The sequence below is a fragment of the Tenrec ecaudatus genome, chromosome 11 (assembly GCF_050624435.1).
Source record: "Tenrec ecaudatus isolate mTenEca1 chromosome 11, mTenEca1.hap1, whole genome shotgun sequence".
Lineage (NCBI taxonomy): Eukaryota > Metazoa > Chordata > Mammalia > Afrosoricida > Tenrecidae > Tenrec > Tenrec ecaudatus.
In genome coordinates, this window is record NC_134540.1 from 6,790,900 (window position 1) to 6,861,761 (window position 70,862).

General features: G+C 52.3%; 1 protein-coding gene and 1 non-coding gene across 2 annotated transcripts; one reads left to right on the forward strand and one right to left on the reverse strand.

The window, feature by feature from the left end:
* Positions 1 to 12,963: 12,963 nt before the first annotated feature.
* LOC142461978 (small nucleolar RNA SNORA72) lies at positions 12,964 to 13,095 on the reverse strand. Its single transcript, XR_012787134.1, has one exon. It is a non-coding gene; the product is annotated as a small nucleolar RNA SNORA72 (small nucleolar RNA).
* Positions 13,096 to 19,442: 6,347 nt separating this feature from the next.
* Positions 19,443 to 40,923, forward strand: ALOX5AP (arachidonate 5-lipoxygenase activating protein). Its single transcript, XM_075563584.1, has 5 exons — positions 19,443 to 19,527; positions 31,058 to 31,157; positions 35,071 to 35,141; positions 38,830 to 38,911; positions 40,559 to 40,923. Exons 1-5 carry the CDS (start codon positions 19,458 to 19,460, stop codon positions 40,719 to 40,721), a joined length of 486 nt encoding a protein of 161 aa, XP_075419699.1. The 5' UTR covers positions 19,443 to 19,457; the 3' UTR covers positions 40,722 to 40,923.
* Positions 40,924 to 70,862: the final 29,939 nt, after the last annotated feature.

Sequence of the window (70,862 nt, forward strand, 5' to 3'; positions counted from 1 at the left end):
TGTGTCTGGGTCTCTGTAAAGACTTTTGCTGATATAGAATTAGCATATCATACATTTCAGTAGTTCAATCATGTTAAGAAGACTTGTGCGTTCATCACCACGACCAACTCTAGAACACTTTCTTCCTTCTTATACCCATTTCTGTTGACTCCCCATTTGTCCCCCTTCTCCTCCTCAGTCCTCCATGGTAAATTCAATATTCCTCAACCACACCCTAATTCAACAGCCCCAGTTCTTCTTTGCTCTTCCTTATTCACTGTTCAGTTTTCAAACGCATAGAGGCGGTTGAAAATATCACGACTCGGGGCCGGGGCAGCATCATCCACAAAGTGGTGACTTTGCCTTCGTACACTTGCAAGAGGTCTTTTGCAGCAGATTAGTCCAATGCCGCCCAGCCTTGGAGATCCAGCCCATCCCGAGTGCTGCTTCTAAGGTCGTAGATTGTGGATCATGTAAAATGAAATCCTTGAGACCTTCAATCTGCTTTAACTTGAATTTGCATATGAGCGATTGGTGGTCTGTTCCGTGGCTCCCTGAGCCTTGTTCTGACCACAGCATCTCCACAACCTCTTTCCACAGATGAGGTTGGTTTGATGCCTGTGTATCTCACCCAGCAAGGTCCATGTGTATAGTCAACATTTAGGCTGTTAAAAGAAAAGGTGTTTGGAATAAACCAGTCATTGGTCTTACAAAATACTGTCACAAGATTCCAGCTTCACTTCAATCACTAAAGATCAATTTTCAAACTACTGATCCTTCATCTTTGTCCCCAGCTTTCTCATTCCAATCGCCAGTAAGGGTCAATGCACCTTGATTGCATGTTTGATCAATTTCAGACTGCAGAAGTTGGTAAACATATTCAATTTCCTAATTCTTGGCATCAGTGACTCACAGGTAAATTTGAGCAATAGCATTAACCGGTCTTCCTTGCAGGCGGGCGGATGTCTTCCTATGGTGGATGCGATTGCACGGATACGATCTGGAACCGTTCTTTCTGGTGACGAAGGTGACACCCTTCCTCTTCCATTTGCCATTCCTGGTGCGTTAGGTTCTCTAGAGAAACAAATCCAAGAATGCTCACTTGTAGGAGTTTGCATATCAGGAGATTTGTATTGAGAAGTGACTTGCACCGTTGTAGAAGTAAGTTAAGTCCAGCCTAGTTCTAGTCAGGCTTCTCCTGACTCATGTAGCTGTGGAAGCTGATGAGCAGGAAGCAGGATGATGAAGTGGGGCAGCAGGGGTGGGGTGGGAGTGGGGCACACGCTGGTGAATGCAGAGGTAAATGAATCCAAGGTCAGCAGGTTGGATCTACTGTCGGCAGTCCATTGGCAGCTCCTGGGATCAGCAGGTGACACAGCAGGAGATCAATGAGCCAGATGCAGGATCCAGCTCCAGCAGAAGATGAGTTATATAAAATATCACACCTCTAAGGAGGTGTCATCAGGCCCAAACCAATTAACAGGCTGGCCTCCACCCCGGATGTGTCTAGTTGACATAAATTCTAACCTTCATATCTGGCATTCTAGACTGGCTATCTGCTTGTCTGATTCAAAATGGCCAATACCCATGGCATGATACTCAGATTCCTGACATGATCACCGAAGACAAAATGACTGCATAAGCAAATGGGGTGAAGAAAGCTGATGGTGTCCAACTATTACAAGATATAGCACCTGAGATCTTAACAGCTTGTGGTTAAGCAAGTGGCCATCTTTCAGGGAAGCAACAAAACCCGTATCGAAGAAGCACACCAGTTTGTGCAATCATGCGGTGTTGACGGAAAGAGTCATGAGAATTTCAAAAACAAGCAACCACACCGATGGGAAGGGGAATGCACGTGGTGGAGACCCCAAACCCACCTGTGAGATAGTTAGACAGTTCCTCTCTAAAGGGCCACATGGAAGGGATGTTAAATCCTGGGTGCGGTATGACACCGATGAAACACATAACTATCTTCTAGTTCTTTAATACTTCCTCCCTTACTACTATGGTTTTTTATTTGTTTTACCTCATTACGTATGTTAGATTTGTGTAAAAGACAATAAATAAATGAGGCATCATAAAAATTAAGAACTTTAGTTCATCAAAAGACGTTACCACAAGAGTTTAAAGACAAGCTAGCAACTGGGAGAATAGCTTTGGAAACTATATATCCTATAAGAACCTAATAGAGATCGTACAGCAGTGTCCACCAAAGCAGTATTCACAATCACCTAAATGTGGAACAGTCTGAATGCCCATCAGCACATGAGTGGGTAAACAAAATGTGATACTTACACACAGTCGACTATTGCTCAGCCAGTAAGAGACACGACTCTCCAGCCATGCTACTGTGTGGATGGAGCTTGAAGACAGTATGCTGAACAAAATAAGCCAATCACAAAAGGACAAATGTTATGTAACCCACTTAGATAAAAAGACAAGATAAGATAAATGCCCTAATACAAGGCATAGATGCACTCCCCCAAATAATGCAAAATACCCACACAATAGAAGACAAACTAGAGCCCTGGGACCCAGAAGCACGGCATTTACGTCCATCACAAGACCTCATCAACAGAGTAAGAAGATAACCCACACACTGGGCAAAACATATTTGACGAGGATCTGTCAGCTAAAAGGCTAATTTCAAAAATCTATAGAAAACCACAGCAGCGGCTGAGGCCGCGGGCAGGAACGGCTGTGAGGATGGTGCAGATTGGGCGGCTTTTGTTCTGTTGAGCGTAATGTAGCTATGGGTTGGAAGTGGCTTGCGGGCCCCTAACCACGTGCTCACAGCAATTTCTGTGGCAGTAAAAAGACGGAGACCCTGCTTGCAGAGGAATGGACAAACTCCGGTCCACACACGCCACGGAATATTATGCACCTTTAAAACAGAATGAGCCTGTGTTTAGACACCTCATGACATGGACAAATGCGAGGACCCGACTCTCAGCAAAGGTAGTTAATCTCATCAAGACAAATATTTTATGGCACCATCTTTGTAAAGGAACAAAGAAAAACAGAAACGTTTTTCACACCGAAAAAAAAAGAAAGAAAAGGTAAATGTGTAGAGACCAAAATTGATTAGTAGTACCAGGGGTGGGAGAGCGAGTGGACGGAGTGGCTAAGGGTGATGGAAATACCACATTGATGAAGGTTGGGATGACACAGCTGCTGATTGTAATTGCTGTCAATAAATTGTGCTTCTGTAAAAAGTCTAATTGATAAATCTGGGGTGCAGTGTGGCTCTGATGAACCACATAACTATCCTATAGGTCTCCAATATTCCCTCCTCCGACTATTATGACTTCTATTTGCTTCACCACATTAAGCACCTTAGATTTGCGCATGTTCACCTGTGTATGTAAGATCGTTTGGTACGTGAGGGTCAAGATAGATCATCCTTCAGACACAGTGACAGGAGTAATGGTTCCCCGAGGGCACGGGAAGTGGGGTGGGGAGGGATGGGGAGCTGAAGGCATTGAGGGCTGAGGCATTCACACACAGAATTGTATGTGAATGGAGAGATTAGAGCAGGGCTCCTCAAACTTTTTAAACAGAGGGCCAGTTCACTGTCCCTCAGACTCATTGGAGAGCCAGACTATAGTTTGTTTGTTTTTTAAACTATGAACATATTCCCATGCACACTGCACATATCTTATTTTGAAGTAAAACAACCAACGGTGTAAAAACATCCGGCAGGCCAGATAAATGTCCTTGGTGGGCCGCATGTCACCCCCGGGCCGTAGTTTGAGGACACCTGGATTAGAGTGTGTCAGCTATGGCAAGAAAAGAAAAGTACCTTACAAATTGGCTGGACCAGAGGATGCACACTGGTACAGAGAGGAACTGGACACACAGCGAATCCAGGACACAGGATCCCTTCAGGACCAGTGTTGAGAGTGGGGATACCGGGAGGGTAGAGAGAAGGTGGGGTAGAAAGGGGGGACCAATTACAAGGATCTACATATAACCTCCTCCCTGGGGGACAGACAACAGAAAAGTGGGTGAAGGGAGATGTTGGACAGTGTATATGACAAAATAATAATAATTTATAAATTATTAAGGGTTCATGAGGAAGTGGGGCTGGGAAGGGAGGGGAAAATGAGGAGCTGATATCAAGGGCTCAAGTAGAAAGCAAAGGTTTTGAGAATGATGGGGGCAACAAACGTACAAATGTGCTTGACACAATTGATATATGTATGGATTGTGATAAGAGTTGTATGAGCCTCCAATAACATGAAAAGAAAATGATGATGGCAGCATATGTACAAATGTGCTTGACACCTCGGAGGAACGTGTGGATTGTGATAAGAGATGTAAGAGCCCCCAGTAAAAGGATTTAAAAAAAATAAAAGAAAGACATAAGGGTTCTTGGGGGGTATGGCGGGTGATGGAGGGGACAAAGGGGAGCTGATATCAAGGAGTTCAAGAAGAAAGAAAATGTTTTGAAACGGATCGTGGCAGCAGCTGCACAACACTGCTGGATGCGACAGAATGCTGGAATGTTATCTGTAAGTGCTCCCAATAAAATTAGAAGTAAAAAAATCATAAAATATTTTTAAAAAGTCAAATTGGCGAAAGCGTGATGGTTATGTTTATAACAAGGACCAAATAGGAAATACAGTAAAGGGAGCAGCTACAATAAAGTGGAGCCTACTTATGTCCGACCACATGCTTCATAGGACGTGGCTCTTGGTCTGGAGGTTAGTGTAGCATCATGGTTTCATGGGCCATCCCGGTTCATTGGCATAATATCGTTTAATGCTTCTGTGGTGTCTGGGGTCTCAGAAGCTTGTAAGTGGCCACCCACGATGCAATAATTGGTCTCCACTCAGTTGGTGCAACGGAGGAAGAAAGAGAGTCCGGAACAGAAAGAGCAGATGGAGTGCGGTGAACGGTCACCATGAGCAACTGCCTCCTTTGCCAGGAGACCAGCAAGGAAGGGTGCAAGCTACTACCACCGAACATCTTGATCCAGGAATCCTGATCAAAAAGGGAAATGCACAGAACGGAATCTCAACTGCTCATGGACGCTGTACTTTCCACAGCCATGGATAGTGGATGAGCCCCAGAGATTATTACGCTGAAAGCATCTCTAGACCTTCCACCCTCAGAAGTCATCCTAAAATGGAATAGTACAGTTGACCTCAACTAGTAAAAAGATCTTCCTTGAGCATTAGGATCTTAAACACTAGCTACTCGGGATGAGAGCAACAACAGAAACACAAAGGAGAAGATGGGGACCTTAGGGGTCATGGAGCTTCTGCTAACGAGTGGGGGCAGCTCAGGAAAGGTGAGAACGACTGTACAGGTCGAACAGTGTGGTAAACATCACTAAGTCGTACATGCAGAACTGTCAAATCGGTAGATGTTTTGCTGAGTATGCTCCCAACAACAGAAGACATAAAATTTAGAAAGAATATACAAAGGATGGTGTGGCACTTACATAATCTGCCAACTTGTGAAGGGGTGGAGTCTAGTCTGTCCATCGGGTCGCAGCTTGATGGCCCCATTTGGAGGCTCAAAGGAGATGAATAGCTCACTGGAGGCCAGATACACACTCTGCGACACACACACATTCCTGCCGACAAGCCACATGGAGCTACAATGATGGAGCCAGGGCCCTGGAGCTGCAGGAGCCACGTGGAGACCCATGAGATGCTTCCACCACCACTGGATCCACAAGACTTTCCACCCACTGGCCTGTGAGCTTCCTGCAGTCATCGTTGTTGCATGTGTTCTGTGAGTCTGAAGAGGAATTTATAGACTGGTTTCGGACATATGGGCTAATATCGGATTTATGGACTTGATCTGGACTGGGCTGAGATGTTTTCTCAATATACATACACAATTGTTCTTTGACATAAATCTCTTTCTTATACACATATGAGTCTCCCTGGACTTGTCTCTCTAGTTTACTCAGACTAACACAGATGGATGTTGGCCTATGTGGTAGTCACCTAATCTGGTGGCAATTTGAGGATTCAGAGTGAAGGGGTGGAGTCTAACTTGTCAATCAGATCATAGCCAATGAGGCCTCTGTATGGGCATGGTCTTCTCCTGAGAATTCTGGGAAATCCAGTACTTCCTCCTTGGAGGCAGGAGACACTGAGACTCTCTGCCCACACATCAGGGAGAGATGACAGCTGACAAGACACATGGACCCACCCTGATGCAGCCCTGGGAGCTGGAGAAGCCATGAAGAGACCCCTGCCAGGGCTGAGATATTTCCAATGCCACTGAATCCAAAGACTTTCACCCAATTGCCTGTGATCTTCTACATTTGGTGTCACTGCATGTGTTTCGTGAGTCTGAAGAGGACTTTATAGATTGGTATCGGACATATGGGCTAATATTGGACTTATGACCTTGGTCTGGACTGGGTTGCTCTTGTATATAATGTTCAGTTGCTCTTGTATATAAATGTTCAGTTGCTCTTGTATATAAATGTTCAGTTGCTCTTGTATATAAATGTTCAGTTGCTCTTGTATATAAATCTCTTTCTTATACGTTCAGTTGCTCTTGTATATAAATCTCTTTCTTATACGCATATGTGTGCCCGTGATTTGTTTCTCTGGTCTACCCAGACTCACACACCCTATCTTAATAGTAACTTTGAATGGCTCACTAGGGAGGTTTGAGACTGTTAAACTATCGGGGTTGGGTTGACTTCAAGGCATGGTCAGAGTAGAGCTATGCCGCATAAAGTTTTGTTTTTTGTTTTTAATAAATGAAATTTGTATTGTGAATTAGGCGAGGGGGTTACATTTCAGACCATTCCTACCATCAACTTTGCATCCCACAGCTCAAACCACTCATGACCACCGCCCCCTCCCTCCATATTCTATCCCACCCCTGCCCTTTATAACGAGGCTATTTGTCTTTTTGTTGTTCACTTTCAGAGTTTTAGATATTTTTTAGTGTTAGACTCAGGAGGATTTCCAATGGCTGATTTTTCAGCAGCCAATCTCTAATCTTTTCACGTTTGATGTCTCTGGATGGACCTGACCCTCCAAAGGGTCACTGAGTCTGTTCCCCATTTTCCGCCCTGGGGGATTCCATGGAGAACGGTTACTACTATCAAGTGTTCACTCAGGAATAGCCAAAGTTGACCAAAGACTTCTGACAAAATACTCCAAGAGTGATGATGACGGCTAAGGGTCTTGAGAACTTCTCAGGGAATGACGCCCACATCCATCCAGTTGTTTAAGAAAAAACATCTGGGAGTCATTGTTGACTTCCCTTCTATAGTCCACATCCCGCCCCACTCCTTGTCCCCAACCGTCCAGGAAAGATCCCTCAAACCCATCAGCTTCTGCTGGTGCCATTGCCCCATCGTTCTAGCTGCCATCTTTGCTCCATGGACATCTGCATCAGACTCCTGGGCCCTAGGCCATCTCCCAGCTTGTTTCCTCCAATCTCTTTTCCACACGATTCAGGATGCTTTCCAATCTGTGACCAGAGTGATCTTCTTAAAATGAGAATATGTTGGGAGACCATTTCTCCCCTAATCTCTCTTGGCCTCTGACCCCATAGAACTGGCAAAACTTCTCCAGCCCCACACCCAATGCACTCCCCTCCCCCCCACCGCCCACTTCCTCAAATGCGTTGCCATCTTTTTCTTGCTCCGGATCCACGGCCTTATCATTTCCTTCTTTCCGTGTGTCTTCCTTCACTAAGCTAATTGCTACTTAGGGCTCAGGTTCCAGATGGGGCTCCCTCTGCAAAGATTTCTCAGGGGCCATACTCTGTCATGAAGGCTCAACCTGCTGCCTCCCCAGTGACCCCTTTCACCCACCCCCAGCCTTACTCAGGACCGTAATCTGCTCAGCCCGAAGACCATATCCCTAGTCTGCCTTGAAGCTGGGGCTGGTCACAAGCCAGCATGCTGGGCAGTGAAGATCCGCTGCAGCTTGAAGGGTGGGGTTTCTAGGAAACACCCTCTAAAAGGGGGAACCTTTCTTTCTCTCCTCACTCTTTCTACTTCCTTCCTAAAACGCAGAGCTGATGGCAACCAGTCCAGGTGCCATTTTGGACCATCAAGGGGCATCGAGCGGAAGCCAGAGATCCTGAAGGAGAGGCAGAGAGAGAAGGCGCTGGCTCCTGATGACCTTGGGGCTGTCATATGAGCCCTGGTGTACCCACCACGGGAATAGCCACGGCCACTTTGGATTTTCTATTTCAGAGCAGAGGATTTCAGGAATCCACTGCCAACTGAGTCTGGTCCTCTCCACCCCTGGCACCTGGGTCGTCCGTTCCAGGAGTATTGCTCTTCCTGCCTTTCTGCCATCGGCTCCTCAGTGATCTCTGGGTCTGTGGAAGCCGCCTGCCACGCTTCCTGAAATAGGTCAGTGGAAGATTCTGGATCGCTCATTTCGCAAAGAACTCGGGAGTCTTCTCCTCACACGTATTTAAAGATAGTTGCTGTGCTGAAGATCCTGCAAGAGCAGAGCCTGTTTCAGGGCCGATGACTCATTGCGAGGAGAGGCGAGAAACAGATTGCCCAGAGATGAGGGTCCTGGCAGTCGGCTTGTTTCCACCTCCTGTCAATCAGTGCAGGCAAGGCCACGGCTGTTGTTGTTCTCAGGCCACCGAGTCAGCTCCAACCCACAGCGGCCCCAGAACGACACACGGCCTGGCCCTGCGCCATCTACACAAGCGTCCCCTTGCTGGAGCCCACGGACGCATTCGCTGTGTCCATCCATCTCGTCAAGGGCCTTGCGCTTTATCACCGTCCCTCCACTCTACCAAACATGATGTCCCTCTCCAAAAAGATGGAAGCTGGACCGGAACCAGTCTCCGTTCTTCTGTCCTGCTCTGCTGTGTGTGTGCTGGTAGACGTGGGGCTCAGTGGGGAACCTTTCCAGGTTGAGCCCTCTGCTGCTCACTGCAGGCTGGAGGTTGGCCTCTCTCTGGAAACGCCTCAGGGGAAACATCTATGTGGGCATCTGCTTGTCTACCAAGTCAGCCTGGCAGCAGCCATTCTGCTCTGTCACGGGGTGTGTGTGGGGGTCACGATGAGTGGGAACCGGCTCGACCACCCCCAACAGCAACCATCACGGGCAAGTTTCCCATCCTGGCAAAATGGGAACAGCATTCATTTCACCCTGGGGGAGGGTCTTTATTGACGGGGATTCACTGAGACAATGGAGTCCTGGGCGTTGCACTGTTAACTGGAAGGTCAGGGATTGGAACCCACCAACTGCTCTGTGGGAGCAAGAGAGGCAGCTGCTTCTATAAAGATGACAGCTGAGAAGACCCTACGGGGACAGTTCCGTTCTGTTCTGTGGGCCCCCGTGAGCCAGACGCGGCTCAATGGGTGGTTTCTTGGGCTGGGTTTTGGTGCTTGAACATCAAGGCCGAGAGATGCCTTTGCCTTGGGTGGATCTCTGTGATCATCTCTGGGGAAATAGGTGTTGAGGTCAATAGAACCTGATGTGTGAGTGTCGGAAAGGGTGGGTCACAGCCCTGGGGAGCCAGGGCCCTTGGGAAGCTTGGGGTGGGAGCTTCTTCCCGCGCAGAAGCCTGGGGCTGGTGGCGCAGTGGTCAAGCGTCCTCCTGGCATTCCCTTTCTACTCTGGCCTGTGGGGGTGATCATGAGTCCAATCAACTCGATGGCAACGAACCCACTGGAGTCTAAATAAGTCAATGCCTTACCATATTGTTGGTCGGCGCTGTCCGGCAGGAAACCCCGCCCTCCTCCGCGCCATCCTCACAGTGGTTGTGGTGTCGGAACCCACTGGTGCAGCCACTGTGTAATCAATCCATCTTGTTCAGGCCCTTCCTGTGTGCCGCTGCCCTCTACTCTACGCAGTAGGGTGTTCTGGGTACCAGGTGAGCCCAAGAGCGACGCAAGTTCCTGCTACTCCGGCTTGGTTGAGCTTTCTGTCCCACGTGGGTCTGGCCTGTGTTCTTGCTGGGATTATTCCATTTCCTCTTGGGGTAGTTGAGCCCTAGGATGTTTTCCTGGGAACAGACCCGCTGGTTCTAAACTTCACGGGTCTTTGCTTAAAATTTGGGCTCACCCACACGCATGCCCACTGTGGCTGAGTCGATTCTGACTCATAGCAACCCTCTAGGACCGAGCCGAGCTGCCCCTGCAGGTTTCTGAGGCTGTAAATCTTCACAGGCAGAGAAAGCGTTCTCACAGGACAGCTGGTGATTTTTACCGGTGGTTAGTGGCTCAGCTTATCAACCGTTGCAACATCAACATCCCAAAACCAAACTCAATGTTACCGAGTCATGTCTGACTCATAGTGACCCCATAGAACAGGGTAGAATTGCCCTTGTGCATTGCTGAGACTGTCACTCTTTGTGGGAGCAGAAAACCCCATCTTTCTCCTGAGGAGCGGGCTGTGGTCACACTGCTGACCCTCCATCAGCAGCCCACTGAATAACCCACCACACCACCAAGGCGCCTGTGAATTGCTCGAATCTCTGGCTCATGCTCTTACCTTGTTGCCTCCTCCCTGTGGCTCTACATCCATCGATGGTCTTGGGGAGCATTTCCTGCCATCAGCTGACAGAGGCCGGAGAAACTGGGGAGCTGCGCAAGTTTGAGAAACCACTGGGTAATGAAAAGGGGAGTCGGAAGGAGCCCCGAGGCATTTGCGCTGTGTGGCGAAGAATCTTCAAGAGACCTTGGCTGCCGGACGTGATCAGTCTTAGAAGAAACTCAGCGAGATGGCTCCTTAGAAGCCGGGCTGGGGAGATGTTGTTGTGTTGACGTAGGACACACGCTGGCTGAGTCTCTTTGCTCCTTGGCTATCTTTGAGGTCAGTCTTGGTCTGGCCGCGTTAGGGGGAGGGCAGAGGACGGGAACTCTTTGGTAGCGGTCCGCCATCTGGGCCTGTAGACCCGAGCTATAACGCTAGAAAACGACATCTTGTTCTGGAAAGCAGAGGGTCAGAGGAGACAAGGCCAGCCGTCAAGGATCTAGAACATGAGGCCCGACTGGGCGGTGCTCCTTCGGTGACCCACCCATCCTGTCGAGGTCAGCCTTGACCTTCCTGCCCCTCCTCCTCCCGAGTCAGGAGGATTCTGTGCATCGAATGACTAATCATCCTGCGTGCCTTCTCCTGCCCCCTGGAGCCCAGGTAGACCTCTGTCCGAGGGCAGTGCTGGCCCAGCAGTAGGGCTCCTGCCTTCTTGGCCAACGCTCTCATGCCCAGTCCCTACTCACCTGCCAGTGGAGGCATGTGAGACACTGAATAGGTTCTATCAGGGTTTCTAGACTAAGAGGAAGAAGAAAGGCCTGCCAACCTCCCAGCAGTCAGCCAATAAAAACCCAGTGGATTACAAGGATCTGGTCCAATTGTGCCTGGGGTCCCCCAGAGTTGGCGCTGGCCTGACAGCAGCACACCTTTGCCCCAGTGAGCACTTAAAGGAGTCTGGGCGGGACAGTGGGTTTGGTGCTGGGCTGCTACACCCACCAGTCGCTCTTGAGGACAAAGATGAGGCCTCCGACACCAGGAAAGATGCATAGTCTTGGAAGGCCACAGGGGCAGTTCAGCTCTGTCCTGTGGGCTCACTCTGTGTTGGAACTACCTTGACGGCAGTGGGTTTAACACACATTGAGTGGGGAGAGAGGGAGGGAATGCATCAAGGGGAGGAGGGAGAATGCGCTGCGTGGTGCCCAGGGCTCCCGTTGCCATGGTGATGGAGGCCGGCACCATTGCTCCTAGCGTGAGCTGCTCTCCTGGTCTTCCCCAGCATCTGGCGGGTGCCATCACCTCGCCTGAATTGCTGCCCACCCCCGCCCCCCCCTCGCCCAGCCCTTGCTTTGACTCAGATGCCCTGATCTCTGTTGACAAATGGTTGTCCTTCACAGTCAATGAATGAGAGGGCTAATTAGTCTCCTCCACTCCCAGCGCACTCCTCCAGCGAACCTGTCGCGCTCAGAGGAGGTCCTTGTATGTGGGAGCAGCTGGCCGGGAGGAGGGGCGGCCCAGTTGGAGTCCTGCAGCCTGGAGATATTTCTTGTTAAATCACCAGCACTCCGGCACGCATTTCCTGTGATGCATACATATCTCCTTTCATTTTCTTTCAAAATCCTCATTCTTCAGGAGCTGGGGGGCCATTCCCTGCAGGGAATTGAGAAGCCCCCCTCAGCTTGGTGGGTAAGCACTCCGCTGCTAATGGGAAGGTTGGCGGTTCAAACTTACCAGCTGCTCCGAGGGAGAAAGAGGAGGCACCCTGCTTGCGAAAGATCTGCAGCCCGGAAGCTCAATGGGTACTTCTACTAGATTTTGGCTGGACGTCCATTGGCTGGATTGGGTGGTGTGATGACTGGTTGGTAGTGGAAACCCACCCAGGGGCTCCTCTGAAGAAAGACCAGGTGTAAACATTAACCCAATGGCCAGACAGACAGAAACCTGTGGCCCTCAGATCAGTGTCACTTAGAGCAGTGCCCCGACCGGACAGAGAACTGCCCCAGAGGGTTTTCTTTTCTTTTCTTTTTTTTTTTTTAACAATTTATTAGGGGCTCATACAATTCTTATCACAGTTCATACATATACATACATCAATTGTATAAAGCACATCTGTACAGTCTTTGCCCTAATCATTTTTTCTCCTCTTTTCTTTTTTTACATTTTATTAGGGACTCATACAACTCTTATCACCATCCATACATGTACATACATCAATTGTATAAGCACATCCATACATTCCCTGCCCCAATCATTCTCAAAGCATTTGCTCTCCACTTAAGCCCCTTGCATCAGGTAGAGGGTTTTCTTTTAAAGAAACATTTTACTGGGAACTCGTACAACTCTTATCACAATCCATCCATTCATCCATCCATCCATCCATCCATCCATCCATCCATCCATTGTATCAAGCACATTTGTACATTTGTTGCCATCATCATCCTCAAAACATTTGCTTTCTACTTGAGCCCTTGGTATGAGCTCATTTCCCCCCCTCCTTCATGAACCCTTGATAATTTATAAATAGTTATTATTATTATTATTTTTTACTTATCACCAGCATTTATGAAACCAGGCTCCGGGAAAGAACTCAGCCTGGGGACACATGCAGGGTCTTAATCTAGCGAATATTTAGCCTGCCCTGGCTACCACAAAACCAGGACAGCGAGAATATTCGCAGTAAATCGTTATTATTTTGTCATCTCTTGCCCTGTCCGACGTCTCCCTTCACCCACTTTTCTGTTGTCCGTCCCCCAGGGAGGAGGTTCTATGCGGATCCTTGCCATGGCTTCCCCCTTCCCAGCCCACCCTCCCTCCGCCCTCCCGGTAAGGCCCCTCTCGCCCCTGGTCCCGCCCAAGAAGTTCTTTCCCTCTCCATCCCTCTGGCTGAGCCATATGAACCCAGCCTACAATCCGGGCCAGTCTATTAGGAAGGGTTGTGCAATCCCCACCACAGTCAGCTCGGGAACCTGTTCTCTCTTGTTCCCATTGCTGTCGATACCCCCACGTCCCCCACCCTCCCCTTCTGTGCCCCGGGGTAATTGTTGTCTCAGTTACTGTCTTCATAAACCCACCCATTTGGCTTCCCCATACAGAAACACGTACAAAACCAAACTGAAGGACAGCAACAAACAGGACTCAGCAACAATGATCGTATAAAACAGGGAAACACTTCAATCCAAGAAAAAGCAGGGGCTATTAAAATTTATGATAAACTGAAAGGGGGCCCCAAGGGGGATCTAATGACAGGGTGTTCTATTCCACTCTTAAGTGCTGGTGCTCAGGACCTCTTTACAATGCTCTGTCTGAGGTTGGGTGTTCACATTTATGGACAGCGGCCATTCCCTGGAGAGGAAGTCCACGTGAGGACCCTGAAAATGAATTATCCACTTCATTCCCAAAACTGGGTGTTCAGAACTTAGGCACTGGTGTCATTCCCCCCTTGGGTTCGGATCTTACTGTTTGCAATCCTGGGATCACACAGGCTGGTGTGCTTCTTCCGCATAGACTTAGCTGACTCCTCAATTAGATGGCTGCTTGTTGTGCGTCAAGCCTTTAAGACCCCAGAGGCTGTTTTTCCTGATGGCTGGGCACCCTCTGATTTCTTCACCACTCTTTGCTCTGGCATTCACATCTTCAGTGACTTCCTCATGAGGGCAAGTACCAGGCAGGGCCATGGGGTGACGATCAAGTGAGAGCTCAAAATCCATTTCTGTCACTATGGTTCCTGTATGTGGCTGGTTCATTTTGGGGGACATCTTTATTGTTTTATTGTAGTTCATCATAGAGCATCCCCAGGGGCCTTTAGGTAATTTTGTTGATAGCGACATTATTTTAGTCAATGGTATAACACTTCTGTGCGAGAGGTTTTACACACATATAGGACATGGTATTTGACTCCACGACATGAATTGTTAACTCGTGCATCTTCATAACGTGGGTGATTGGACACTAGTGACACGAGCCACGAGGGTGGGAGGTATGACAATGCTTTCAGTAACGCTTATGTAGGAAGGCAGGACCACACCTGCTAGGCTAAGACAGGTCACAAAAAAGGCAGAGAAGTCATGCAGCCAGCAACTACGTGTTGGTCTTGGGTCGTCATTTGCCGGGCAACCGCAAAGCAATAGGCTCGAACCCATGCAGAGTTCCAACAATTTCCTAACCTTGGGATAGCGATCATCTCTTTCTTCTCCCAACCGGGTCGTCTAGCCTAGACTTCAAGGGAGTCTTTCAGGTTCTTAGTTCTGCTACAAGTGAATTCAAGGCCCAGCTCTGTTGGCCCAGAGGGGTTTCCATATCAGGTCCTTCTAGTGTGGTCCATGAAGGGTGTTGTGTACCAAAAGGACAGAGTACAATGTCCCCGTTATCTATAGAATTCTGCTTGGTCACCAGAGGTTGGTTCGAAATTAGGTCAAGATTCCTTTGGAAACACAGCATCAGGCATATTCTCCCTCTGGGGTTTCTATAAGTGATGTTAAACATTTTCCTCAATGGCGGGGTGTCCTCCCCAACTTACCCACTATGAGAAGTCCAATTGCTTTCTCGGATACAAAGGTGTCTCCATACCCCTCTTGATCTGATTTCCCAGTAAGGCTCACTGTTTACTCTTATAGGGTTGTCTGCTGACTTGGGATGACTATAGAACACTGCTATATAGATTAATTGATCTCCTCCTCCTAACATGAGAAGCTAGGCCATCAATCTCTATGAATGCAGACTACCTCATCTCTTTCCCTCAGAGTGGCTGGTGGATTCAAACCATCAACCGTTTGGTTTATAGCCCAACTGTTAACCACTGAACCACCAGGACTCTTCCTTCTAGGTATCCCCCAAAGACTGGGTGGAAAGAGCCCACACCAAATATTCAGAACACGTTGCCAAACTGGCTGCTGGCTGCTCAGATGGCCCCTGGGTCTGGTTGGGCTCTTGGTTGTGCCTTCCTGAGGACTGACTGCAGGCAGGGAGCTATCTCCTTATGGCTTCTGCTGCACGGCAGGCTGGTTCCCTCCCTCTCCTCCCCCGTGGCCTCCTCCCTCCACAGCCCTGGTCTTTTTTGTTCTGGCTCAACAGCAATCCACTGAGACTGATGACACTTCCAGACGCATCACTCCTGATACGCGCGCCCCTGCAGCTGCAGCCAGAATCTTAATGCATGCCTCGGTCATTGAGTGACCATCTCAGCCGCCCATTCAGACGCCCCCCCAGGGCAAGTTGACTTGGTTTGCCAGGAGGCACCTCGAGAGCTGCTCTCACCCTGGTGGGGGCACTCCGGGAGGTCATATGTCCAGGTAGAGTGGGGGTCAGTCCCACCGTGGAGGTGCCAGCTAGTGGACCTGCTCCCAGATGTGCCCATATGCCTTCCAGCTCCCCTTAGGGAATGGTCTCCCTCCATCAGATCAGTATTATGGGAAGTGCCATACTTTCCCATTTAGCTGCCGCCTGGCTGAAGTACCCAAGAATGCATACCTGACCAACGTAGGCCAACGAGACCTTCCTGGAAGCATCAATGGAAGCAACCAGCCCCTGACAGGTGGAAGAACCTGTCAGCTGTCAAATAGCAGGACTGTAGGTGTCTGTAGTCTCCTGATCTGCAGAGCAAATGAGGCTGATATGCTCAGAGGTCTGCAGAGGGAGAGAGAGGAGAGGAGAGGAGGAGATGAAGACGGGAAGTACACAGGAACCACGGAGACCTGACCACTTCTCTGTTCTTCTCACTGTTGAATCTTCAGTGGTTTGGATTCATTGAGTCAGTGTGTTTTCCTGTTCGCCCACATGTCTTAGGCTGGGTTCGTTAGAGAAGCCGAAGCAGTGAAGCTTATATCTGTATTTGCCTAAACCAAATAAACCCACTGCCAGCGAGGTGATGCTGACTCATAGCAAGCCCCTGTGGGTTTTGAGACTGTAACTGTTTCTCAGTAAAAAACCCAGTCTTTCTCCCAGGCAGCTGCTGGTGGTTTCAAACTGCCAACCACATAGATTGCAGTCCAACCACTGCACCACCAGGGCTCCCTAATGTATCTGTATGGAGAAGTTTCTATCAAAGAAATGCCTCTATGGTTTCAAGTCTGCCGGCCAGGTGTCAGGCTGGAGGCTTCTTCTGACTCCTGAGGTTGCAGGGATTGATGAGACCAAGCCCAGCAGGCAATACCATAGGCTGCCGGCTGCAGAGAAATGAGTTCAAGGCAGGCAGGTAAGACGACAGGTTTCTCACAACTCTCAGGATTGTCAGGCAATACGGAAGTTCAGCTGTGGATCGGAGGACAAGCCAGATGCAGGAACCAGCAAAAGGCATGCTAATTTTCCCCATAGCATCTATTCATATTGGAAGCAGGTACCATCCCCGAGGACATTTCCTCCCAGTTGATTGCTTCAAGGTTATGACTTGAGTAGAGGTGCTGTAGCCCACCCTCATAGCTGATTGGCTGTTCAGAACAGATGGCATGAAGGTGGTTACATTATGTTTGGTCACATCGCAGGCGATTGCGAGGTCTTAACTCCCAAACCATAAAGCCTTCTTTCACTCTTCTGATCCATCATTGTCTCTTAGATCAGATGAGCACAAACTCTTTATGGACAACTTCTTGGCTACTGGGACCTAAACGTCCCTGAGACGTACCAACCTGCATGGCTAGTGAGATGAAATGAAGGCTGATGCATGCATCTTGCAAGTGCAGAGCCCCCAGTGAAGCTGGGAACAGGCTGTACTTTACAAAGAGAGTGTGGGAGAGTAGTCACAAGGTAACCAAGCGGCCTCCATCCTGCCTGGCCCCACTAGGCTGCCTCCACTGGTTTCTTTCCCTCGAAGACTCCTGCTGGTTTACACGTGGGGATAGGAATCCTTTCCCACATTAGCTCTCTCTGAGTTTTAGCTCCCTGCTTCCACCAATGCCACTGGCCCACATTCTCCCTCAAAGTGAGGAAATGGCGTTGACCCTTCTGTGGTTACGACGTGTATGGTTGGGATGGGGGTGGGAGAGGGTCCTAAGGTTGGATTTATAGGACCCTAGAAAACTTTGATGCTCAGCTCTGGTCTTAGTTCACACACGTCACCCCTTTTTCCCTAACCGGCATTCTCATCCACATTCAGTCCCACTCAGAGAATCGACTTTACTGGTTCAGACACCAAAGCCCCTTTGGAACCTGGAATCTCTTGCTCTTTAGTCGTCAGAACCTACTGCACGATTCGCCTCACTGAACCTTAGCTATAAAGACTGATAAGCACAATTATGAAGTTTGGAGAGCATCCCATTGAACCATACACTCTCTCCTCTATCATATCAGTATCATGGGAACTACCATGCTTTCCCATTTAGCTGCCATCTGGTCGACCTACCCAAGAATGCATACCTGGCCAGTGACACCTTCCTGGGACTTTAGATGGAAGAGACCAGCCCCTGACAGGTGGCAGAACCTGTCAGCTGTCAAATATCAGGGCTGCAGGTGGCCCTAACCTCCTGGTCCGCAGAGCAAATAGGCCAGTGTGCTAAGAGGATCTGAGGAAGGAGAGAGAGACAAGGTGAGGAAGGAGAGGAGGAGGAGGAGATGAAGAATAGCACACAGGAACCTGACCAGAATCGAGACCTGGCCACGTCTCTCTTCTTTCCACTGTTGGACCTTCCGTGGCGTGTAAGTAGTTAGTATGCCCTACCCAGGTGGGAGGAGCTGTGGCTGCTCAGTGGGTTAAGGGCTGGGTTGCTGACTGAAAGCTTGAACTCATGGCCTGCTCTGGGGGAGCAAGGTCAGGCAGTCTGCCACGCGAGTAGTTCACGTCTTATCTAACGGACCAGCGAGCACCCAAGTGAGGTGTATACACCCCAAGGTGTGCATGATCAGGAAAGGAGAGCCAGGTCAGAAAGTGATGTGGTTAGTTGCCACCGAGCCCACGCTGACCCATAATGATCCTCTGCACAACCGAACACACACTGCCTGTTCCTGTCGCGAATGTCAGTGTGCTGCTGGAAGCGATGGGACCAGCATTTCAAATGCGAACAGAGTCACTCAGGGTCAGCGGGTGGCAGGGGAGCTTCCAGACTAAGGCAGACCAGCCAGAGGAAGAGGCGAATCACTTCTAAACAATCAGCCATGGAAAGACTCATGCACAGTGCAGCGCTTTAGCTGACAATAGTGTTGGAAAACGGGTCCGTCAAGCTGAAGCACCCTCAAAATACGGCTGGGGAAGGGATGCCTTCTCAAGGTCGAGTCAACCTTGTTGACGTGGATGGAGCAAAGCGCCAGGGACCTTAACTTTACAGCCGTGGCACGACTCACCAGGAGAAGAATCAGAATGTAAAACACACCAAATATGAGCCCCAAGAGGATTGGAAGTCAACAGAGTGATACCGGAGGCACTGTGGTGGTGCTCGTTAGGTGCCCAGAGTTGGTCCCGACTTAGTGACCCTGTGGACCTCGGTCAGGTGCCATCCTCACAACTGCTGTTGCATTGAAGCCGGTTGCTGTCATCACTGTGTCAATCCATCGCATCGAGGGTCCTCCTCTTCTCTGTGGACCTTCTACTTTACCAAGAATTAGGTCCTTCTCCAGGGACTGGTCTCTCCTGACAAATGTCCATCATAGGTGAGAGATGTCTCACCATCCTCTCTTCCAGGGACCCTCAGTGTTTCTCCGAGAGAGATCTGTCTGTCCTTCTGGTAGCCCCGGGCTCTCTGTTCTCCACCAACGCCGCTACTCTCTGGGAGGTGAAAAGGACTGGCATCGAACTTTTGGCAACAGTCTACTAGGGGAGCCCTTGAGGAGGACTTGCGAGCGACAAGGTGGTGCAGGAGAAGTGGCCACTTCGTCCTTGCCGCCCCCCACCTGCCCCCCAGCCCCACGTCTCCTGTCAGCCGCTCGGAGCCACAGGGAGAACCCAGCGGTGAGCAGTGTGAGGAAAGAAGAAGGAGACACTGTGTCATTGTCCTGGGTCGGTCGGAAATGTAAATGATGAAAGCCTGCGCCTAGGCCCTCACTTCCCCTTCCTCACCGGGAGTGGCCGGGCTGTCCGGAGGCCTGACAGTTCGCTCTGGGGAGCCCGACGCCAACATGGATCAAGAAACCCTGGGGAACATCGTCCTGCTGGCCATCGTCACCCTCATCAGCGTGGTCCAGAATGGTAGGGGGACAAGCTCTCTCTAAGTGAGCAGGGGGTGCGCGAGGGAGGCTCTCTTAGGCAGGTTCTTATCATCTATGTGTATGTATATTTGTGCATGTGTGACTGCATGAGCATGGGTGGGTATGAGCATGAGGAAGTGTGTTGAGCGTGAGAGTATGGATGTGTGCGTAAGCACGGACGCATATGAGTCTCGGAGAAAGTGTGGATTTGAGTGTGTGTGAGTCTGTAAGTCTGTGTGCCTGTATGTGTGAGTTTGAGTCGGAGAGTGGGCGAGTATGAGAAACGCTGTGTGAGGGTGCGTGTGTGAGTGTGCGAGAATGTGGCGCAGTGTGTGTCTGTGAGTGTGTGAGCATGCGTGTGTGAGAGAATGTGAGTGCGAGTCTGTGCCCATGTGAAAGTATCTGCAGATGTGTGTGTGTGCGTGTGTGTGTGCGTGTGCGGGTGTAGGTGTGTCTGGACGGGCACACTTCTGCCGAATCTGCGTTTGCTTCTCCTTACTGGACTGGGTGGGTCTGTGTGTATGTGTGAGCGCTTCTTTGTGACGCCGGGTTGTTGCGGGGCGCAGCCCTCCCTTCAAAGGCGTCGACTAACCTGTTTGCTGTTTCAGCCCAGCCCCCCAGCCTCCGGGCCCCGGCTGAGTGTGTAGTCAGCACTGGCAGCTCTGGACCGCAGGAGTGGGCCAGAACCCAGTGAGGGAAGCGGAGGCCCATGCCCGCTCCATGCTGGGCTGTCCGGCAGGATGCTCAGGGGAATGGAGGTCCCGGGATCTGTAGGCGTCTAAAGGAATAAGGAGGGGGAGCCATGTCACAGTCCTTCAACCACTTAGTGTATTGCTTTTCTTAGTGTGAAAATGTTCTTCTTTTGAAGAAACCTGGTCTGGGTTATCTGCTTTTTTTTTTTTTCTGTAGTAAGGTGTCGCTTCGGAGCATGTTCATATGCACTCTAGACTTACATGGAGTATAGACAGGGTGCTTCCATAAAGTATGAGTGAGAGGGTGACAAGAAGAGATAGCGTGAAAGAGGACAGGGGGCTGGAGAGGCACACACAGAGGTGGAGATAAAGACACCCCCGCCCCCAGACTCCCCTCGCCCCCCCCCCTTGCACACAGATGGAGGAGATAACGACACCCACAACTGCCCCGCCCCCTCCCCCCAGGCAGAGGTGGGCATTTCCTACTTGGTTGTTATTTCCATTCACCTTGCCACCAATCAATATGCAAACCGGCTGCTAGGGCCTGGCTAGGCAGGGGCGTGGCTGTGTAGAAACCTTTCCATGTGTCCTGGGTCAGTTAGTCCCCAGGACCATTTTCCAGGGAGAGGGAGGAGACCCTCTGCCCCAACAAGCTTCATGGTCTCTCCCAGAAACCTTCAGCAGCATCTCTCCCCTGTCGGAGCGGCTGCTCAGCAGTGGGGTTTAGCAGGCGAAGGCGATTTTCATACCTCTCCCCTGTGGCTTGAAGCTTCGGTTGATGGAAATGAGCAAAGAAGACGCCAAATCACTCAGGCCACCTGCTGTCACTTAATGACAGCCCTTGAACATCCTCACAGGATCACTTTTGGGGACTTGGGCATTTCCTCAGTTCCGTGGGATCTGGTCATCTTCTCATTGTGAGCCTGGGAGGGTGTGGGGCATGGGTAGGGCTCATCCTTGCCTCCCCACACCAGAGAGCGCCCCCCTGCCCCCCCCCCCCCATGTATCTTGTGTTATCAGTGCCACAGAGTCGGTGTCGTCTCGCAGTGACGGAGTGCAGCTGCCCCGTAACGTCCCCTGGACTGTCCTCTTAATGGGAGCAGAGTGCCGGGCCTTTCTTCCACTGAGCAGCTGGTCTTGCTTTACCATTGTGCCACCAGGACTGCTGCTGAGAGGTGTGACCATTCCGCAGCAAGAGTCGCAAGGAGCAGCCAATCACACCACAGGCCCTCTAGGACACAGTAGGACTGAAGGACAGGGTTTCTGAGACTGAACATTTTTTTATGGGGAGAGAGCCTCAACTTTCTCCCTAAGAGATGCTGCTGGGCTTGAGCTGCCTGTCTTGAAGTTAGCAGCCCAACGCTTCACACACTGCCCCACCAGGTCTTTCCATTCTTCACAGCCCTGCTTTGTTCAGGTCTGGCCCCAGCTCCGGGTTTCAGTTGATGCTAAGGTTAAGAGGGGGCAGGGTGGGCAAGGGAGCTCGCAGGAAGACTGGCCTGAGACTAGGGTCTTGTTCCTGCCTGGTGGTGGGAGTGGGGCGGGTCGTGCTTGGCTAGCTCCTTACTCCCCCTTCCTGTGTGGACCCAATGGAACTTGGTAGAAGGGAATGTCTCAGCTGATGGTGAAGATGGGGCTGGGCTCAGCTGGCTGGTTGTGATTCGTCCTCCCTCTCGAATCAAAGCGGAGGTTCTGGAAGGTTCCCGTGCGCCCTGCTGTGAGAACCAAGTGTCTTTCTCCCTCCAGACTGCGGTGCCCTAGGGGCCCAGCTGTGGTCTGGTGAGTGGGCCCTGGGAGTTTCTTACTAGTCGCTGTCCAGCTGATTCTGACGCGGATTCACATGTGTGTCAGGAGAACTGCACTTCACGGGCTTTTTGGTGGCTGGGTTTTATGGTAGCCACCAGGCCTTTCTTCTGAGGTGTCTCTGAGTGGATCTGAATATCCAGTCTTTTGATTAGTAGTGAAGGGCAATGACCATTTGCATCACCGATGATTTCCCCCCACCACACACACGTGTTAATTCTGTCCAAATATGTGGGGGATGATGAAATTCCTAATTATCTAGGTTAAACATTGGGTTAACTAACTGCAAGGTCATTGGCTTAAACTCACTGGTTAATCTGTGAGGGAAGGATGAGACTCTCTTCTCTGCCAGAGACTGACGGCCCCGGAAGCTCCCAGTGTTTCTACTCTGTCTTCTATGTCCCCAGGAGTCGGAATCACTCCGTGGCAGCAGGTGGAGGTCCGAGAGAGAACTGTTGGGTGCCACGGAGTGGATTCCGACCCATAAGGATCCCATGTGACTGAGTGGAACTTCCCCATGGGAAGTACACGGCCAGGTCTTTCTGCCATGGAGTCACAGGTGGCTTTGAACCGCTGACCTTTGCTTAGCAACTGAGAGCTTTAGCAACGCACCACCAGACTCTGGGAGGAGAGACATGAGAGATGGCAGATGTCTGCCATCTCCAGCCTGGCAGCCCTGCGCTTAGAAAAAGCCCTGTCCAGAGATGAGGACAGAGCACAGTTACCTCCCTCCCAGAATTCCACGCAGGGACAGAGGTGAGGGATAGAAACCCTTTATTAAGCCCAAGGAGCCCTGCTGGCATCGAGGTTACACACTGAGCTGCGAGCTGTAAGGCCAGCAGTTCGAAACCACCAGTTCCTCCGAGGGAGAAAGACAGGACTTTCTACTCCCATGAAGAGTTACAGTCTCAGAAACCCACAGGAGCAGGTCTACCCTGTCTGGTAGGGTCGCTGTGAGTCGGCATCGACTCGATGGCAGTGAGAGTTATTCAGCCGTAAACACAACGAAGATACATGATCGCAGGAGGGAGACCATCTGCAGAGGCCATAATGGTATTCCAAGGACCCCAGGGCGTTGGGCTAATTATGACCACAGAAAACAAAGCCAAACCAATGCTGGGTTGGGACACCCACACAGTCACAGATCAGAGGAGCTCATAGGACTGGTCCTGGGGCCCCCCCTCATGACCACTCACGACCATGCAGCGCTGGTACCTGAATTTCCATTCAGGATGTCCAGACTGGACATCTCTGGGCTGGTAGCTTTCAGCCATGCCCACTGCCAGTTAGGCCATTCCAGCTCAGGTCGTAGTTGTTCATTGGTTCTGACCCGTAGTGACCCTGTGCACAACAGAACGAAGTTCTGCCCCGCCCTGCGCTATTCCCACCAATGTTCTTATGCCTGAGTCCATTGATGCAGCCGCTGTGTCAATCCACCTGGTTGAGGGCCTAACTCCCCCCACCTCCACTTCACCGACCATGACGTCCTTCTCCAGGGATTGGTCTCCCCTGACAACGTGTCCACAGTATGTAAGGCAAGCTCTTTCCATCCTTGCCTCTAAGGAGCCCTCTGGCTGCACTTCCTCCAACACAGATTCGTCTGTCCTTTCAGCAGTTCTTGGTATTTCCAGTATTCTTCTCCAGCACGGAAATGCTCAGGCATCACCTTTTCCTGTCTTTTTTAGGCCCACCGTTCACCTGCATACGAGGCCCTTGAAACTCCCACGGCTTGGTCAGGAACAGTGCAGTCCTCAAAGGACATCCTTGCGCCTTAGTCCTCTAAAGAGCTTTCATGCGGTGGCGGAGGCATCTGATACAATTCATCTTCGGGTCTCTTGACGGCTGCTTCCATGAGCATTGGCTGTGGACCTGACTCCCAGGGCAGGGCAGATGTGGCCTTCTGGGTTTCTGGGGCTGTAAATGTTCACAGGAGCAGAAACACGAGTCTTTCTTCCTAGGAGCTCTTGTTGGCTTCAAACTGCTGACCTCACAGTAAGAAGTGTAGCGCCTAACCAACCATGCGACTCGGGCTGACACTCTGCCTGATGACAAAGCTTGTTTACGGCGCTGGTTACTCATTGGACTGCTCGCAGCAAGGTCAGTAGTTCAAACCCACTAACCGCTCCAAGGGAGAAAGATGAGGCTTTCGGCTCCTATGAAGCATGGCAGCCTCAGACACCCACACAGGAAGCTCGACTCCATCTACAGCAGTGGTTCTCAACCTTCCCAGTGCCACGACCCTTTAATGCAGTTCAGTTCCTCATGTGCTGGGACCCCACATGTTGGCGTAGGCAGACCTGTCTGGAGATGGATAGAGGAGCGGTTTCTCCGTTCCTAAGATCATCAGAAATCTGGTCTTCGGTGACTCCTGTGCAAAGGTCATTCGACCCCCAAGGGGTCTCGACCCACAGGTCGAGAACCGCTGGTTTACAAGGTCGCTGTGAGTTAGAATGCATTCAGTGACACTGAATGAGAGTCAAAACGGACTTGACCACAGAGGGTAGGTTCATGGTCAGAAAGAACTCAAGGGGAGGCGGGATTAAAGCCAAGGCTGAAAACGGAGGTCAAATTCTCCCTGTCAACTACAGGCTTGACAAACGGAGGGCTGGGGTCTAGTTCTAATCCAGCCTGCAGCTGCTCTTTGGGGCTGGCGCTTCCTTCCTGCTGGGGAGACAGATACCTGGGGTCTGTCCAAGTGGGCATGATGTCCATCTAACCGTCTCCCCTGGGTGGTCTCTAAGGGGGATTCGGGGCACTGGAAAATGCAGAAGGGCCCCTGGCCTGCCCATCTGCTGCTGAGGCTGAGCTATCGGTCCCTTCTGGAGTCCCCGGCCCCAAACAGTGGGGACACTGTGAGGCTTTTGTCAGTTGTGCCTCCTGGGAGGGGGGGAAGAGCAAAAATTCAAATTCTCCTTGTATCTCAGGCGTGTCCTAAAAGCAAATACAAAGGGTCCAAAACATGCCAGGAGCCTCTCTTTGCAATTCTAATTAACCTCAAGGTTGCCCTCTCCACTGGCTGGACAGAGCCCAGACAAATATGCAAACACCCAGCCTTTTCTTTTTCACCCTGAAGGTGTTCAGGAACAATTTACATGCCATGAGCAGGCACGGCACAGTTTGTGTCCTAAATGGGACCCAGTGCCGTCTATGTCCGGTGCTGGGTGGCTGGGTGAGTGCTGAGGCCCACTTCCTCCTCCGCCCTCTCACCCAGCCTTCAGCACTCGGCCCTGGTGGCCAGCTTCCGTCTTGGTTCAGCTGACTTGGAAAAGCAGAACAAGTTGAAAAGGCATCGCTCCAAGTGTCCTAGGAGTCAAACAGACCCCGGTACTTCAGCATGATGCAGCTAAAGATCCCACAAAGACAAAACATCTGGGGGAGGTTTCACTCCCACCCTTGGGGACCTCGGAAGAAAGGCCTGGTGATCTCTTCCCCACGGTCCCAGCCAGGAAAACCCTGAGCAGAGCAGTTCTACGCTGTTACACTGGGGGGCCACCAGGAGTCGGCAGTGGGTGTATACAGGCTTGGTAAGGTACCCTGGCGGCGCAGTGGGTCACACGTTGAGCTGCTAAAGGCAGGGTCTGCCGTTCAAACCCACCAACACTTCCGCAGGACCAAGAGGAGGCTGTCTACTCCTGTGAAGATTTAGCCTCAGAAACTCACAGGAGCAGTCCTGCCCTGTCCTATAGGGTCGCTAAGAGTCAGAATCGACTCAATGGCAGTGAGTTAGGGTGGTCAGCAAGGTCAGCCACTGGCCGACCTTCTCAGTAACTTCATAGTTTCACCGTCTCTCTTTTTTGACAAGCCCTGGTGGTACAGTGAGTTAAGTGCTGGTCTGCTAACTGCAGTGTCAGCAGTTCAAATCCACCAGTGGCTCTGAGGGAGAAAAATGAGGCTGTCTGCTTCTGTCAAGAGTTACAGTCTCGGAAATCCTAAGGAGCTAGTTCCCCTCTGCCATCTAGCCACGAGTCAGAATTGATAGGATAGCAGTGGGTTTGGGGTTTTACTTCCCTCTCTTCTTTTTCCTTCTCTCTCTCCGGCTCTGTGTCTCTCTCAGGTCTTGGCGTAAGAGGGCTGCTAGCCACGCTGAGTGTGTTCTGTGGTCTCTGCAGGTGTCGGGTCTGTGTGCAGTGCAGAATGACAGGGGTCTGAGAGTGAGTGGTGGTGAGGAGTGAGGTACAGCGTCCTCTCCCAGAGGGGTCACAGGGAAGAGATGAGCCAGTCAGGGTGCAGGATAGCACCAACGAAACACACACCTTTCCTCTAGTTCTTTAATGCTTCCTCCCCCTCCGCTATCATGCCCCCAGTTCCACCTTACAAATCGGATTAGACCAGAACATGCACACTGCTACCCATACCAGCCCGCAACACAGGGAATCCAGGATAGATAAACCCCTCAGGGCCAACAAGGAGAGTAGAGATACCAGGAGGATTAGGGGAAGGTGGGGGGAAAAAGGGGGAATCCATCACAAGGATCAACATATAACCCCCTCCCAGGGGGATGAACCACGGCAAACTGGGTGAAGGGCAACAGAGGACAATGTAAGATATGAAAGTAAAAATCTATAACTTATCAAGGGTTCATGAGGGAGGGCAGATGGGGGAGGGAGGGGGCAAATGAGGAGCTGATAGATCAACTGCAGATTCAGATGAGGACGAACTAAACTGGTGATACCAAGAACAGTGAGGGGCAGGGATGGGGATGGAGGTCATGGGTGGGGGCTTGTCAAAGGGAGGGGCTTATTCCCTGGGTGGGGCAGAGTCCAGTCCCACCAGCCATTTGCTGGTGCAGGTATGGCTCAGATTGCCTCAACACCGGCTGTAGCTGCCCTGTGATCTGCAAATGTGGGCATCACTTCCAGCAGGAAGGGAAGAATGACCCCATCTTCCTGTTCCAGGAGGTTACTGTAAATTTCATTCCCAGATACTATGGATGTGTCCCGTTTCTCCCCCAACCCACTTCTTTCAGCTTCTGTAATCAGGTGATTGATGAGAGTGGAAAAACAGGATGCAGCTTTAAACACAGGATACGGATTTGGCCCATGTACTGCCTGCCCGACTACGATTTGGGGCCTCGGGGTTATAAGTGACACTGGTCCTTCTGTGGCTGACGGCTTAATAAAGCCGCCCAATTGGGATTCGAGACCTTATAGTGGTCTTTAATCTCTCATGACATATAACACGAGAGATCAACTATCATAGTTTCCACTCCCAAATTCAACGGTCTGTAGTCAGTATAAGCTGGTTGTTTCACAAAACAAAAACAATTGCTCAGAGAGAGGAAGATGAGGCTCACTGTTCCCATGAAGATCTAGAGCCTCGGAACCCCCCGGGGCAGTTTGCTCTGTCCTGTTAGGCTACTGAGTTGGTATCAACTCGATGGCCATGCATTAGAGTTAGAGAGTTAGAGGATTCCATGTGGTGCTGTGGATGTTGGGTTGCTAACCCAAAGGTCGGCAGTTCAAACCTACCAGCTGCTTCCTGGTAAACGATGAGGCTGGCTGCTTCCACAAAGATCTAAACTCAGACTCGCCACCATCAAGTCCACAAGGGCTTTTCATAAGGATTTACGGCTCCGGAGTCCATGGAGCTCTTCTTCTCTGTCTTGTAGGGTTGGGATGAGTAGGACTTGGCAGCCGTGTGTGTTTGTGTGTGTGTGTGTGTGTGTGCGTGCTGATTCCATGCAATATGATTTTGCTGAACAATGAACAAGACAGAGCTACCCTACAGCACAGCTGGGCCCCGGAGAGGGGGCACACAGAGAATTCTTCAGCAGGGCCCTGTGAAACGGGTATAGAGATCTATTAGCCTCAGAGGGACTTCCTCTTGTTTCCTCCTTTGGTAGCTTCCACTCACCTTCCTTTGGTCCTCTGACTCTTTATGGTGATGTGGGTGAAGCTTTGTAGCACGGGTCATCTATCTTCCATTCAGCATCTGTCTTCCATTCAGATACTCACACGCAAAGTGGCTCATCTCATCCACTGAGGTCCCCTCAATGCTTCATCACGCAGCCCACTTCCTCTCTGCATTTCCAGTTTCTGTTCCTCCTCCCCAACTAACTCTTCCGAACCCGATGCTTGGCCCAATGCTGACCTTTCAACCTTGACGGTTGATTGCTCTGAGGAACTTGTACGGGCCAGGTGTAATTGCTCCATGTACGGAGTTGTCTATGAGGCTGAACATTGAGTCACGGGGGTGCGTTCAGACCAGACCTGAGGGGGCACTGGGGGGCCATGGTTTCTAGGGCATTCTACCAGTTTCTCACTGACTAGTAAGGCTGGTCTTTGAAAAAAAAAAAGAAAATTACTCGAATGATTTTGAGTTTCTCTCACTCTATCCAGAACTTTCTAAAGCGATTCTCAAAGGGGACTTCGGGAAGTCAGCTCTCTCAAGGTTCATGGTCGAAAAGCCAAGGCAGGGTGACGGGCTGGGGGGTCACTCACGCGTTTACACGAGAATGACATGCCGTTTCTGAAGCCTCATCCGGAACTCTGTGTAGTGGACCTCTCCCCCACCCCTTTGTAAGCTGAACTTTACATTCACTCACACACACCACCACAACAACAACCAATCAAGCCTGTGGCTGTAAGTTGATCACAGTGATTCAATCCGACAGCGTAGAACTTCCCCTTGGGGTTTCCAGTGCTGCACAGCTTCATGGAAGTAACCAGTTTCATCTTTCTCCCAGGGTGAGACTGGTGAGTTTGTCCTGCTCGCATTTAACTACTGAGCCCCAGACCCGCCTTTCCCATCCCAATCAGGTTGTGAGACATCAACATTCCTATTAAGCTGATAACAGAAAACGAATGAAGTTTATTCTCTATACACGGGGTGGCACAGAGGGTTGGCTGTTAATCACAGGTCAGCAGTTCAAAGCCACCAGCCGCTCCTCGAGAGAAAGAGGAGGCTGTCTGCTCCTGTAAAGGTTCCCAGCCTCAAAATCCACAGGGGTGGTTTTGCTCTGCCTGAGGGGTCGCTCAGAGACAGAATTGACCTGATGGCAGGGAGCTGGAGTTGAAGTTTGGAGCCACCAAATTCACTGATGCCTGAGCATGGTGACCCTGTAGGACAGGGTGGGACTATAAATCTTTATAGGTCAAAGCCTGCCTCATCTTGTTCCCTCAGAGCAGCTGATGACTTTGAATTCTGGCTTCTTAGCAACCCAATGGTTACCCTTGTGTGCCCTGGGGCGTCTCCCTTTTCTTTTTGTAAATGTAAAACTCTGTGTTTATATGCAAAATGGCTTAAGCTCTAGGCTAATAGTTAACAGATTGTTTAAAAAAATCATTTTATTGGGAACTCAGATATTATAACAGTCCATAATTTAGTTAGATTAAGCATAATTGTACATTTACTGCCACCATCATCTTCAAAACATCTTTCTTCTTCAACTCTCTGATATCAGTACCCCTTTATCCCCTCCCTCCCCCACCCGAGCCCCAGGAACCCCTATCATCATATATTATTATTATTGATATAGCTTACCCCATCCAAGCATTTTCTTTTTTCGTACAGGATTTCCAAATCAAGGTCTTATTTCCATGCAAACTCCTAAATCAAGCCTACTGTCCTCAGGTGGACCCGATGCATGGGGACGCTACAGGACAGGGTGGAACTTTCCCTGGGGTTTCTGACACCGTGTGTCTCCATCTTTCTCCCAAAGCACAGCCGGTGGGTTCAAACCACTGGCGGAGCAAGCAAGGAGTAGCAGCACAGTGCTTAGCCCAGTGAACCACCAAGGCTGGTGATTCAACACGTTTCCAGGAGGAAAGAACGTCCACAGGCACTTACACCCCATCGCAGACACCCCAGACAACAGTAAATCCATTGTCATCTAGTCAGTGTCAACTGATAGCAACCCTACAGGGACAGCGTTGACTCAAGGCCAGGGCGTGAGGCAGTGGAGCCATTACTAGGCTGGTCTTTGACCCCGGGGGCATGGTGGATTGCTGTTGACCTGCTAGGCACAAGGCCAATGGTTTGAACCCACCAGCTGCTCTGCAGAGGCTGTCTACTCCTGTGAAGCTTTCTAAAGGGTCGCTATGCGTGGGCATTGATTCATGGATAATGAGGTTGGTGTTTGGTTTTGTTGTTTAACTTCGGAGGGTGTTAGGAGAACTCTTTTTCTCAAGGCTCCAGCCGGGGACCCCATGGGCTTCTTAGCAATGTGACTGCCTTGCTGCCCCCGGCCCCTCCCTCCCTTCTCTTGGTTAATTCTTACCTGGTCTTCAGATGTCCATTAAGGGAGGGAGCAATGAGCAAGCTGGGAGGCACAGGCTCTGCACATGGACCCAAGGCAGGGCTGCTGCCGGAAACAGGAATGAACAGTGGGGTCAACGGAAGTCTTTCTGATTGGCTATTTTCACTCAATTCCTCATGGCAGAAAGACACGGCCAGCAGAGTTTGTGAGCTTAGTGCAAGTACTTTTCTGGAGACTAGTTCATCATGGGGGGTGGGAAGGGAAGAGGGGACCCATGGAGCTGTCTACCCCCCTAAAGAGTTACAGTCTCAAGGTCAGCAGTTCAAAAACACCAGCCAATCCGAAGAGAAAGATGAGGCTTTCTACCCCCATCCAGTTATTGTCTGAGAAACCCACAGGGGCAGTTCTTCCCTGTCCTGGAGGGTTGCTAGAGTCAGAACTGACTTGGTGGCTGTGAGATATCTGAGGTGGCATTTCTTCCAGGAAGCCTTCTGTAACCCAAAGGCTGACTCACTTTGTTCCTTGACCCCCAAGCACCTGTGCATCACCCCCACCCCTCTCAACAGTGTAGACTCCACTTGTTGGCTGATTTCCTTACACTATAACACCCCAGGACAGCAGGGATTGAGTTTTTTTTCACAATTCACACCCCTAACACCAAACCGCTTTGGAAGTAGCTAGCCGCCGCGGCTGAATGGATTTTCATTCAAGGACAGAGTGCTTTTTCCAAGGTAAAGCCAGGCTGGTAAGCCATTTTACATTCTGGTAAAATCCACGGACAAACAGGCTTCTCTTGAATGTGCTTGTGGACACCCAACCTGTCTCTCTCCCTCCAACAGGGTTCTTTGCTCACAAAGTGGAGCATGAGAGCAGGACCCACAACGGGCGGAGCTTCCAGAGGACGGGGACTCTGGCCTTTGAGAGGGTCTACACTGCCAAGTAAGTCCAAACCCTGTCGAGCTGACCAAACGTGGGGGGTGGGCCTTGACCTGGGTTTGGAACCTCTGTCCCAGGGGCGGGGGTCACGAGTCCCCCCAAGGCACCCTATCTCCTGGTCCAGGAGCCCCAGGAAGGCCTGCCTTGGTCAAACAGGCTCTGGGGCCATTCCCTGCCCACTGTGCTCCTGTGCACAGAGAAGTGGGGCTACTGCAGGGGTGGGGGTAAGTGTCTAGCCTCCACAGCTCCCCCTTGTTCTAGAACTGTCTGAGGAAGACATTTTGTCAGGCGGGTTGACCAATTTCCTGTGGGTGAGTCCAAAGGTCCCCTCCTGAAGGGCAGCCATTCCTCACGGTTTCTGAGGCGGCAGGCGGCAGCCCTGAGCTCCCCTGGGTGGACGTCTTCAGGTGACCTGGCTGTTTCCTAACACCAGGTACCCTTGGGCAATGAGGACAGAACAAAGTGTGATGGGGACCGGAAGACGGGTGACACAAGCACTTCCCCTCACCCTTTCCCAGCTCGGAAACAGCGCTGTTTAATGTGAAGGGTCCAGGGAGGACGCAGTGCCATCCCAGATGCTGACAGACAGGCTGCCACTCCCAGCCTCTGTTGTCTTTATGCAGAATGTATGTTAACGGAGGGGGGCAGGTGAGGAGGGAAACTTCCAGACACCCCTGGGGCTGCAGATGGCACCTACTCAGCAGAGATCCTCGGGAGGGGGCAGCCTTGGTCCCCTGAGACCAGAACTTTGAGGGTGATCAAGCACATGGTATGCAAAAGTGGGGACAGGATGGAAGCAAAAGGCAGGCTCTGACACCCTCCTCCCTCACTCCCGGAGCTCTGGGGGAGCTGCAGGAAAGGAGGACCCAGATTCTGGAGACTTAAACTGACCTCCAAGGGTCTCTTTTGAGACAGCTCCCCCTGTCGCCCCACATTCCATTTGTGGCTTCCAACATAGCCTTCGATGGCTGAAGAGGTACTTTGCACAATGGGAGCCCCTAGCTGGGGCTCACCTCTAAGTCACTGGGTGGCTCACTGAAAGGTTGGGGGTTTCAGATGACACAGATGTGCCTCAGGAGAAAGGCCTGGCAACTAGCGCCTGAACTATCAACCGCTGAAAACCCTCTGGAGCCCGCTTCTAGTCTTGACGCCCACAGGGATGCTGTGAGTGGGAGTCCCCATTGGCAGCGGCTGCGGGTGGGGTGTTTTCTCTTTTAGTGTGGGCTGAGGAGGGATGTAGGCACTGGGCTCGGCTGTGGTTTGTCATCCCCGGCCCCCTTTCCTTTCCTCAGGGTTGCACTCACGGGCAGACCCTGGGGCATATTTGGAGGGTTGTCCCAGTGGGATTCGGGATCCCTCTGGACCTCTGCCCTGAGCCTTTTCAGGCTCTGCTTTGGGCTCCTCAGGGGCACTCCTGGTCCCACAGGGTCCCTCTCTGGCCTCCATCCTTCCTCCCACAGCTCGGCTCCATCCGCACCCTGTCTTCCGGGCAGTGCTAGCTGCCTGAGCTCAGAGAAGTTGGCCGAGAGCCTTACAGGGAGAATCACTTCACAGCGGGGTCTTCAGTTCAATAACTCTCAGAATTGGCTTGAAGACCTTTAAAGAGATGGGTTCACCCATCAGAAGAATGCACTTCAGAGGACACACAGGGGCTACAGCTTGGGGAGAGGGGCACACGGGAGAAACGCAAAGGGATGGAGAGGGAGGAGAGGACATCCTGGCCCACCAAACCCCAAGGACGATGTTCCTCCCTGAACCATGGTGCTGGGGGCTGGGGGCTGGGGAACAGCACTGGCGACCGAGTGCAGGAATAGTGCACGGTCTGGCCCACATCACGCTGGGGTGAGGCATGAGGGTGCAGACTGATGAAACCCCCGGGGAATAACAAAAATAGACTTGGGAGACAGAGTGTGGCACCCCATCAGACTCGACTGGAAAACACACATGAAGGCCAACAAACAGACCTTGAACTATTTTTAAAAAAAGCAAGCTGGGCTCAAGACCAATTTCGGAACCATCTAAAGGAGGGTGGGAAAGATGGCGATGGTAGGATTCTGTCTGTGCAAGAGGCTCAGGTTGGACTCCCAGCCATGTGGTTATGCGTCGGTCTGCTAACCACAAGGTCTGCAGTTTGAAACCACCAGATGCTCTGCAGGAGAAAGACAGGGCTTTCTACTCCCCTAAAGAGTGACAGCCTTGGAAATCCACAGAGGCTCCACCCTGTCCTATAGGGGCGCTGTGAGTTGGCACTGACTCCGTGGCAGTGAGATTTTATGAATCCGCTGATGGTCTACAGAGCAGTTCATCAGTTTCCCATTCAATAATGTATCCTCATTTGGTTTCATGTCATTGGTTGTCATCCCTGTGGAGCCTCCCTCCACCCATGTCCTCCCTGCGTTTCCTCCTACTTCCCCGACACACTGAACGTTGTCCTTGTCTTTGCATCTGCGATAGTCGACTGATCTAAGAAGTGCGTCCTTCCCACAGTATGCTCCCCAAACAGACCTGCCTAGCGTGTGGCTGAAAATGATTCCAGGGGGGGTGAATCCAGATCTAGACCTAAAGGTGGCCTAAGGGTCATAATCTCAGGGGTCCACCAGTCTCTATCGGACCAGGAAACCTGGTCTTTTGAATCTAGTTTCACCTTTTTCTCCCACTCATCTAGGCAAGCCCTTTCAGAGAATTTGGTAGTAGGAGTTGGTGTGTTCCTCTGGGTGGATTAAAGAAACAAATTCAGAGACACTCATATGTGTATAAGAAAGAGCTTTATATACAAGAGCAATCGAACATTGAGAAAACCTCCCAACCCAGTCCAGATCAAGTCCATAAATCCAATATTAGCCCAGCTGTCCGATACCAGTCTATAAAGTCTTCTGCCGACTCACGCAACACATGCAATGACGCTGAATAGAGGAAGACCACAGGCCAGTGGGTGGAATGTCTTGTGGATCCCGTGGCGGTGGAATTATCTCAGTGCTGGCGTGGGTCTCCATGTGGCTACTCCAGCTCCAGGGCTCTAGCGTAGCTTCATGTGTCTTGTCAGCAGCCACCAGCAAGCTCTTTATCTCCTTCGTGCCTCCAAATGAGGTAATCAAGCTGAGATCTGAGTGACAGGCTAGACTCCACCCCTTTGCAAGTTGACAGGAGATGATGTAACAGCAGTTGGGCACCATCTAGTTCTTTTTGGTCTCAGGGCAAGGGCGACCAATGTTCACCTGGTTCGTTAGTCTAGACTAACTGTTTCAATGTGTCTTTGGTTTTCCTCATTCTTTGCTGCGGACACAGAGAGACAGACAGTTGCACCTTAGATGGCTGCTCACGAGCTTTAAAATCCCTAGTCTCCACTTGCCTAACTAGGATGTCTCTGAGATGGATCAATGGGATTTTCATTGGCTGATACTTTGGAAGTAGATTGCCAGGCCTTTCTTCCTAGTCCACAGTAGTCTGGAACCTCCGCTGAAGCCTGCTGACATTGCAGCAGCACAGGAGCCACCAGTGACAGCCGGGTGGGGTGGGGCCTCACGTGCACCTGCAGGGGATCGAACTCCAGTCTCTTGCATGGAAGGAGAGAATTCTTCCACGGATGGAGCCACTCCTTAGCCAACCTCATCGTCCCCTCCCACCCTGAGTACCACCCCCACCCTCTGGTCTGTGCCCCCCACTTTTCCATTTCTAGAAGCACAGCGGCACAGCCAGGGCCAGGAGCCGGGCCAACGAGGAGACGGCGAGACACAGGGCGTGTGATGGGAGGCCCTGCGGGACCAGTGTGACTGGAGCTGGCACACATGCTCATGGTCCATAGTGTCTGTCCCCAAGGTGCTCCTTGGGCACAGGAAGCTGCACTGTGAATGGGTCTGCATGGAGTTATATAGTCCTAACGGGTTTTCTTATCTCCCCTGGATACTTGCTTCTACAGTCAGAACTGCGTGGATGCATACCCCACATTCCTCGCTGTGCTCTGGTGTGCCGGTCTGCTGTGCAGCCAAGGTAATTGGGGGGCTGGGGGCAGGCTTTTAGCTGGGGAGACTGGGCCTGACCTGCAGCTGAATCACTGGCCCTGGCGAGGGGAGGTTCCAGGCAGGGACTGCAGGGAGGACGAGACTGCATCGCTAATGCCTGCTCCCTGTGGCTGCTGGAGAGTGAACTGTGCTGACAGGGGGCTTTCAGGCTCACGGTGTGACTCGGAATCCGTAAGTAGTGTGAGCTCCGATCCAAGGGCATTCTGAATGACAGCACCCGAGGGCTCTCTTCTGGGACTGCTGTCACTCGGTTTTGTTGCTAATAAGTGTCCAGAGGGGTGGCCTTCTTCCAGGCATGTGTCTGCAGGCCACAGGTTGGATCCCAGGCCCCCAGCCTCCCCAGGCTACTGGCAGCCCCCCAGCGGTGGCCTCAGCAAGTGGGAGGGAGATGTTCCTTCCCATGAAATAGAAACCAGACTTTGGTGGTTCCAGACGATGAGCTGGAACCCTAGAGGGGATTGACAGCCATGGGCACTGTGTCTGCTGGTGTGGGGATATAGGGGGTCACCTCATGGGCTCCACACTGTGGTCTCTAACTGCCTGGTGGTGTGGATAGCCCAGGGGGCATATGCGAGGCCCAGCCAGACTTGTGGGGACCGTTCAGTGTAACCATCTTCTACCTGTCCAAAAGAGGAGCAGAGGGAGTGTTCTTTGCCCCCATCACCTTGGAAGGTGGTGCAGTGGGTTAGGCATTGGGCTGTTAACCCGAAGGTTGGCAGTTCAAGTCCACCAGCTCCTCATAGGGAGAAAAATGAGGCTGTCTTCTCGGGTAAGGATTTACCTCTTCAAAAACCACAACAGGGGCAGTTCTAATCTGTCTGACAAGGTTGGAATGGGTTAGGTGGCAGTGGGCTGGGGGTGTTTGGAAGCTCCCCATCCATCTTACTTCCCAGTGCTGAGTTACACAAACCACATGCTCGGGTCGGCGTGACTCGAAAAATCAATCCAGACCACACTGTTCCAGGAGTGACCGTTCCTGTTAGTTCTTTGATGGTACTCGAGGTCGGTGAAGTTAGACTTGCTCTCCAGGACACCTGGTGGCTCAATACTTAAGCACTTGGTTGGCGGTTCAAACCCACCCAGGGAGAGAGAGATCCCTGAAGTTCTGCTCCTGTGAGGCGACAGCTTAGCCAGATCCAGAGAGGCAGTTCTACTCCGTCACGTGGCGTCGCCACGTGTCAGAACCGACTAGCCTGCAACGGACAACGACTACATCTACCTAGTAGTGTTTGCTCGACAATCACATGAGATGATGTACCTCTCACACAGAGCTTGGCATCTGCCAGATTGAACCGTGTGAAACTGCCACTGGCTGTTTGCAACCCACACCAAGAACGCTTCCATCTGGCTCTGCCTCACAGCGGAAGCTCAGCGAGTACTCACGAGGTTTGGAAGTCAGACAGACCTGGATTCAGAGTCTCTGATCCGCGTCCTGTTATTCAATCATTAGACAAATGTTTACTGCATGCCGATTCTGCACCAGGTTCTCTGCTACGCACAGAGCATCGAGGGAGGAGTGGCGATTCCTGGCAGGTTGACTTCACCGGGCCATCCGCTGAATAGAGACAGTGATCGATTTAGAACCAGGTGGTTGTGAGGGCTGGAGGCTTGAGCCTCTAACGTGGCCGAGGCAATTCCCAGCACCTTAGCAACTGGCTCATGTAGGATTTGACGAATGCTCGGAATTTTGCAAAAACACCTTTAGAGCTGTGATCCTCTCTCACCGTACGGTCATCCCTACTTGGTGGTAGGGTTAGTTGCCATTGAGTCTGTCTGACTCATGGTGACCAAAGCGGAGCGAGTGATTTGTGCTTGACTGCTAACCGTAAGTTCCGGGTGGTTCCAAAGCACCCAGAGGTGCCGCGCAATAAAAGACCCGGAGATCTGCTTCTGTTCAGTTTCTGAAATAGAATACCAAACCCAAAGCCGTGGATCTGCCCCCCAGAGTTCCCAAGGCTGTAAGTCTCTGTAGAAGCAGACTGACTGCCACGTCTTTCTCCGTGGAGCCGCTGGTGGGTTTGAAGAGCTGATCTTTTGGCTAGGCATTGAGCATGGGACACTGTGCCAGGATAGCTCCTTCCCGTTCAGATAGCTGCCAAGAAGATCTTATGGGGGAAGTTCTACTCTTGTAACACACGGGGACACTATGAATTCCTGAGTTGTTGTTGTTAGACCATTGAGTGGGTTCCAATCCATAGCGACCCTGTGCACAACGGAGTGAGACATTGCCAGGTCCTGTGCCATCCTCACAGTTGTTCCTATGTTTGAGCCCCTTGTGGCTGCCACTGGGTCAACCAGCCTCCCAGAAGGCCTTCTGCTCTTTTGACTGCCCCTCCACTTTACCAAGCACGATGTCCTTCTCCAGGGACAGGTCTCTCCCAAAGTAGCAACCAAAAAAGACCAGACCAGTTGATTCCATTCCATGGTGGCCCCCATGTCTCAGCTGTCCCATAGGGTTTCTAATGGTCGTCACCTACCAAGAGTAGCATTTCTTCTCAGATACCCTCTGTGTGGATTTGAACCACCAACCTTTTGTTTAGGAGTCAGCTGCATCACCATTTGCACCCCCCTCCCCCCCGGGCTCCTTCCTAAGGAAGTAGGAACACTGTTAACAGATACAAAACAATGGCCAGCCCTGCCAGGGAGCTGGCCTCAGCCCTGCCTTCTAACGTCCAGCTGCAAGTGTTCAGGACTCTGTAGGGTTGTGTGAGCACCGCTTGTCACGCTGTGCTTCAAGAGGCTCCAATACACAGGGGACCCTCGACCCTGAAGATCTTTTCTGACTAATCACGATGCAGAACTGGCTAGCCATTGCCCTCCCCAGAGGCCCTGGCGTGAACGCTGACCTTTGGGAGACCCAGCTTCTGAGCTGGGGTGAAGGTTCAAGTCCTGCCTGCACCATTTACCAATGGCACAACCTTACCCCTGTCCATGACCCACCCTCAACCCAAGTCTCCTCATCTGGAAACACAAGGGGCCACGTGGGTTTTGTGGAAAAGAGATCATCAGCGTAGATGATGGGCGTAAATAACTGCATGATCAATACCATGGGATCAGCATGAGGTTATTCTTAACATCACCCCACCCCCACCCTCCCACCCCTCTGCCCAGGAACCTTGGTGGCACAGTGGTTAAGCTCTCAGATTCTCCCTGAAAAGTTGGTGGAAATCTGCTCCCATGAAGCCTAGGAAACCCCATGGGGCAGTTCTACTCAGTCCTGTGGAGTGACCGCCGTGTTGGCATTGACTTGACAGCACATAACAACAACAACAACAACAGCAACAACATCATCTGCTTTCTCCCCAGGGTCTGAGAACTCTCGTAATAGAGTGGTTATGTGTGGGGCTGCTAGCCCAAAGGTCGGCAGTTTGAATCCAGCAGCTGCTCTGTGGGAGCAAGGCAGGGATTTCTACTCCCGTGAAGAACTGTAGTCTGGGAAACCCAGAGGGGCAGTTCTACCCTGTCCTGTAGGGTCACTGGGAGTCAGCAGGGACTCGGCGGTGAGTTTGGGTTTGAGAGCCGAGCCTAGGACCTGTAGCCACGAGAGATGTCAGCATCCATGTTCACATCAAAGCAACCGGAAGAATGTTGTGTCAACCGGGCAGGTCTCCCAGCTCTTGGGCCGGCTGACCCAGGTGTTCTCATCTCTCCCTTAGTTCCTGCCGCCTTTGCCGGGCTGATGTACCTGTTTGTGAGACAAAAGTACTTCGTGGGCTACCTCGGGGAGCGGACACAGAGGTAGGCCGCATGGGCTGGGTAAGGACCGGGTGGGGAGGGCTGTTTGTTGAACGAGAAGTGAGCGAGTCCCAGGCCACCTCCCAGGTAGCATCGGAGGCTCTGTGGGACCCCTTGTCAGGAGCTCTGGTGGCACAGTGGTTAAGCGCCCCTCTGTTAACTCACCAGTGAGTGATTCAAAGCCACCGCGTGGCTCCGTGAGAGAAAGCCCGAGCGGATGCGCTCCTGTGAAGATGACAGTCTAATACGCCCTTTGGAGGGGGCAGGGCACATTCTGCCCTGTCACAGGGGGTCCCTGTCAGCCCCAGATGGACACCACAGCGCCCAACAACCACCATGCAACAGGGTGGATTGGGGGCCTGGGGGGCACTGACTAGGGTTCCCTTTGAGGGCTTTGAAGCTATGTTGGGACCCTGTGGGTGATTTTCCCATGAAAGGAAAATGGCCCCTTAGGGAGGTGGATGCCCAAAGGGTGTTGTGACATCTCTAGCAAAGGTGCTAGAGAAGGGGGCTCTGGGGTGGGCATGACCTTTTCTGTCTGGATCCCCAAGACCTCCTGCACGTCAAGCCTTTCAGGGTTTGTCCAGAGAGACAAGAGCAGAAGCTTGCTCCTTGTCAGTGGGTGGGGCCCATCCTTTCATCAGGAGGCACTACCCTGGTGGCATAATGAGTTCCGTGTTGAGCTGCCAACTGCAAGGTCAGCAGTTCGAAACCACCAGCTGCTCCTCAGGAGAAAGGTGAGGCTGTCGGCTCCAGGAAAGAGTGACCATCTCAGAAGCCTGCAGGGGCAGTTCTCCCTTGTCCTATAGTGTTGCTGTGAGTCAGCATCGACCTGGTGACAGTGAGTCCACTGCTAACAACAACAACAACACAAAAGTATTTGTCCTTGGGTGCTCCTGAGGGAACTCTGACAGACTGCGACCATCTGGGACAGAGCAGAACAGTCCCTGTGGGTTTCCGAGACTAACTCTTTACGGAGCTGAGTGCTCGGTCGGTCTCATTGGGAGGTGCTGGGTGGGATCGAACGACCAACGGTGTGGTTAGCAGTCGAGCCCTTAACCATTGTGCCAGCAGGGCAGATGCCAGCACGGGCCATTGAGCTTCTCCCTGGCGGAGGTGACCGACTCTAGAGCAGTGGTTCTCAACCTTCCTAATGCCGCGATCCTTTCATACAGTCCCTCTGGTGGTGACCCCCCCAACCATAAAATCATTTTCATTGCTACTTCATCACTGTCATTTGGCTACTGTTATGAATCGGGTGACCTCCATGAAGGGGCTGTTTGATCCCCAAAAGGGTCGCGACCCACAGCTTGAGAACCACTGTCTCAGGGAGCCAGCTGTATGCCGAGACTCCAGATAGAATGCCCGATGACCCACAGAACCCACACCCAGGCCAGCTGCCCTCTGGACACCCCCAGTGCCCAGGCCACGCCCCCAGCTACAAGGCCACACCAGGCAAATGCCAGGCCACGCCCCAAGTTACAAGGCCACTCTGGGCTTGGTCTTGAAGGTGTCTTCCGTGGTTGATACACGGTGCAGGCGCCATTGCTCAGACGAGTGGCATGGAGTAGTCTGGGATGGAAGGCGCCTGCGGCTCAGACAGGCTAGGGTTCCGCGGGGCTGCGGTACAGACTCCCTCCTTCTTTTCAGCACCCCTGGCTACATATTTGGGAAACGCATCATCCTGTTCCTGTTCCTCATGTCCCTGGCCGGCATCCTCAACTATTACCTCATCCTGCTTTTCGGAAGTGACTTTGAAAACTACATAAAGACCATCAGCACCACCATCTCCCCTCTGCTTCTCATCCCCTAGCGCTCTCGGCTAATCAATGCCCCCAAGTCCCTCGTAACTCACCTCTTCCCATGGCCGTAAATCTCGCGGCCATCTGGCCCGGCAGCTTGATGTCTCCTTGCTTTTCCTGGAAGAAAATCACTCGGGTCTGCTCCCCGATGCACTCCCCACCGCTCCCGCCCTCTGCACGCCGGCCGGCCGGATTGTTTCTTAAATAAAGCTCAGTGATATGTTCCCGGCCGGTGCTGAGCTCTGATTTATGTGTGTGGTGTGTGTGTTGCATGTGGATGGAGCGGTGTGTATACAGTGTGTGTAGTGTGTAGATGCTGTGGGTGTGGATATGGGATGTCTGTGTGGGGTGTGTGTGTATTGTATGTGTGTGTGTTGTGAGTGGTGGGTCTGTCGTGTGTATGTATGGTGTGTGAATGTGGTGTAAGGTGTGTACCTGTATGTGTGCTGTGTGGATGGAGGAACGTGTATATAGTGTGTGGTGTGTGTATATGGTTTGTGTACTGTGTGTATGTAGTGTGTGTGTTATGGTTGTAGTAGGTATGTGTTGAGTGGTGTGTAATATGTGTAAATGGAGTGTGTATGTGGTGTGTATGATGTATACATGTGGTCTGTGGTGTGTGTGTGCTGTGTGTGGATTAAGTATGTATCTGGTATGTGTATGTTGTGTATGGAGTGTGTACATGTGTCGTGCATGTGCTGTGTGGTGTGTGCATAATGTGTGTTGTGGGTGTGGTGTGTGTATGTTGTATGCGTGTGCATGTGCTGTGTATGGTGTGTAGGTGTGTGCATGATATGTGGGTGTTGTGAGTGTGGTGTATATGTTCTGTGTGTGGTGTGTGCATATGTGTGTGCTGTGGGTGTGTCGTGCATGTGCTGTGTGTGGTGTGCATGTGTGAGCATGTGTTGTGGGTGTGGTGTGTGCATGTACTGGTGTGTGCTGTGTGTGTGGCATGTGCATGTGCTGTGTGTGGTGTGTAGGTGTGAGCATGTATTGTGTGCATGTGGTGTGTGTGGTGCCTAGATGTGTGTGAGTGTGAGTGTGAGCAGGTGTGCGTAGGCTCTGTTCAACAGCTGAACTGGAGTCTTCCCTCACCAGCATGAAGGTAAGACAAACACCCGAGCCTCCGCTTGGTAGGCAAAGCAGACACTGCGGGGGGGACATCTTCCTTTGAAAATACCGTGTATTTGATGTCTGTCGGCTGTTGCTGAGAAGAGGCCCGCAGGGCACATGTGCTGACCGAATGACGATCTCGCTTTGCCCAGGATCCAGCCTTTGAGGTCTACAGCAGAGACAGGCGGGGCCAATTCAGGCGGCACCAGGGCCAGAGAGGGCGGCATCAAGCAGCACCTGCAGTGGTGCCTGGAGTTGCTGTCGCTCCCACACTGACTGTGGAGCCTCCAGGGACACACAGAAGGGAGCAGGGGTCAGCAGTTTTGCCTAGGGGCGTGTGTGTGTGTGTGTGTGTGTGTGTGTGTGTACCCGCTTGAGGCGCTGAGGGAGGATGCAGAGAGAAGCAAGTCTTTATAGCCAAGAAGTGGGTCCAGGTGCAGATCCTCTGAATAAGAGGCCTCTTGGTGGTGCATTGGGCTGCTAACTGCTAGGCTGTTAGTTCAAAGTCACGGGTGGCTCTACGGGAGAAAGATGGGGCTTTCTACTTCCTTAATGAGTAACAGTCTCAGAAGTCCACAGGGGAAGTTCTACCCCGTCGTTTAGGGTCACTGTGAGTCAGAATCTACTCAGTGGCAGTGAGCCCTCTAATGGAAAGGAACCCTAGTGGAGCAAGACTTAAGCGCTCGCCGGCTAATCAGGAGGCAGCAGTAGCCTCGTACAGTGGGAGCCCTGGCTGCCTGACTGTGAAGAGTGCGCTGCTCGCCAGTGCTGAGGTTCGAGCCCCTCCATGGCTCTGCTGGGAGAGACCTGGCCCGCTGCTCCTGTCAAGATGCTGGACACAAAAACCCTTTGGGGGCTCCCCTACCCTGTTACAAGGGGGTACGATGAGTCAGGAGCAACTCAGTGGCATCCAACAACAAAAACAACAACAACTGCAACAGCTATAATGACAACAACAAAATAACTCCTACAACAGCTATGATTATAACAACAGCTGTAATTACAACAACAACAACACAACAACAACTTGACTATCAGAGATGGATTGTCCAACTCTTTGGCTTCAACACGGGGTTGAACCCACACCCTGCATTGGCCTCTATGAATCAGGGACAGCAGTAGGCCACAAGGGCCCCTGAGGGATAAAAAACCAAACCGGACCACCTAAGGTTCTAGGCTGCCCATGAAAAGACTGGGGTTCAAGTTCATCCAGCAATCCCCAATTTCCTTCCCTTCCAGAACCTTCCTCACCACATTGTGAGAGTGATGGAGGCCTTCACAAATGGGCTCTGCTGCTTATTTCCATCCCTTGAGCGTTTTAGGTTCAATGTTTCCCTCCTCAGCAGCCTGAGCCGGGGGGGCAGAGTCTTGGCAGCGTGTCTTCGGCGGCCCGGTGTCTTCTCCTTGCCAGATGGAATTCATTAGCCAAGATGAAGAGCTCCCTCCAGGCGGGGCGATCTGAACCACCTGAGCCGTGGAGATTGGGTGGAAGGGAACAGTCACGAATGTTTTACAGAAATGGATTTTCTCCTTCTCTTCCACTTTGCTTTTTAGGATTTGGTGCATCTGGGGCTCTGGAGGCCTTTTGTGCTACAGATGAACCATGGCTCAGAAGTAGCAGAAAGGTGGGAGGGTGAAGTCTGCTCAGAGGTACCTCGGACGAGAGGCCTGGCAGGCAAAGGCTTGGTGCTTCCAAAATTTCATGGGAAAAAGCAAACAAAAAACAAACAAAATGAAAAGATAATGGAAACTTTCCACAAATGTTTTGAAGTCCCTCTGTCCTTCCCCAAAATCCGCCATTGGGGGCTTTATACAACAAAGTTCTATTCTGACACACGTTGGGATGTTATGATTTTAACCACGTAGGAATCGACTTAAAGGCAACTGTTGTTGTTTTTAACAGTATTATTAGCACTTCATCCATGTCATACAATTCAATAATTCAATGATGTTGAGAAGATTTGCACAATAATCACCACCTTCAATTCTAGAACATTTTCTTCTTCCTTGTACTCATTGTTATCCATGTACTTATTTTACGGCAACTGGTTTTGAATAGTGGCAAACTTAGGGGGTGATTGTGAGGAATCATGAGATACAGGCATTGAAATGGCTTAGGATGTACCAATTCGCCAGAAAAGAAGCACCCGTGGTATTTTCAGTGGCCTTGTCTGCACGTGAAGGTTGGGCACGAATAAGAAAGACCGGAGACCCATCGGTGTGCTTGAGCTATGGAGCAGGTGAAGAAGAGCAAGAGGATCACGGGCGCCAAAAGAACAAAGAGATCTGTCTTGGAGGGAGGAGCGCCAGGAGGTTCCTTAGAGGCTAGGATGGTGACGCTTCATCTCACATCCTTTGGACATGTGGCCAGGAGAGACTGGCCCCTGGACAAGGACATCATGCGTGGTAAAGTGGAAGGGCAATGAAAAAGAGGGAGTCTTTCCATGAGATGGATGGGCACAGGGGCTGCATGGATGGGCTCAAACAACGGCACAATTGTGAAGATGGCCCAGGACCGGGCAGTATTTTGTTCTGTTGTCTATAAGGTCACTGACTTGATGGCGCCTAGCAACAACAACAACAACAACAACAACAACAACAACAACAGTGTTCTTATTTTCATTGTTTTACTATGTGTTGTCTATCTATGGTTGCAGAATCCTTTCCCAAACACCTGGTGGCTTACAAGTTATCAAAAAACAACAAATAAGTGACCCATGCCCACAATCTCACAGGTTCCATGGAATATGGTCATGCTATCACATAGGCACGTATGGACACGCCATGCATGTTACAAGCATGCACACCCTAGAGTGTCAGGAAAGACTGGCATAGTCGCCCTGGTGTAAGCATGCTTGGCAGTCAGGATGCCCCCCTGGAACACATAACTTGGTCAAACTCTCTTGGGAGGACAGGGCATACTCACTCATCCAGCACCCCCCCCCCCCCCCCCGGTCAAACCCTAGCAAAGTAGGGGGTGGGTGGGAGAGAGGACGCTCCCAAGAAGGTGAGCAACAGTGGGAAGGAGAGGTGAGAGGTTATTTCCCATGCACCAGAGGCCCTGGGCAAAAATCAACAGCCATGCTTGGGTTCTTATCAGTCACAGTTTGAGGGTGGGTGCTAGGAATTAAGGACTCATTGCTGTTGGCCCTTTCCAGTGGCAATTTTACGGCATCTACTGATCCCTGTTGGTACTGGGGTTAGGCATTGGGTTGTTAAACTCAGGGTAGGCTGTTCAAACTCGACAGCAACTCCACAGGAGAAAGATGAGGCCGTCTGCCCCCATACTGTCTTGGAAAGGCTAGACAGGGTCACTACGAGTGAGCTTTGACTTCAGGACAGTGGGTCTGGTTTTGGGTATCGGTTCTTGTTGCTAGACCCATATTGACCCTTTGGACAACAGAACGCAACACTGCCAGACCCTGCCTCGTCCTCGTAATTGTTCCTATGCCTGAGCCCACTGGTGGAGCCATTGTGCCCAGCCACCTCATTGGGGGCCTTTTTCTTTTGAATGAGCCCTCCACTTTACCAACCATGCGTCCCTCTCCAGGGTCTGGTCTCTATCCAAAGGGAAAGGCTACCTTTTTGTGCACATGTGCTCTGGGAGACACAAGGAAAAAGATGGCCCATGGCCTCTGCAGAGCTGATGGCGAACTATGGGCTCCCATTGAAGCGACTGGCCCGTAGGTCATGGGCAGCCGATTGCCCCAGTCCTGGTCCATCCAAGCCCATTGTTACAGCCACTGTGTCAAACTATCTCATTGAGGGCCTGGCTCTTTATCACTGACCCTCTATTTGTGCCAAGCATGGCATCCTTTCCAGAGACTGATCTTTCCTGATGGAAGTCCCAAAGCACCTGAGGCAAAGTCCCTCCACCCTCCATTCTAAGGAGCATTCTTGGCTGTACTTCTCCCAGGTTTGCTCTCTCTTCTGGCTGTCCATGTTCTTCGCCAACACCGTTATTCAAAGACACCGGTTCTTCCCCAGCCTCCCTCCATCCGTGTCCAGCTTTCATATGCATACGAGGCAGCCGTGTGTAGACTGGACTGACCACATATGCCATCAGAACTCACTCCATCGGTTTCTTCATGCTCCCCTTTATGAGGCACCCGGAAAATTCTGCAGAAAGAAATGCTGAACTGTGATCTAAACGCTTCTCTTCAGGTTTGAGACCTTGAGCCAAGCCGATGACACGTCCCATCAGAAGCAGAGTGGCCTTGCCTCAATCTGGAGGACCTTCTGTAGAACTGGCTGCCGAGAGCGTTTCCCTAAGCAGTTCTCACCACAGATGTGGCACATTATCCAAATTCCCTCTTCGCTGTCCACGTGGGGGCAAAGGCTATGTGAAGAGGGAGAGAGGGCAGCTGTGCAGCTGCTGGCTAAGTGGAACGATGGGAGATGAGTGGGCTGCACTGCGTGGGGGCTCAATGTCTAGATCAGAGCTTCGGTTCATTTCTGCAGGACCTGCTGTGCACCGGCTGTGTTAGGCCAGGTTCTCTAGAGAAGCAAAACCAGCGATACTTATATAGATTCCTATTTAGAAAGTGGCTCACACAGGGGTGGAAGCAGGTGAGTCTAGTCCAAGTCAAGTCGTGGATCAGATGTCAAGCCAGAGGCATTTCCTGACGCACATGGGTGATGAAGTAGGAAGGCAAATCAGGAAGCAGGAAGACCACAGGCAAGAGGTGGTAGCCGGTGATGAATCCAGGGTCACGAGGTCATGTTTGGGGCTGCATAGCAGAATCAATCCAAGGTCGGCAGGCAAGATGGTAGGTTGTTGAGAGCTCCCAGGGTTGGCAGGCAATATGGCGGATTATTGGTTCAAGTCCACCGAACTGGACTTGAGACAGATGCAGGATCCAGACCAGCAAAAAGAAACAAGCCTTCGCACAGACTCTGCTTAAATAGGAGTAGGCCACCCCTCTGAGGAAACTTCCCCTCAAGGGCAGCAGGGCTGTGACCTGTGTAAGGAGGTGGCACTGCCCACAGCAGATCCCATCACGGAGTTGGTCACACTGTTAGATCACATTGTGGGGAGATTCTCCGGCTGTAACTACTGAACCCAGCCAAGTTGACCCCAAACTCAAGTTTCACACCCAGAGACCAGAGCCCTTGAAGTTTAGCCTCTTTCTTCTTTCTGGTTGCCCCTGCCTGAGCTGTGTTAGTCTGAGTTGAGAAACAAATTCATAGACAGTCATATGTGTATAAGAAAGAGCTTTATATAAAGAGTAATTAAGAAAACATCCCAGCCCGGTCCAGATCAAGTCCAAAAGTCCGATATTAGCCCATGTGTCTGATACCAATCTATAAACTCATCTTCAGACTTATGAAACACATGCAATGACACCGAATGCAGGAAGATCACAGGCCAGTGGGTGGGAAGTCTTGTGGACCCAGTGGCAGTGGAAGCGTCTCAGAGCTGGCAGGGGTCTCCGCGTGGCTACTCCAGCTCAGGGCACTAGCCTAGCATCATGTGTCTTGTCAGCTGCAATGTCTCCCAGCGAGCTATTTATCTCCTTAGCACTTCCAAATGAGGTCATCAAGCTGCCCGACCCGATTGACCGGTCAACACCACCCCCTCGCTCGCTTGTCAGTCTCAAATGGACAGCAGGTGATGTCACTACCCCAGCAGCCCTCAGGGGTGTGTGGAAATGGGAGCGCAAACAATACCTGGAGTGTGTGCATTCAAGGTGACGGCAGCCCTGCCAATCAGTTCTCGCTCAGGTGGCCTCGGCTACATCGGAACAGGATTCGGGGAGAAGCCGATGCATGTTGAGGACTGACTGGAAAGCTAGCCGTTTGACATCACCCAGAGGCAGCTCAGAAGAGAGGTCTGGCGATGTGCTCCTGAAAGGCCACAGCCGTGACAGTCACTCGATGGCAGGGACCCATGGCAACCAGGTAAGGAAGGCGTCCCCGCATGATGCTGATGGCTAATGTGCTTGTCTGCTACCTGGGAGGCTGAAGCTCAGCCCCCACCTGGAGGCACCTCATGCGGATGGCCTGGCAAGCCACAGCTTATGCAAGCCCTGTAGAGCACCGGCTTCCTCCACGAGCACGCGCGGCCTCTGTCCACCATCAGAGAACAAACATGCAGCACCAACCCGGCTTCGCTGTGTGTGGCTTTTAGCGGACGGGAAGGCAACCATGCTGCCTCTCTTTTGGGAAATGATGTTCCCCGTGGGGGGTGGGCCTGACTCGTTGAAGGAGATGCTGACAGAAGGCACTTGCTCTGAATAGATGAGCGCCCGCTGCAGACACATGATGAGAGGGGAGCCTCTCCCGTGCCAAAGCAACAGGCAGCCGCTCAGCCCATCAAGGAGAGGGCAGGGGAGCCAACGGTGGGTGCATCCTCGCTCCATCCTGTGCAGTTACATGCATGCGGGCCCTCAATACCAGCGCCATGACGACCAGAGCCCGGACGAGACAACTGTCTGGAAGTGTCTGCTCTTCTACCTGGAGCCAGGGAGGCTGGGCCCGCGGATGGTGCAGCCTGCCTTCAAGGTCTCAGCTCTTAGCAAGGGACAGAGGGGCGGGATGCTGCTGGCAGGGCAGCGACTGTGGAGTGGGTGACAGCAGAGAGAGAGAGCACCCCCTCCTCCCTCTCCCTCCCTCCCTCCTGCTAACAAGTTGGGATTCTGCTGACACATCCTTTCCAGCTCCCTCTCAGTGAACCGAGTAATGGGAAGAGGAAGCAGAGCTAATGGCCGGCCCTCCTCTTCTCCCTTCTTCTCGTGCTTCCTTGAACAGAAATTTCCCATTCTCCAGGATTCCAGACTTCCTGGAACCCCGAGGAAATCTGTAAATCACCAGCTGGAACGACCGCCTGGAGTCAGCTTGCAGGGAAAGAATAATTGAGCCTAATTCGAAGAGCAGGTGCGTTAAGTGGTCTGCGGATCATCTTTGACTTATTTCAAGGTGCTTGGGACGGCGTCCTTGTAAGCCGGTTCCCAGGTACATCGAGTAGCTCATGTATTATTATTCATTTTAGGGTTCTTTATTATTGCCTGTTATTGTTGTGAGGTGCTGCTGAATCTGTTCTGACCCATAATGACCTTATTATGCACAACAGAATGAAACACCGCCCGGTCCCGGGCCGTCCTCACAATCATTCTTACGCTTGAGCCCACGTTGGCAGCCCCTGTGTCCCTCCCCCTCCTTGAGACCCTTCCTCTCTTTGCTCCTCAGTTTTACCAAGCGCAGTGCCCTTCTCAAGGGTCTGGTGTCTCCTGACATGTCCAAAGTATGTAAGATGAAGTCTGGCCCTCCCTGCCTCTCAGGAGCACACTGGCCTTACTTCTTCCAAGACAGACAGGTTTGTCCGTTTAGCAGCCCGTGGTGCTTTCAGTCTTCGTCACCATCAGTTCTCCAGCCTTCCTGTTTCCTGGTCCAACTTTCACCTGCACATGAGTTGATGGGAAGCGCCACGTGTGGGCCAGGCGCACCTGAGATCTCAAAGCAACACCCGTGCTTCTCAATCCCGTAAAGAAAACCTTCTGCATAGCTTTGAAACATTGCCTTTCATTTTCAGAGTCTTCATAGCTCTGGCCGTTAGTTGTCTCCAGGGGCGGACACAGCGGACACAGATGAACACCTAATCCTCACACACCAACGCTGTTCGGTTCCAAAGACCAGGTTGTTATGGGAAACTCGGTGTTCTGCCAAGGTGGAGGCTCCCTACACGGAGGATGATGGCATCGCAGAACTGCCACAGTGCATCCTCATGCACTTGATTAACCCATGGGACTCAGGGTCCAGCCACGAGGACACAGAACTTTCACTGTCTCGCCTCCCACCGTGCTGTTTGTCACTGCCAGGAGTATGTCATCAATGCACAAAAAAAAAATCAGAGAGTTGATTTTTTGTGTGCAAAATATTGGACAGCCTGATAGGCAATAGTGAGGAGTGGGAGTATTTTGGGAGCCCTAGTGGTGGGGTAGTGGTTACCCGCTGGGCTGCGATCCTTATGGTCGGCTGTTCGAAACCACCAGCAGCTCTGAGGGAGGAAGGCAGGACTTTCTACTCCTGTCAGCAGTCACAGTCTCGGAGACCCGCAGTGAGTTTGTTTTTCTGGAGGTGCGTGCTAAGACAGACATCCATTCACAGACTTCCAAAATGGACCCACCCCTCACTAATCTACACTACTAACCAACCAAACCTGTTGTCCCGAAGCCATTTCCGATGCACAGAGACTGAACGCAGGGTTTCTAAGGTTGTGACTTTGCGGAAGCAGAAAACCTCCCCTTTCTCCAATGGATCGGGTGGCAGGTTGAACCACAGGTCTGCAGTTAGCAGCCCAATGCTTATCTGACAGCAAAAGCAGGTCGTTTGTTGTGAAATTCAAGGTTGTGTGAAAGTTGAGTGACCACACTACTCGGGCTCAGAGGAGGCCTCGTGCCTCCCCCTCCTGCAGCTGCCCTCAGCGAGCTGTTGCCTGCACCCTGACACCCCTGCATTGGGTGGTGCTGGTGGGTGGCGCCATTACAAACCACAGGCGGTGCTGACGGGTCAGGATGTACAAGCCCAAGAGCACCCTCCGCCTCCCAATTCAGGCGGCGCTCTTGCCCTCCATGGAAACACCCACCCACTGGGACCCCTGCCCACGGACCCCAGCACCCCAAGGATGCACATGGAGAATCTCAGGCTCTATTGTGAAGTGACCACTGTGAGTCTTGCCTGTGGCCCCGGGTTGTAGTTCCATTGGGACCGCCAGGCACTACCAGCCAGGATTTCATGAAGGAGACCATGCACATAGCTCAATGGGTGGAGCTATTCCCCACCTCCCACCCCCCCTTCACTTGATTCACATTCCAGACTGGGGAGAAGGGCGGGGCGGACAGAGGGATCAAGGTCCGGGCTCAGAGGGAGGCACTTCCTCACTCAAGATACAGGGGTCCTTACCTGGCTTTAAGGTGATTTTTTTCTTTTCTTTTAAAAACTATGTTCATAAATGCAAAAATAGCTGGATGGGGAGATAATTGATGAGTGGGGAATAAGTGGACATGAATTCAGTAGAAAAACCAGGTAAGTACAGGTAACTCAGTACAGTTCGTTATAAGTGGATATGGCGTATCTGCACTGGTCTAGCGCATTCACTGTTCTGACCCGGGAGAAAGATGAGCCTTTTTACTCCAAAGGAGGTATGCAGTTCTTCCCTGTCCCAGAGGGTCGTCCTGGGTGGGATTGAATCGACGGCAGTGAGGTTTTGAGTTCAGATGTGACCAGATTGACCACAGCAACTTGACAAGAGAGATCAGGGGCCCTCTAGCTGATCTGAGAATGATGAATTCGTCTGCTCCAGTGAAGGTTACAGCTTTGGAAATCCAGGGGAGCAATTCGACGCTGCCCGAAAAGGGCGCTATGAGTCGCAATCAACTCAATGGCAGTCAAGTTGTCTGTCTATCATCTCTCTCTCTCTCTCTCTCTCTCTCTCACAACTGAGGGAGACTTTGATGGAGAAAGAAATCCTGGTAGTGCTGTGGGTTAGGCATTAGGCTGCTAGTCAAAAGGCTGACAGTTCAAACCCAACAGCTGCATCTTGGGAGAAAATCGAGGCTGTGGGCAGATGACGTGCCCAGGATGTAAAGATTTACATCCTCAGAAACCCACAGCGACCGTTCTGCTCTGTTCTACAAGGTTGCTGTGAGTCCTAATGCACTTGCTGAGAGAGAGAGAGAGAGAGAGAGAGAGAGAGAGAGAGAGAGAGAGAGAGAGAGAGAGAGAGATTGGAGAGAAGCTGCATTGTGTATGAACAAAGGTGGGACAAAGCAAGGTGGTGAGCAAACCAGTCTGACTGGGATAAAGGGTTTCCAATAAGTAAGGCCCAAAACTAAGCCTGCAGAATTTGGGCTCTATGAGGAGAGAGTTGCTCAAGGTATTTCCTTTCTCCCTCACTCCCTTCCGTCCTCTTCCTTCCTTCTTTCCTTCCTTCCTTCCTTCCTTCCTTCCTTCCTTCCTTCCTTCCTTCCTTCCTTCCTTCCCCCCTCCCTCCTTCTCTCCTTCCCCCTTTTGCTCTGGTGTGAAGGAAACCAGACTTTTACTAGAAATCGACTGGAGCTTTGTCACAGTAGTTTGAAGAGAGGAGCCGGCTAGACTGGACCAGGGCAGTAGACGGCGGGCGGTTTCTGGGTAGACATCCCACTAGTTTAAATGCACTGTGTGTCTAGAAGCTAGACCACCGGTTTTTCAAATACCAGTAGGGTCTCTCACGGTAGACAGGTTTCAGTGGGACTTTCAGATGAAGACAGACCAGGAAGAAAGGCCTGGAGATCTATAGCCAAAACTCAGCCAATGAAAACTCAATAAATTATAACAGACTCTTGTCCACTGTAGCGCTGGCAGATGAGGTGCCCAGGTTGGAAGGAACTCAAAACACAGGGGCTGCAACCAAGGCCTTGAGTGGACGATGGCTGTGAAATGGTGCAAGACCCGTTAGGCTTCATTCTGTTTGACGTACATGAGGTTGCACGAGTCAGACTACTTGAAAGCATCGGACAACCAATGAAGATGGCGGAAGGATGGAACACAAGACGCCATTCATCAGGAAGGGGGCCAACGGTTGGCTGGATCAGGGGAGAGAGAAATCAAGGAGAACGGCTGGGTTTGAGCCAGAGGCATCAGGAGAGTCACAGGACTGAGATCCGGGGCTCAGAGCGAGGACCTGGGCATCTAGCTGTGGTTATGTGAGACAAGCTCCCAGCCATCCAGGGACCATCATTCCAACGGGGAACACTGAACAGTCAGACAGCTAGCTACCCAGTGCAATGTGTACAGTCCCACGGGGAATCAAAGGAGGTAGGACAGAACTGAGTGAGAATCCCTATTTTGATCATCATAACGGGGGTCATTGGTAAGATGACCAGGTTGCTCTTTGACTCACAGAGACCCCGAGTGACAGTACAATGGCTCTGTAAAGGTTTGCTAGTTTGTCCTCTCTCTGGGAGCAGATGCCTTGGACTTTCTCTAACGGAGATGCTGGGTGGGTTCGAACTGCCGACCTTTCTGTCAGCAGCCAAGCGCTTAACCACTGTGCCACCACAGGCCCTTTAGCGATGTCCTTGTTACCCAGCGAGCCTCTCGGCTATCCACTCTCAACTCACCAGCCAGAGGGAACTTTGTCTATTCTTGCCGCTGCTGCCAACACTCCAGCAATTCCCCAGACCCCAGAAATCCATCCAAACCCTTTCTCACGGGATCCAATGCTCACGGAGCCCTGGTGGTGCAGTGGTCAAGCGCTCAGCTGCTAGCCAATGGGAACCCCATGGGCTCGTTCTCTGGTCTACAGGGTCCCTGTGAGTGGGACCGGGCTGGACGGCAATGGGCTATCAATAGGATTGCTAGGTGGTGGTGGTGGTTCAGTATTGGGCTGCTAACCTCAAGGTCAGCAGTTTGAAAGCTCCAGCCACCCTTGGGGGGGGAGGGGATGAAGCCGAAGCTGAGGCTGTCTGTTTGCCTACAGAGCTACAGTCTCGGCAACGCACAGAGGCAGTTCTGGCCTGTCCTAGGGGTCGCGATGGGCCAGCATCGACTCCCTGGCCGCAGGAGTGAGCCTTGCGTGTTGCTTCTAGAGCCGCTGGGACGTTCCTATCACCAACCTTGGGGTCAGTTGCCAAGTGCTTTATTGGTGCGCCACCAGGGCACTCTGTGCACCAGGGGCTTGTACCATGTGGTCTGAAAGCCTTACCCATTTGACCCTTTAAAGCCCCACTGTGGTGGTGCTTAGCTCTCGTGGGGCTGGCCACAGCACGCGCGCGCGCATGCACACACACACACACACACACACACACACACACACACACACACACACACACACCCTGCTTCCTGGCGCTGGGCCACTCCCAAGAATGGGGGTGATATGGAAGCTTTTCAAGGATCATTTTTTTCCGAAACGATCACCAGGCCTTTCTTCCTACTGTGTTTTGTGCTGGGAGCTTTCTGAAACCTGTCCTCCATGGTGACCTCGTTGGCATTTACAATGCTGCAGCAACATGTAAGCCACCACGGTCTGACACGGACAGAGACCGGGTAGAGGTAGAGGTATGAAGGACTCCAAGGTGGTGTAGTGGTTACATGTACGGCAAGGCCAGAAGTTCAAAAGCACCAGTCGCTTCCTGGAAGAAAGACAAGGTTTTCTGCTCCCATAAAGAGTTACAGTCTGGGAGCTCTACAGGGGGCGGTTCCACCCTGTCCCGTAGGGTGGTTGTGAGCCAGCACGGACTCCAGGGCAGTGAGTTTGGTTTGGGGGTAGGGGGTCTTTGCAGATCTCACAGTATCAACAAGGGCAGGGCAGGGCTGGACCGCGCACACGCGTGTGCCTTATAGCGGCATCTTCCCATTGGTTCCCCAGAACGAACTCCAGAGCCAGGCACGACGATGACACAGCCATTTCACAGGGGGGAGGCCTACGTCCTTGGCTGCCAGTGACACAGTGAGGGACTGCTAGATGCAGGGTGGGGACCCAGGGAGATGGGGTGCAGGGTGGGGCGGGGGCCCAAGCCACGCCAACCCAACCAGGTGACGTTGTCGGAGGGGGTGGGGCCCAAAGAACTATCTGCAAACCGCCGTGCAGTGTTTCCGCAGAAACGTATCACGTTCTGTAAAAAGACCCCTGTAGTCCCTCTAGCCACAAGGTCGTTTTTGGAGAGCGCGGCGGACAGGTCATCCATATAACTGTTGGTGGTGGTGTTCTCGGCGCCGTCGAGTCAGTTCGACTCAGAGCGACCCTGTGGACAGCCGACGGAAACACTGCCCGGCCCTGCGCTGCCTGCACAATCCTTCCCATGCCCGAGCCCATGGGGGCAGCCACTGTGTCGGTCCGTCTCCTCTAGGGTTTATTTTCTTTAAAGTCCTGGATTTTGTCAAATGTTCTGGTGTGTTAGCTCTGATATGTGTTAAAGGAGGATTTGTGCACCTGGACCAATAACTTGGTTTTGAGAATGAAGGTGTAGTTGAAGGAGAAGGAGAACTCTTTGAAAAGGCTTCTGCTCCCTTCCGAACGACGTAAGGAATCATGTTGACATCCAGTTTAGAAATACCGTAGAATCGGTTTTCGGTTTTCCCACTGATCATCAGATCCAAGAACTATGGTACGTCATCCATCTACAGCGATGCGTATGACACGCTCTCCTGTGATGCACGTCGGCCGTGAACATCGACAAGGATTCTGTGGGGTCTGGTACCGAAAGGTCCAAGGGACCGGAGGTGACTTTTCTGAGTTACTTTCACCAACCCATTGGGGAAAGGTTCTCAAACACTTGAAACGATCCTTGAGATGGTGTATGAGTGGAGGGGGATGGGGGTTCTCTTGATACTGTCTCGAGGGGGGCGTGAAAGCTCCCCAACTTTTACTGGGGTCTTCAAAGCTTTCAGCTCCACTGCCTGGCGGGTCTGTAAGAGCCCAGACGCCTCTGCCGGCCGGCCGCAAGCTGCCGGCGGTGACCCTTCCTCCTTAATGAGCTGTCAGCAGGAAGTGCTGCGCCTTTGCTGTAGACAGGCCGATCGAACTGTGCCTTTTAATCTAAAACGCGGCAACGTTGTCCTAATTTATGGAAAACACGTCGGACAGGAAAAATGGCATGCATAGAAATCAATGGAGCCTGGTGCCGGCCACTTATTTTTCTGACTTCTTCAGCTTAGTACTATCCCCAGAGGACAGGACAGCCCCAAACCCACTGCCATTGAGCCGATGCTGAGCCCTAGTGACCCCGTAGGACACTACAGTAGGGCAGGGTGGAACTGCCCCCACGGGTTTCCAAGACTGTCACTCTTTATGGGAGTAGAGAGGCCTGCCTTTCTCCCGAGGAGCTGCTGATAGTTTTGAACCTGCAGCCCAACTTGTTAACACCTACGCCACCAGGGCTCCTAAGAGGACAGGACAACACCACTCAGTGATAAATGCACAGATACACACACACACACACACACACACATATTTCTGTTGTTCGTTTGTTAAAGATGTACGGCTTAGGAACTTTCCCTGATAATGGCCTTACAAGCTATGTAGACTTGTAGGCTATTTCTAAGCATCTAACCCTAAGGTTAGCCATTTGAACCTACATACCCAGTAGCTCTGGTGACCGACTCCCATGAAGACGAGAGTCCAGAGAGCTCCCCCACCCCCAGCAGTTCTACATGGTCTTCTGGGGTTACCCACCCAGTAACAGCAAGTCCGTGGCCTTTGCTCTTCAAAGAAATCCTCTCCTCCCATTGGTTTGCATCGTAGCCCAAAGGGCTGTGTCTCTGTTGGTGCTAGTGCTGGCGCTGGCGCTGGTGCAGTGTCGTTCGGGAAGACCAGTGAAAGACCTAGGGGTTACGGAAGCAGAGTGGCTTGAGCAAGGAGGTGAGGGGCGACCGAGGACGCAGGGGTGCTTTTGTTCCAAATGCCCTAGTGAGCAGCCGTTCAGGACTCTGCACCGAGAAAGACGGCCGTTTCTGACCTCCCTTCTTGAGTCAAGACATCTGTAAAAAAAGTATCACATCATTCTCCTGAGGAGCTGCTGGTGGGTTGGAACCACCAACCTTTGGGCAAGTCTGGACGTCTGGAAATAAAGCCCTATTCTTACCACCAGCAGCTTTCAAAATGCCCCAACCCCTTGGGACACACCCCGTCCCCCGTCCCTGTTGCACACGTTTGCACAGGAAAAAAGAACACGTTTTAGGCTGAAGGACCGTAAGAAGGGCTCGGGACCTTGCTTCCTCTTTCTCCAAATACAGGTAGACTCTGCCCCGTGACTGCCCATAGAGACCCTGGTGTGCACAGGGCCATGTTCTCCGATGGCTACTCACCCCATAATTGGTGTTTCAATTTTTACTACAGCTTCCAAAAAAACGAAAAACAACCCGCCCTTAAAATCCTGATAGGTGCAATTCCACTCTGACCCACACGGGGGCGGCCTGGCTTGAGGTGCCCTTGACCGTCACCGCTGGGTTGGGATGCCTTTCCTTCTGCCCTAAACAGTTCATCATGGTGGGCGTGTGCGGCAGTCTCCTCAAGTGGACTGCAGAGCCCAGAGATGAGCGAGTTGACCTGTTTCTGATGCTCATGTTCCGCCACCAGCAGAATGTGGTAGATCAGTGGTTCTCAGGCTTCCTAATGCCGCGACACTTTCATACAGTTCCTCATGTGGTGGTGACCCCCCCTCCCCACCATAACATTATTTTCGTTGCTACTTCATCACTGTCACTTTGCTACTGTGATGAATCGGGTGTCTCCTGTGAAAGGGTCGTTCGGCCCCCAAAGGGGTCGCGACCCACAGGTTGAGAACAGCAGTGGAAGTAGAGCCTCAAGGTGTGTTGGTGGATTCCTGGATTCCTTCTTTTGATGCTGTGGAGGGTCTTTCTAAAGGCAGGAGGATTCCTGAGCATGGGACCTATGCCCATGTCTCCATCAGCTCTGCATCTCCTATGCTCTCTCGTCCTTGCTCGGGAACACCTGCCTCAGAGGCAGGGATGTCGCCCTGAGGACCAAGGTGCACCTGCCTGCAGCCATGGCTTCTCCCAACTCCTGCTCTGCGTGTGAAGGTTGGGCCAAGAGCGAGGAGGAGCACAGAATGGCGGCATTGGAATGATGGCATTAGTGACGAAGACCAAAAGGACCATGGCCTGCCAGAAGCACACACTGTTTGTTGGACGAAGGACAGCCAGAAATTTTCTTAGAAGTGGTGATGGTGAGGTTTCATCTCACATACGTTGGTCATGCTGTCAGGGGAGGCCGGTTCCTGGGGGGCGGGGATGGGTCGTGTGGGGGGACATGCTTGGTAAAGCAGAGAGAGGAAGGCCCTCTACAAGATGGACTGACACGGTGGGTGCAGCAGGGGGCTCGAGCATTCCAATGGTGAGGATGGTGCTGGAACAGTTTCCTTCTGTTGTAATAGGGTGCTATGAGTCGGAACCCACTTGACACCTCGAAACGGCAGCACCATATCCCAGGTCATTATTGCTCAGGGTGCGTTCTGAATCATTACCCCCGGAGAGGCTAAACAGCGACAGGAACAGCCAGTGGGTTGAGGTTTGTAATCACCTCGCCGAAATGTCTCAGTGGTGTGTTCGGTTAAAACACTTGACCACGTACCAGCCAAAAGGTTGGCAGTTCCCACCCCTGCAGAGACTAGTCTGCTTCTGAAAGCTCACCTGGAAAACTCTGTGGACAGTTCTACTCTGACACATGTGAGATCCTCCCCCCTCACCCCTGAGGCCAAACCGATTCCACATGGACAGCAGCAGACTTGTAGCCCAACGTACTGAGCGCAGGGAGCCTACCTCACGCTATGTTCCCTCTGCCCCGCACCTCAAGCTCTCTGGGATTCTTATGCACTTACTCTGTTGCTTTGAGCCAAATCGGTTGACTATAAAGACCTTTTGGCTGGGCCACTCTGAGGGTGCCCTCTTATGTGCCCCCCTGATTGTCAGTGGCTCAGAGTTGTTCCCTGCGATCTAGTTAGTCAGCAGAGACATTCTGAAAATTGTCCTAGCTTTCTCGCTCTCTCTGCTTGCTCACTGCCAGCAACTGAATCATGTGGTTATCCTGAAACCCGAGTTAATGTGAGCCATTAGGGAAAGTGCATGCCCCCCCCCAAGGTGTGAATTCTGAAGTAAAATGTGTATAGCCTCTCCGTCTTCTGCATCCAAAGGGGACTGCATTAAGGCAGGCTGCATTGTGGCCAGACTCCTAATTAAGTTTGTACTTTCTCTCTGACTTGGCTTTGGTGAACTGTTGCTGTCGCCCCCGGCACGAACCCTCCCTAGAAATAACGCCCCCCCCCCCCAGAAGAATGTGTCTTAGTGGAGAGTGTGGGGACAGCGCTATTCAGATTCCCTCCTGGACTGTACGAGTCGATCTGGCATGGCGAGGGCACTCTGTTCTCCTTCATTTGTCTTCCAGCCTGGGGGCCCCCACATATTCTCTCTCTGTCCCCCTCTCTCTCTTCCTACTCACCGTCTTCGTCTGAATTCTGTAGCAGAGCAAACAGAGACAGCAGATGTGTGAAAAGCCAGAACCTGCGTAAGGCGGAAATGTTTTAGAGAAAGAAAACGTAAGTGCGAAACAGTGGCCCCGTGAGAGCCAGAGCTCGATGGAGCTGCCTTGTTTTCCTTGACCTTGAAAGCTTCCTGCCGAGGACAGGGTGCAGGCTTCCGCTTACGGTTCGGTGCCAGTGGGTGAGAAGAGTGCAGGGTCCAGAGAGAGCCAGCTTTGCCAGGGCATCCATTTATGGACTGGCCGTTGCTAGGCCCGCCCCAGGTGCCCGATGGGGGAGAGTTGTTGCAAGATGACATCCTTGACAACACCCATGTTTTCCTTGTTGACCATGATGTTACCTGCTGGCAAGGATTCCATCTGACTTGGATCCACCGTCAATGCCTGAGGAAGTGAAAGGACCCGCTGCCGTGGGCAAATCTGCTGCAAAATGCCTCTCTTGAAAATGTGCAAAAGAATAGGTACCCCTTCAAGGACGAAGGTGCCTTTGACCCAAGCCAGGGTGTTTTCCATGGCCTCCTATGCTTGGGGGCAGTTGGACAATGACCAGGGAAGGCTGAAGGAGACTTGATGGTCTTGGTAAGAAGATGGAATGGGCCCTGGGCCGCCAGAAGAAGAAACACCTGTGTAGGAGGCTCTTTGGAGGTAATGATGGGGTCGTAGACCAGGTTGACTAGAGAAACAAATCCAGGGACACTCACCCATGTGGAAGAAAGAGCTTTACATCATGAAATAATTATAGATTAAGAAAACATCCCAGCTCCGCCCAACTCAAGTCTGTAAGTCCGATAGTAGTCCATAAGTCCCTCTTCAGACTCACACAGTCACGTTCAGTGATGCAGAATGCAGGAAGATCATGGGCTGGTTACATGGACCCAAGTCTCCAGAGACATGGCAGGGCCCTGAAAGCAATCAGGGTGGCCAACAAGCAGGAAGGTGAAGGCAGAGAGAGAGGGGGAGAGGGAGGAAGGGTCCCAGGGCCCTCTTTATGGGAAGGCCACGCCCACAAGCAGGCATCATCAGGCTGCGAGCTAGCTGATTGGCAGGTTAGAAACCACCCCTGTGCTTTGAGTTTCTTCAAGTCGACATGAAATTCTCTAACTACCACAGATGGCGAGACGTAATCTCTCAGACATTGAGACACAGTGTCAGGAGGGACCAGTCCCTTGGAAAAGCAGAGGGGCACTAAAGAAGAGGAAGGCCCTGAGCAAGATGGACTGACACAGCGGCTGTAAAGACAAGCGCCAACATGAGAGCAATTGGGAGGATGGCCCTGGACCATGTGACGTTTAGTTCTCTTCTACTCAGGGGATGTTATAATCTGGAGCTGACTGTGTGGCAGTGACATCATCTCCTGTCAACTTGCAAAGGGGTGGAGTCTAGCCTGTCAATTAGGTCTTGGCTTGATGATCTCCTTTAGAGGCTCAACAGAGACACACAGCTCACTGGAGGTACACTCACACACATGGGGCCACGCTAGAGCCCTGGAGCTGGAGGAGCCACGTGGAGACCCACACCAGCGCTGAGATGCTTCCACCGCCACTGGATCCACAAGACTTCCCACCCACTGGCCTGTGATCTTTCTGCATTCAGCATCATTGTATGTGTTGCAGGAGTCTGAAGATGAATTTATAGACTGGTATTGCACATATGGCCTAGTATGGAACATAAAGACTTGATCTGGACTGGGCTGTTTTCTCAATATATAATTGCTCTTAGATATTAAGTTCTCTCTTGTACACCTATGAATTTGTTTCTCTGGTCAACCTGGACTAACACAGACTGGATGGCCCCTAACCTCAACAACAAGATAACAACTTAATCTGAGCCGGGGATGGATTCCTGGGGAAATGCTGCCCGTTCAAGTGTCCTCACTCTGTACCTCACCACCCTCCCTGGAGCCCAGCAAGGTGTCCGACCATGGGCAGTGGAGTAGTCCGCAGTGATGGGGGACGAGTCTCCCTTGGGGTCTGGCCGCACAATGCTGGACTCCCGGTTGCCAGGTAGCCACTCACAACAGTGCCTGCCCCCTTCTCCCGGCCACCAGCGCCCCAGCCATCTGGATCCCTTTAGCTTGAGCTGTCCCTGAGTCTGGGCCCTGGGCAGAAGGAGGCCATTACCACTTATCACCTCACCTACAGTCCAGGGCAGAGCTCCCAGCCCCCCACCCCTGGCTCTTGGAATTAAAATTCTCTTTTGAATTCTCTGGCAGTTCAGCACCATGCCTTCTCCTGATCCCCTACCCCCCAGTCTTATACTGGGGTGCTGCCTTGGATTTCAGGTGCAGCTGCCAGGCTTTTGGGGAGGGGGAGTGCACACCAGTCCTGATGGACCCCTGCTGAGAGCTTGGGAGTCCCTGTGCCCAGCTGCTGGCTATGGGCCCAGTGACACTTGGGTGACGAGTACTCAATGAACTAAAGGTCACATGCGCCTCCCAAAGGTCAAGACTCCTGGTTCAAGTAGGGGCTGCCTACACCATCCCCAGCCTGAGGCCTCAGAGCCTTTGGGGGCGGGGCTGGCCCAGCTTGGCTGTTGGTGTGGGGGAGGGGGTTCTTCCTAATACACTGACTACCCTTCTCTCCACTCCACAGCGGGGACTGGGGTCCCTAGTGTGCGTCCAGCCAGACCCTCATACACTCTGGGGAGACTCCAGCCCCAGGTACCCTTCGCTCCCTCATCCGTCCAGCTGCACACCCATGGCCAGCCCTCCCATTGCAACTCAGAGACATCCTTATAAGGTTCAGAGAGGTTAAGGGAGTGGCTCAAGGTTGCACAGCAGGGAATCGGGGACCAGGCCTCAGGCTTCTCAAGCTGATCCCTGAGATCTTTGTGCTGTGAGCAGCGGCCGCTGCCCTTTGAGGACAAGAGTGGGTCATGGGGTGCCTGGAAGATGGAGCTGGCCGAGTCTCGGGGTGGGGGTGAGGAGGACCCTGGGGCAGAGGGGCAGAGCTCATCTCTGTGTGGAGTCATCTGACCGCATTTCTCTAGGTTACAACGACCCTAGGCTGTGACACCCCCAAATGCAGTTGACACCCATCTGCCAGGGGAGGTCGGTGTGGTGCCGGGAGGCTCACCAGAGGAATGAGAGAAAGGGGACTAGGAAGGAAGGTCTGGTGATTGACTTCTGAAAAATCAGCCAATGAAACTTGATTTTTTTTTTTTTCCTGCTGCAAAAGGACGGTTTATTGTCTCATTTGGTCCAGGGCTGGGGAGAGGGGCTCCAGTACCGGGGTGATGCGGTTGGAGGGCAGGGGTCAGGCAGAGGGTCTGAGGCCGGCAGGGCGAGGCGGAGAGGTGGTTTGGAGCCCCGGCTCCTCATCACACTGGAGGGTGAGATACTGGCCCTGCTCTGCCTGGGGGAGGCCCGCCTGAGGAGATTGGTCAGGTTGCCGTCCATCTTCTTGAGGAGGTTCGCCTTCCTGTCCAGGAGGGGGTCCTCCAGGCAGTCGCAGGGCTGGGGTCCCTGGGGGTAGACTCCATGGTGGGCAGGGCCAGGGTGGCTTTCACACATCAGGGGTTCCAGGCCACTCATTGTGGGGGCTACTGCACGTCTCGGAAGAGGGGGCAGCCTCCCCCGCAGGCTTTGCAGCTTTAGCAGATGTTTCAGGAGACGCTGGGAGAAGTGTCCCATGCCTCCCAAAGCCACAAGGTAGCCACTAAAATAGACACTTGATGGAGGTAGGTGTTAAGAGGCCCAGATACAGACTGACCAGAAAGCTGACGCTGGCTTCAGCTTCAGGGCAATAGTTCTGAGGGATCTGAGAGCTAAAGACACATGCATGCACGCGCACACACACGAACACTTGCACACACATGAAAACATGCACGCACACACATGAACACACAGATGCACACATACCCACATACACGAGCACACACATGTACACACATCTACACGCATGCACACACATGTAGACGCACCCACATGTATACACACATCTACACATGAACACTCATGCATACATACCCACACACATGCACACATACATGCACACATGCATGCACATGCACACACACAGAGGAGGGTGCCCGACACGATGGCCCTGGATGGGCCTTGGAGAGGAAGCTGGAAGTAGAGTCCCTGGGCCTGTTTGTCCAAACACCGCTTCAGCAAGACATAGGTCCAGAGGAAGACTGGGCAAGCTTCGTCACCACGTCTATGGATCATGACAGGCCATCCCCTTAGGGACAAGCTCACAAGCTTAACAAGATACACCAAACACCAACGCCCTGTCGTCGTGTTGATCCTGGCGACAGGGGAGAGCTGTCGCGGTGGGTTTCCAAGACTGTCACTCTTTACAGGCATAGAAAGTCCCCCTGTCTTTCTTCCGTGGAGCGGCTAGTGGCTTTGGACAGCTGAGCTTGTGGTTAGCGGCCCAGCGTGTAGCTGCTACGCCACCAGGGATAGAGCCAGCTAGGTTTTAAGTGGATAATGTTGTGTGGCCCGTGAATAATGTGATACATGTCCAAATGGCTCTTGGCAGAAAAATGATACCCACCCCTGATCTACAGACTTCCTGAGGCTGTGAATCTGCGGGAGCCAGCAGCCTCCCTTTCGTCCCTCAGGGCTGCTGGGCCGGGGTGGGGTGGTGGTGGTGGTGGTGGTGGTGTGTGTGTGTGTGTGTGTGTGTGTGTGTGTATTTCCCTTTCTCACGCTGTGAGGCTCTGCACCCGAGACAATGAACAAACCACAGCACCCTGATGGGAAGAGTTGCTCATACACCAGGGGGCTTGTGCTTCAAAACATTAACCACGGCTATTTCCACTCCTGGTGGCCTAGAGGTTCAGCATAGGGCTGTGAACCATAAGGCCAGCGGTTCGAAACCACCAACTGCTCCTTGGGCGGAAGATGCGGTTTTTCCTCTCCGGTAACGACGAGGCTTGCTACTCCTGTCAAGAGTAACAGGCTCAGAAACCGACAGGGGCAGTTCTGGCCTATTGTGTAGGGTCGCCATGAGTTGCAATCAACTCACTGGCAGTGAGTTTAAAACATTCAAAATATTCCATGCCACCTGGGGAGCAGGGAGCAGGCAGAGAGGATGGCTGATCGAATCAAATCCTGTTATGTGGGCCTGTGGGGTCCAGTCCTGTGGGGCCACTTCTCCAAGCCCCCAGTGTGTCTGGGAACAGCGACCCCCTTTAAGAGGGGGGCAGGAAAGAGCAGATGAAGCCCCTCCTGGGAGGGTGGGTGGACGGGAGCGGTGGGGGGGGGGGGGGAGCGGATGAGGCTCAGCAGAACAACGCTTCCCTTCCACGTGGGCACCTGGGATTGGTTCCGGTGGGCGGAGGCACCTCACGTGCAGTTCTTAGTGTGACGGGCCTCCATGCAGGTTCTGTGTGGCCCTGGTGTTGAACTGATTCCAGCAGCGCCTCCACACAAAGATGGGCCAGGAAGGGAAGTCTGGCTCTCTGGCTCTGAACACCGGCCACCGGACACCCAGTGGGTCACACGACTGCCCGACCGGCCACAGATCACAGGGGTGACACCGGGCTGGACATGTCTCCTCGGCTGACAGTGGGCTGGTTACAGGCAGGAGACGGCAGAGTGCTGGCCCCGAGCTCCGTTCTTCCCGGATGTTGCCAGCTTCCCGTTCAGCGGAGGTTGCTGCTGTGCACACAATGGAGTCATGTCAACGTAGAGCGACCTCGTGTGAGAGTAGACCTGCCCTGCAGGGGTTTCCAGGCTGCCATCTCGAAGTACTCTTTCGTTCCGTCTCCCAGAGGCCTTTCTGCCTTTCCCTGTCCCTCCACTTGACCCATCACAGTGTCCTTCTCCATGGACTGGTTCCCCCGCCACCCGTGCAACCCCCCTGCCAACACGTCTAAAGCGAGCCCAAGCCTTACCACCGTTTCCTCTAAGGAACGTTCTGGCTGTTCTTCTTCCCAGAAGATCTCTTTGTTCTTTGGGAGTCCACGGTACTTTGAATGTTCTTGCCCAGTGCTGGAATTCAAACCCATGGGTTCTTCCCCAATCTTCCTTATTCAGTGTCCAGCTTCCACGGCACAGGAGGGGACCCATGGGAGGGGTTGGGTCAGGCATACCTTGGTCCTCAAAATGACAGCTTTCCTCCGTAACACTTGAAAGGGGCCTTGGGTAGCAGATCTGCCCTGTGCAACGTGTCCCTTGATTTCCCGACGGCTGCTTCCCGGGGCGTTGATTGTGGATCCCAGGAAAAACCACCTCCTTGACCACTTCCATCGTTTCTCCATTTGCCACGAGGTTGTTTATCAGACCAGTCTTGAGGATTTTTGTTTACCTCTTTGTGGGAGTCCAGTACTCGGAAACTTGTGAGTCTTGAACCACCATGAGAGCCCAGGAGTACTAGAAATTTGGGGCTCCTTCATCCTGGGAGGCCCAGCGACAGAGTCTCTTCCCCTTACTGAAGGCCCCACGTGAAAAAGATATTCTGTCTCTGTCAGTGGTTGTCACGGCTGTGCTGGCGCCTGGGGGAGGCCTTCACTGGTGGTAAGCTCTCTCGGAGATCTTCATGCAGGAGGGCTGCAGCTCTGGTGGTTCAGCGTGTTAAGCATTGGGCTGCTATCCACAAGGTCGGTGGTTCAAACCCACTAGGAGAAAGATAAGAAGGTCTTTGCGAGTAAAATGTACAGAGACCCTGAGCAGCCATCCAGCGTTGTCCTTCATGCTTGCTTTGAGTCAGAACGGCTTGGATGGCAGTGGGTTGGGAGCTAGGGCCCCTTGTCTGAAAGCCACTGACTTTCCTGCCCACATAGCAACTCTTGGCTGCTCCCTCGGCAAGAAGCAAGAAGGTGTCTCTACTGATGTCATGAGGTGTCCTTGTTGGGTCTCGCTGGGGACTTGAAGGGGGGGTCCTTTGACTGCAAAGCGGGGCAGAGCCCCAAACAGGAACAGTTCTCCTGCAGCCCCCTGAGCCGGCTGCCTGGGCTTGCTCCATGAGCTAGGGTTTTCCCTTAAAACCTGGATTTCCAGGAGTAACCGAGCACTTGGAACACTGGACCATCTCTTCCTGGGGCTCTGGGTACATCAGCCTGAGACCCACTCCAGGTCTGTGCATGAGTCCCTGCCCTTCTCAGCCCTCCCTTCCTCCACGGGGACCCTGCTGCCCCAGAAGTAGTTGCCCAGAATTGCCTCTGACCAAAACCTTCCCCCAGAAACAGGGGCATGGATGGAAGAGCCTCCCTGCCCCTGTCTCCCCAACATTCCTACATGTGCTGAGCAGGAACCAAGTAAATAAACGTGTGTGGGGCAGTGATACAGAGACTCCGATGTAAAACAGGAGACTTGGTTCAGCGATAAAGGGGAAGCTTCTAGCTGCCCCCCTCCCCCACACCACCTCCATGCGGGGTCCTTATTGCTTTCTTGATCTTTGAGGGGTTTAACTGCTTTCCCAATGACTACTTGCAAACTCCATTAAACCCTTTTCTTTATGAAGGGAATTAATGACTTCGTCATCTTAGTGGTTTCTAAATGAAGCCGGGAAGGCATTTCAGGCAGGGTTGATGCTTCCTGGGGAAGGAGGGATGCTGAGTAGCGAAACAGCCACATTCAGCCTGCTGAGACGGCTGGCTACCTGGCTTCGTCTAGTTCATCTTCTTCCTCTTGAAATATGCGCGCAGTCAAACATACCCCATGCTCTGACACTGAATGAACGCGCTGAGGTGATTGAATTGGGGTGTGTTTTGCCGGACACGTCCTTGGAGTTGAACAACCCTTTTCACTCAGTCTATTTTCCTGAATTGTCTCCCCATCGCCCCTCCAGCCCCCCACCCCCCTACCCTCCCCACCCCCGGAGCCCTGGTGGCAAATGTAATGCTGGGTTGCTAAAGGCAGGGTCAGCATCTCGAAAGCAGTAGACCCTTGCTGGAGAAAGACGAGGCTTTCTCCTTCTGTAAAGACTTGCAGTCTCAGGAGCGCACGGGCCCTTCTGCCCTGTCCCAGAGGCTTCCCATCACTTGGAACGCCTCCTACAAGCTCACAGCCCGCTCAGCCCCCTGTCCAATCTGTGGTGACGTGGTCGGTCGCCAGTTTGATCCCAGATGGAGAAAGGAGCCCGTGTGCAAGGCAGGCGCCTTCACTATTTAAGCTAACCTGCTGCTTGCTTTAAAAAAGATCGCCAGGGGCACGTTTGGTTTAAAGTTTAAGGTGGCAGGACCACCTCAGGGAAATTGTTTCAGGCTTCCTCCAGCCTGCACGGCTCTGGTCAGTGTGGATTCTATGAGAATTTTGAAAATTGGTTCTGCACCATTCACCCCTTTGACCAAGGGTTTCCTGTAATATATCTGATCCACAGGCTCAGTCCTGGTAGCCGGGCACCAGCCAAGTCTCTGGTTTCATAGTAAAAGGGGGCAGTAGCTCATGGAGGCAATTAGCCACGCATTCCATCGCCTCTTCCTATTCCTGACGCTCCTTCTCCCTCTGTGGTTCCAGGACAGGACCGTGGATGACGGCTAGTTTAGCTCTTGGAAGGCTGTGTCCCCAAATGCTGGGTGCACAAGACATCCTGCCAGAGTCAAAGAGAATGCCGGGAGACGTGCGCCAGGGACAAGGTGGCGTGGTGGTGAATGGGAAGCGCCCACTGACCAGTGAAGCATTTCAACGTAACCTCCCATTTTAAGTCAGAAGGCATGTCCTGGCCAAGGCCAACTTTTGTCCCAAATTGAGGAAAAGGGATGTTTGGATAGCTTGCACCCACAGATGAACACCACCCTGTGCACCTTTAAGCTCCTAAGGCCTAACCAGTGCTGTACGGGCGTGATCTCTCTGGACAAACGTTCAGAAGGAGGCTTGGGCCAGGGAGAGTTTAACAGCAGGATCTTGGTGCTTCATTGCATGCATCAGTGAGGTCAGTCACCAATTACTGGGGCCAGTGGTCCCATGGTGGAATTCTTGCCTTCCACCAAGGAGACGCGGTTTGGTTCCAGACCAACACACCTCATGCATGGACTCCACCCGCCCGTCAGGGGGGACTTGTGTGACGCCGAACAGGTTTCAGAAGAGCAGCCTGGTGCCCTGCATCTGAAAAGCAGCCGGCTGAAGCCCCAGGGTCGGTCTCGTGCTCATGGGTTTGGCACAGGGCCAAGGCCGTGTTTTGTTCCTTGTTCATGGGGTCCCCGTGAGTTAAGGTGACTTCTCAGCAGGTCACAGCACTCACCTCCGTGTGAGGGGGAAGAAGTGGAAGAGAGAACGGACAGACAGTTGGATCAAAGAATGGTGATTCTAGCTGCTTCCCCCGAGAATCTTTCCCCGGCCACCCAGCCCTTCTCCCTCACAGCTGATCATGTCCACCTGCCAGCCCTCTCCTCCCCAGCCCTTTCTCCGTGAGAAAACCAAAGGGACACCCGTTTAGACGAGATCCTTAACGTCACATTTGGGAACTTGGCATAAGAGAACTGCCAAGGCCGGATTCCCTCCATCCGTTGATTCTTCCTCAGGGTTTTGGTTAATGTGTTCGTCCGGGTGGACTAGAGAAGCAAATTCCTGGACTCTCATTTGTGTGCAAGAGAGAACTTTATATCAAAGAGCAATTGTACATTAAGAAAACATCCCAGCCCCGTCCAGGCCAAGTCTAAAAATCTGGTATTTGCTCACAGGCAATGACGCCGAGTGCAGGAAGAAAGATCACATGCCAGTGGGTGGAAAGTCTTGTGGATCCAGTGGTGGTGGAAACATCTCAGCGCTGACAGGGGTTTCTACGTGGCTCCTCCAGCTCCAGGGCTTTAGCGTTGCTCCATGTGTCTTGTCTGCAGGAATGTCTCCCAGGGAGTGAGCTTATGTCCAGCCTCCAGCAAGCTATTTATGTCTTTAGTGCCTCCCAATGAGGCCATCAAGCTGTGACCTGATTGAAGGGTAAATTCCACCCTTTCACTCTTAATCCTCTCAAATTGACACCAGATTACGTAACTCCCACAGTTAAACTGCATGATGCCGTCAGTTCATTCATGCAGGCAACACATTTTGAGTCCAGATTTGGGGGCCGGAGGCCTTCTAAAAGCCCCTCCATGCTTGCACAAACAATGGCAGCCGCCACACACACCTTACTTGGGTCAGCATGAGTTCGAGCGTAAACTGGAAGGGACTCTCTCAATTGGTTTTTCAAGACATTAGCTGACCTGTTGGAATGGCACTGCCAGACTGTCAAGGTTTAATTGCCGAAATTTTATACGAGGGCGTTTCAAGACATTTATGGAACAATTGGAATGGAAAGATACGGGCATTTCCACGAGCTTTCTGAATCCCCTTACACGCCCCTGAAATGTTCGAATCCATTTTCTGGAAGCCGAACACGAGGACGGGAAGCTGCTGTGCGCCAGCCGGGCTCAGGGCATTGCACGCCCGGAAGAAAGCCTCGAAGGCCCTGGCTCACAGCACTGGAATCGCAGGGCTGCTGAAGAAGACTGGAAGGACCACGGACAGCCAAAAGACCGAACGAATCTGTCTCGGAAGACGTCTGGTCAGGGCGCTTCTTACAGACAAGGATGGCGAGACTTGGTCTCACGTACTTTGACCATGTTGTCAGGACAGACCAGTCCCCAGAGGACAATGTGACTGGTCAAGTGGAGGGGTGGCAGAAAGAGGAAGGCCCTTGATGAGATGGATGGACATAGTGACTTCATCAATGGGCACAGGCATCGGAACCACTGTGTGGGTGGCACAGGACTGGGCGGTGTATTGTTCTGTGGTGCATGAGGTCGCCATGGGCCGAAGGAAATGCCTGCCGCCATGGGCTTGCACACAGGAACCACTGTGTGGGTGGCACAGGACTGGGCGGTGTATTGTTCTGTGGTGCATGAGGTCGCCATGGGCCGAAGGGAATGCCTGCCGCCATGGGCTTGCACACAGGAACCACTGTGAGGATGGCACAGGACTGGCCAGTATGTTTGTTATTTTTGTGTGTGTAACCAATGGGTCGGAACCCATTGGTTGATGGCACACAACAACAACAACAGCAGCAGAAACAACAACATATCGGCCCTACAGGTCAGAATCGAGCTGCCCCTTTGGGTTTCTGAGACTTTTAAATCGTGAGGGGAGCAGGCAGCCTCATCTTTTGCCTTTGGAGCAGCCACTGAGTTCGGACCGCTGACCTTCCAGGTAGCAGTTGAGTGCGTAGCAGTTGAGTGCTTAACCACTGTGTCACCAGGAGACCTTGAACAACAGGCAGACAGAAGGTGCCTAAGTCTCTAGGTCACCCGGACCCAAGAGAGAGCAAGTCGATAATGTGGACCATGTTGGAACTTGTGCAGGCTAGCAGACATCTGGAAAGTTCTTACTTCCTGAAAAGGATTCTGGTTGTTCGATGCTTTTGAGTCAACTGGAACTCTTAGTGACCCCATAGCGATCCCTGGTGGTCTCAGAGCACCCCCCACATCCAGGGGCTTTTTGGCTGCGATCTTTATAGGAGCAGATCGCCAGGCCTTTCCCCCTGGGCGAGTTTGAGCCGCCGATCTAGAGGCAGCAAAACCACACAAGCCCCTCGGCCTGTGGCTGCGTCACAGAGGCACGTGTCTGGTGCCTGCTTTGTTTTGTTTGATGTCTTCATCGTCCCAGAAGGATTGGAGGAGGTTCTCAGAAGAGGCCCCACAGTTAGACAAGGAAGCCTAATAGCGTAGGGGGTTCAGTGTTGGCCTACTCATGCCCCCCCCCAGCCTCTCTGGGGGAGAAAGGGCGGCTGTCTGGTGCCGTCCACAGCGGTGCCGTCCAGTCCGTTCTCACCCGCAGTCACCCCCCGTGCGCAGCAGCGTGGAGCCCCGCCCAGTCCTGCTCCAGCTTCAAGACCGTGTACTGTTTGAGCTCCTGGTGCGGTCACTGTGTCCTTCATCTCGCTGAGAATCTTCCCTCCACTCTACCAGACACGATGTCCTTCTCCACGGACCGGTCTGTCCGGACAACACATCTAAAGTACTCGAGACCAAGTCGCCCCCTGCCCACCCCCTTCTGAGGAGCATTCTGGTCCTTCTACCAGGACAGGTGATGTGTCTGCTCTTCTGGCGGGGCAGCAGTGCTGTTGGCATCTCGGCTCGGTCATTCACAGGCATCGGTTCCTCTCCAGTCGTCCTGGCTCATCATCCGGCTTTCCATGGGGCGATC

Coding starts and splice junctions, on each gene's coding strand:
- ALOX5AP (XM_075563584.1), top strand. CDS start 19,458: ATGGATCAAGAAACCCTGGGGAACATCGTCCTGCTGGCCATCGTCACC. Junction 19,528..31,057: donor CATCAGCGTGGTCCAGAATG/GTAGGGGGACAA, acceptor TCCCTCCAACAG/GGTTCTTTGCTCACAAAGTG. Junction 38,912..40,558: donor CTCGGGGAGCGGACACAGAG/GTAGGCCGCATG, acceptor CCTTCTTTTCAG/CACCCCTGGCTACATATTTG.